Source organism: Protopterus annectens, chromosome 2.part0, assembly GCF_019279795.1.
Source record: "Protopterus annectens isolate FY-2018-M chromosome 2.part0, PAN1.0, whole genome shotgun sequence".
Classification (NCBI taxonomy): domain Eukaryota; kingdom Metazoa; phylum Chordata; order Ceratodontiformes; family Protopteridae; genus Protopterus; species Protopterus annectens.
The window spans coordinates 1518516451-1518588539 of NC_056728.1; positions in this window are offsets into that span (position 1 = coordinate 1518516451).

A 72089-nucleotide genomic window follows, 5' to 3' on the forward strand; every position below is an offset into this window, starting at 1 on the left:
ACACATACTTGCCAACTTACTGGGTCAGCCTAGGCCTCCTGCACCACCACACAATGCCCTGTGCAAGTGATGATACCTGTGCCACATCCCTGTCATCCTTGTCATCGATGCAGGGAAGTGAGGCTGTGCATCTGACGCACAGGGTGACTACCTAAATTGCTATGTAATTCTTTAATCCACTTTTTCCTTTCACATGTCATGCATACTGGTCACTGACATATATTGTCTGCTGTCAGTTGTAATGAGTAAACCACATCATGTTGTATAGCTTGAAAAGGATGATGTTGTAATGGCTGTAACACAATGAATGGTGCCTCATAGAACTGTTTATATGTCAGATTCAGAATTGTTTCGGACACACCTATGGATACACTGTTACAATAAACCCGTAAACATCAGAGTACAGGAAGGAATGTCAGCACAGAAGCAAAATGTCTACACAAAGGTAAAGCAGTATAGGTGCATCGCTCCATAGGTTCATATGTGTATCACAGGCTAACAGAGACAATGGCTTCAGGCAGCCTACTCCTGCATCCAGAATTTCTGACATGGTGTGGTTCCTTTGATAAGTGTAAGCAGGGTTCTGGGAGCTGACACGTCTACAAGCTGTGGCATAGGACATGCACCATCTACAATTCCCCTGAGTCCATTAAAGACATTTGTCCTAAATCAGTTATGATTGCCTTGTTCCACTTCCCATTGTGTAGCTTGCACATGATGTGTGTTACAGCAGAAGTGCGCTTCACATGGATGGGAGTCTGTTACATGTATTGTGTAGTGTCGTGGTTACATACCTTTTTATCCAGCATGTCCTATTTATACCACAGTCAAGGTACAGCTGTGTAGAACAGATATGTCTCATGGTAGTCCTTTCTTGGATGTGCAGGTGGTACACAGTGGGATCTGGCACCTCTCTGTATGGCAGACACACACCTTCCCTACAAAGCATGTAGGAGACAGAATACATAGTTATGACCTTGACATGGTCTGCATTGGACATGTTATGTACATTGCGTATTGGGTTACTGTGGGACCTCTCTGGCTGTTAAAGGTGTCAGATATGCCTGTGTACTTTCATACCAAGGGTGGCATTGCACTCAAGGATAGGTATGATGAGTGCCACATACAGTGTAACAATAACATTCTGGGATTTATAAGCCATACCTTTCTCTATAGGGTGTGAAACAGTGCATGAAACCCCACAGCTTACTGACCAGTGAAAGTCAAAGGCTAGCTCACTCTCTATGTCCATAAGTCCCTGCCTAATGGGTCAACTGTTGGAGGTGTGTGGACAATATGATATTGTCTAGGGGGTGGATTACTGCCAAAAGTATAGTATTGTGCATTCCTTGGCATGTAGTATTTGTCAATGGCTCTGACAACAAATCAATCTGTGTGTCAAACCATCATGGGTAACTGTTGGCTCTGTGTGGGAAAGACTGACAATTCCTTATTTGCAATCATCTTCAAATGTAGTCAGTCTGAGGTCGCTGACAGTGGCCATGACTGCAGAGAAGGTAATGACTAGGAGGAGTAGTCCAGTGAATGATATGTGTGGGTAGTCCAGTGGTGACAGGTCTCATAGTAGCGCTGGCCTACACAATCCTATCTTCCCAGATAATGACACTTGGATATCCAACAGTTGGCATACAAGTTTGTAAGTAACCTCTACAGTGTCCACAATGCCTGATAGCCTAATCTTGTCAAATGCATTCTCAGATCATAGTAAGTAGGGTGAATCATTTTCCCCTCATCCGTCACATACTGTAACAATTATTTAGGTTCAATGCTTAGGGTAGACATGATCTGACCTTGAATAAAACAAACTGGGTATGGGCCAGTGTCTGCAGGTGTACTACATTATTACTGATCATTTCCATGATAAGTCTTTTCATGGCTGTAAATGTAACACTACTGAGATATCTGAGAACACCACTTGTCACTGCATGCTACTTTTCCTGTGTGCAACTAAGTAATTGACTTTAATTCCTTCATGGTTTCCAAGAAATTAGTCTGCCAAATTGTCTGTGACTGCAGAAAGCATAGGCAGGCAGTTGGGGGGAGGAGTCAGGAGGGAGTGTTTACACAGTTATCCTACAGTTGAATACCACTCAAGGAGCATGTGCTGTGATGACACAATTACCTTGTGAGGAATGCTGTCAAGAGGGGAGTCTCCTAAATTGTTGCTGCCTGGCTACTACAACTGCTGGTCTCAGTACAACCACTCTCTCCTGAGATACCATGCTCCTACACTTTGTCTCTCACCAAAAACAAAATGTTAGAACCAAACACCACATGAGGAGCAGGCCAAAGCCTGTTTGTTCATTCACATAGCTGTCCCACATCATGTAAGGCTGTGTAGGCTTGACATACCCTTTTCCAGGTAGATGTCTTGAGTAGCAATCAGAGCAATCGTTTTAGTTTGGCATGTATTATACCTAGTATTCCAGGGTTCATAGGATACCAGTAGGGTAATGAGCGGATGGTGAGTCAGAGGACAGCTGCAATGTCACAATATGATGTACAGTGTCCAATGACATACACATGCTTGGTTGCTCAAGCAAGCACCACAGTGGCAGTGATCCCTGTTAGGTCACAATTTCACAGCAATTTATGCAGCCTAACCTTCAAGAGCTTTATGGTGCATGTCTCTGCCCCATGGATCTGAGGCATACTGCAGAGGAGTGGCCAGCTCTGGTCAATGTGTGTGTACCCACACATGCCCTATGTATGTCATACTGTACATTTACATAACTGGAACACATGTCTGTGCTCCCAGATCATGTCACACAACATCCAGTGTGATGTCTGGTTGCTTGGCAGGAATTGTAGACTAGCAAGGCCAGAGTAATGATGTCAGAGTTGAACAAGTTCTCTGTGCATGCATGGATATCCACATCTTCACTGCAAGGTGTGCATACAGACAGTGGTTTTAGGCTGTCAACCCCAAGGATGTAGCAGCATGACCCTATCTTTGCTGGATGTGTACAATGTCACATTTGTAGGTATGCTATTGCAACCATGCCTAATCACTGGAGTATAGTTAATCCAAGAGCCACATGGCTGGCAAAGCATTGTACCCACTCAACCATGTTATGGCACACTGTCAGGTGCTGTGGGGTCTATATTACAAGATCAAATGTTTAGGTGATCAAACACCTAAACATCGAACTTGTAATATCGAACCTAAAACGTCAAATGTCGCAGGGAAAGACATCCATTGGCCATGAAAATAAAAAAAAATAACTTTACACCCAAACTAAGAAGGGTCTTTGCCCCCACACACCCCTAACTAAATATGCCAACTCTGAGATCACTCTACAGTAGACAAAATAGCAAAATCCAGCGAACTGCCAAGGGAAATCTTTTCCAAAGTTAAATCGTCCATTCAACGTTTTTTGTTTTCAATATTACAATTTCAATGTTTAGGTGTTCGATCACCTAAACATTCAATCTTGTAATATAGACCCAGGTGCTGTGTTACCTTAGGACAATTACATAAGGGCGATAACATGTTACATTGCAGACATTGCATTACACACAAGCAAGACTCTATTGTTAATAGGAGTATCAGTGACTGCTGTGGAGATGTGGACAGTGTCTCAAACCCTATACTAATATGTCAAACAAACAAAATGTGTGACAGATGTGACTATATAACAAACCTTGATTCCATGCTGACTTACAATCCAATCAATACATATGGCAATGACCAGTTTGATAACATGCAGACCTAACCACATACTCCACCCACACCCACATCACACACAACTGCATGTGGGGAGCTCCTTACCAGACACATACACAAAGGACAGACACCTCATAAACCCAGTTGCAAGCTCAGTACACATATATATACCTTGGAAGAGCACAGTACACATAATAGCGCATGCATCATTGTCTCACCAATCAAATACCTGAGGCAAAATACAAACTCAATCCTATTATTCATAGATGATTACATCATATGACACATTGATGTCCCTGTCACCAGGCTACACATGGAAAAGCTCACAGTTAGCTGTCTGTGAGGGTCCAGGATATGCCATAACACACATGCACACCAGGGCTGTCAACATTAGGTGACATTATGATGAAGTAACAGTTCCTGTGTGTGTACAACATGAAACTTACTGCAATGAACTCTATGCAGACACATGACTGAGCTTAAAAAGTCTATTTGTAGCGGGTCTGCTCCTAGCCTTCAGCTGCATTACACATTTGCCTAGGGTGATGGCTCAGTACATAATGAAAATGATTGAAGTCAATAATTGGCTCATCATGTGGTGTCATTTTAAGGGGACTCGGTAAATGTCAGCCTGGGATGAGTTGTTCAACAAATCTCAATGCTTTGCCACAGATGATGTTCATCTTTCACCCCTGGGAGTTTGTGTGGTGAACAAGGCTGTTGACATAAGCATAGTGCATCTTATAGGTGGTGTCTCATGGGAAAACTTTCCATAGAGGAAACACCATCCTCAAACAACATCACAGTTATGCTGGTACATGCTAGGAATGCCACCACTAAACTCTACACACTGGAAGGTGTCCCCACTTTGGAAGATGCAGACTTTTGTGCAGTCACAAACACCTGGTTCAGAGTTGTGGACAGCACCACAACCTCTCCAGGCTACATGTCCTTCCACATGTTCAGAACACACACTAAATGTGTGCCAGTTAATGCAAATGGTGTATCCATAGTTATTAAAGACAGACACACATCCAGACTGGTTAAACAGTGTGATTCCCTGGAGACATTGGATGTGCTATTCAGTGCTGGTAGGTCACCTAATGAAGCCATTGCCAGCTATGGGGCAAGTCCATAACTTATACCTGTTGTCCTTACTGGAATATACATGTGTCTATCAAGCTACATGGCAACACCATGGTGCGGGGTGACTTTCACTAAACATCAACTGTGTTCATAGATTGGTACTAGGCTATTGGCCCTAGGGCCTATACAAGCCTAGCCATAACAATTCCCTGCCTATTTCTACCCACAATATTTACATCCCTGGAACCCTGTCTAGCAGGATGACTGATGTGATCCCTGGGGTAAATTTCCTATCTCCCATCCAGTTGTCAGGGTTCCTTTTGAAGAGGGCCAAGGAGGCGCTCTGCTTGGCATGTATGGGCAGTCTATTCCAGAGTATGTGGAGTCTCTGGGTCAGGAACCTATCCCTCCAGCATGTTTTGTTCATTGTGATGACAAGGTTTAGGCCCCTGGAGCGTGTGGGTCTGATGGATTGGGATTTCTTTAAGTGTAGCATGTTCAACAGCTCTGGGTTTGACATGGCCTTGTATGTTAAGCAGAGATCGCCTATGAATAGACGATATGCGACAGAGTATAGCTGGAGTTTTTTTAGTCGGTCAGCATCGGGCATCTGCTTTAGACCTGTGATTCTTTTAGTGAGGTGTTTCTGCGGCCTTTCCAGCTGTTGCAGATGTCTTGTGAGGTACATACTAAATGGGGCATTGTACTCTATGATGGGTCTAATGAGGGATGAGTACAGTAGGGCAATGACCTTGGTTACTTGTGCTCAAATTCACATGACCAAAGGTTATTCCATGTCTTTAAGTACAATATCCTGAACCAGTGGAGTGACATCCCCTCAAGGGGAGCCAATGTACTGCATCAGGTGCTTACCAATATAGGTGGCCACAGTAACACCTGCATTGTGAGGTCCTCCATGGAAAAATTCTGATCAGAACTCAATATCCTTACATGTAAGACTCCCACCTTAACCCCCACCCTTCAGAAAACACAAATGTAAACTTCAACAAAGCAAAGGATAACCTTCTATGGGATGGTATAAACGGCATGAATGCACCACCACCATCAGATGTGACATGCAATTATGGTGACCTCTACAACAATACTTTATGCAACCACATGTACAATTGCATAGACTTGGATGTAGCTGGACAAGAAGCATCTCAAGGCAGAGCAAACTTGGAGAAGTCATGCAATCTCCCAGTTATGTCACTCTCCTACAAGATGGTCTTCATGAACATATGCTTGCTCACATACTCATGGCCATAACCCCATGCAAATCTATACATAGTATAATTTTCATCAGTAACAGCAATGTTACTGGTAAGTAGCACATCATTAGCAGCACCTGATGTACATACGCAGGGGTTACAGACTTGGCCACACACCTACTTTAACAGCATGTCTTCACAGGGGTAAGAGGGGTAGTATATCATGCTCATGTCATTAGTGAGGGCACTGTCACCCGATATTGATGTAGTTATAACCTCCATATAGTCTCCCCTCACCATGCCAATATTTTACTGTAATGGCCATTTTCTCTTGTACCTTTGCAAGCACCAGTGGCAATTGCACACAGCACAAAGTTTCCTCACAAGGAAACTTCAAGTCTCCAGTATATGTCTTGCAGGGATTGTGTGCATTAACTGTCATTGTAGCTTGTGCCATATAGACCACTCAGAAATGATATCTTCCTTGCATAAAGAACAATGTCTGACACTGCTGCACTGTAAATGTTGCATATCTGTAAGTGTTATGGTACATGTATCAACCTCTGTAAGACCATTACCTAGTAGGTGATATTAATAATGCATGCTGGTGGGGGAGATATGTGTACCACACTTTCACAAATTGTTGAAACAGACCCCCCCACCTAATGACAAATAGTGCACCTCATTGGCCCTCCTGAGATGCAATCTGTGTGATTGCCTGAATGACTGTCATATCACCACAGGGCCTCTGCATGTATCTCTTGTGGACAGGGGCAATATGTGCTGATTGTGTAAATAAGGGTAAGAACGTGACTAGGATCTTATGGGACCTAAGGCCAATAGGCTACTAATGTACAATAATCATATGATCCCATATGTTGATGTAAAATGCTCTCACATCTGCACACACACACACACACACACACACACACACACACACACACACAGACACACACACACACACACACGCACACACGCACACACGCACACACACACACACACACACACACACACACACACACACACACACACACCTGGCTACAGTGACAATTATACTACTATCAAGTCATATGTACAGAACATTGTATAGCATACACAGTCCAACTTGGCTGCAATTAGATTAGAACACCAACTTAATATTATACAGTAGAGATCATAGTACTTAATGCATGTGCCATCCCTCAAGTGTGCTATTAACATCTGTTTAGGTAATGTTATGGCAGATAACATCAGCAGGCCTTGTTCTGGTCAGGACTTTAAAGGTGCACATCACCTGTGCCAGCCAAATTATTGCAAAACCCCACCTCTTTCTAAGTCAGTGTTGTGATCATATTTATTTTGCAGGGAGATGCGCGCCCACACACCAGCTAGGCTGGAATGAGAGTAGAACTCCTACCTATCTAGTCTTGCACACTATAGATCATAGTATTTACAGCAAATGCCATGGCTTAAGTCTGACATTATGATCACAGTTGATAGTGTTAATGTACATAACATCAGCAGGTCTTGTGGAAAAGAGGGGTTTGGAGGCCGGCAGCACCTGCAAGGGCCAAAAAGTGCAGGTCCATTGGAATTTGGAAATCAGTGTTGCATTCCCATTTGTTATCCAGGGAGATGCACACATACACCCACAAACAAATCAAGTAGGCTGGAATAAGATTGGAACCCCTACCTATCTAGTCTTATACACTACAGATCACAATATTTGTAGCATGTGCCATGGCTGATACCTGTTTTAGATGTGACTGCATGCAAATAGTAGTAGAGTACATAACATAGGCTCATGTTAAACAGCATGTATGGGCTGCAGAGTGGCATTCCTTCTCAGTTGTTCTCTGCATCTAGTAACCTAGCAGTCAGATAACTTTTTTATCCTAGCTATGTGTCTACAGTAGCCATTTTGGCCATGTGTGGCTGTTTGCATTTGGATGAGCAAGCCTGTTGGCCAAAACAATGTACCCTGTCAATGAATGCTTAGACAGCATGATACATAACACCACCTGTTCACCTGATGGTGTATGTCTTGTGGCTTCCAGCAGGCTCAGGGGGGCTGTAGGTAAGTGCATTAGCTACTGTTGGGCCCTTACATTTGGTCCTTTGAGCAACATTATATATGTTTCATACTGCAGCTTAAATTATCATTATCAGGGTATTTTGGACAATACAGACATATAAACAAATATCTGTAGATAACAGGGACATAAACATACATGGAGGTCTGTGTGTGTGTGTGTGTGTGTGTGTGTGTGTGTGTGTGTGTGTGTGTGTGTGTGTGTGTGTCTGTGTGTGTGTTTATGATATATGTATATGTGTTATGTAGACGTATGGGGAGAGACAGAAGACCGAATTTCCACTTTGTTGAAGCCCAAATCATGAGACCACACGGCTGAAACAACATATGAACGAAACTACACTCTACCAAATCACGGAACACTGAACATCTACTATCAAACATCCCAACAAAATTCTACACAGTTTTCATATGTACACTTAAGCACTTACCTTTCTTGATGTCCCCACACCCCCTGCTGATTTTATATACCAACACCAAGATTGCACTAAATCATAGAAAATGTACGATCCAGACATGGCAGCATACTGCCTTCTTTAGTGTTCTGTGGTTTGGAAGAATATAGTTTCATTCACATGTTGTTTTGGCAGTGTGGGCTTCGGCAAGGTGTAAATTCAGTCTACAGAAGTAGACCCATATCTATATCTATACATACATATATATATATATATATATATATATATATATATATATATATATATGTGTGTGTGTGTGTGTTTATTTATATATACATACACACACACACACACACACACACACACACACACACATATATATATATATATATATATATCTATATATATATATATATATATATATATATATATATACATATATATATATATATATATATATATATATATATATATATATGTGGGGAGCAACAGAATTGGTCTCTGCTTAACTAAGTATATGAGCATGCCCAGTGGGATTTTTGATAGTTATAACCTGACTCCAGCCCACACCTACCTGCAATCCAGTCCCTGTTTCTGCACTGCTGCACATCTCTGAACTTGGCTACAACTTTCTTCAATTGTGTGATGTAATTAATTTGTTACAAAGGTTAATAATATTACAGCACATACAGACCCCAGTCTGTAAAACAAAAAGTAATTCTACCTGGCATCCAAAATAATGGGTCACGCCTAGATTAGAACCATGAACACCACCACACAAGCTAATTGCCCTAGTCTTTTGAGCCACACAAGCTCCTTAGCTGACAGTGTTCATTCCTCATACAATAAACTGCATACATAAATATATTGTTATTCCTGCACTAAGTAAGATATAGAATGCATGATCAATCTGTATGTTACTGTCCTAAGACTGCCTGGCATGCTGATATACCATTTATGAGTTTGTGTCACAGCAGTTACAAGGGAACATTGCTGTGGTGGGGAAGGTGGAACACCACCACATGTTCTGCTGAGATACATGGTAGCCTGACTATCATGTCACCCCACTGTCTAACAACTCTCTTGACAGATGTACCAGTAATCTGTTGCAGTATGACTGCATGACTATTCCATATATGAGGATTAGTAAATACTTATAGAAACAAGGTAGTGGAATGGGTATCTGTAGTCCCATGTTCATGTAATTTCTGCCCAAGTATCCCAGTATATTTACTCGCATAATATACCAGATCCATAAACACAATGCCATATCATAATAATCCTTATGAATATGACTGTGGTGGTGGTGCTGTGGTAGTGTTGTCAACTCACAGTAAAACGTTGTCCTGTTCGATTCTCAGCTAAAGCATCTTCTGTGTGGAGACATGCGTGAATGGGTGTACCTTCATTGAAGGTTGTGCATCAGAGCTGGCAACTCGGCACGTAAAAATCTACTGCCAATCATTATCAGACCGGAGTTCCGCTGTGGTGTCCCCTAACCGGGAAAAGCCAAAAGACACAACAACAACCTTACGAATATCATGTAGGTTATGGGCATACCTTGCAAATGCAGAAGCTAACACAACCGTAGTTCAGGGTTGACTCTGTCTGATGCAAACAGTGGACAGCCAATACATGAGTAGGTATAGGATGTGTGGGTTGCCTGCCATCATTTTTAATATATGTATGCGAGTAGGAGTAAGGTGTCAGTCCCTAGACCCTAGATTGTTAGTGAATGTGCTATGCATTGCCTCTTAGCCAAAGTCAGGGTGTACTGAGCATGCCTACATCTGCCTACAGGGACATCAACATGGGGTTCCTCCTCCGAGTCCTCCTGTGACTGTGGCTGTGGTGACCTAGGCACTGTTGGGGGGCTGTGTATCCCATCCCTTTGCTGATCCTTCTGCAGCTGTTTCCACAAGATCATATTATGTAGCATAGCACATACTGTGACTATATCTGTACATGTGGCTGGAGAATATTGGAAGGCCCCACCAGATATATCTAGGCACTGGAACCGTGACTTCAGCAGCCAAAACACATATTCTATGATGTTGCTAATTTGTGTGTTTTCCTCATTATGGCATTCTTCTGTGAGTTTGTGTGCATTTCTGATGGATGTCATCATTCACTGTTAAAGGGCATAGCCAGCATCCCCATTAAATGGCTATGTGGGATGTCAACCCTAGGAAACATCTGGTACAGCTGTGATGTGTGCCAAATATGGGAGATGTGATAACTGCCAGGACAGCCAGCACATAAATTCAGGATTATCCCCTAGGCATTGCACGTGACTTGGCAGTTGACGGAGTAGTACCCCTTGCGGTTAATGTAGCTTCTACCCTGCTAACCAGGTGGAGCCTTAATGTGTACATGGGTTCAATGTATGCCACACAGCATTTCAGAGTAGTGTGCTACATGGTAGAACTGCTGCATATCACTGGCCATCATCTCAGGGTTGAGAGGGAAAGATATGTGCTCACTGGCATGTGGCAGCATAGCATCCAGGAGTGGAATATCATTGAGCATTTATTTGGGCTTCTCAAGTCATGGTTCTGGTGCCTCAGTATATTTGGTGGAGCCCTGCAGTACTCTCCAGCCACCTATGTACATATGTCCACGGTATGTGCTATGCTGCACAATATGACCCTCTGGAAACAGCTGCAGCAGTATCAGCAAAAGGAAGGGATACACAGCCCCCTACCAGTGTCTACATTACCACAGCCACAGTTACAGGAGGACTCAGAGGAGGAACCCCTGATGATGTCCCTGCAGGCAGATGTAGGCATGCCCAGTATGCCCTGGCTTTGTCTAAGAGACAACACAGCACATTCACTGACAGCGTACAGCCCTAGGGACTGACACCTTACTCCTACTCGCATACATATATTAAAATTGATGCCAGGCAATACACACAGCCTGTACCTATCCATGTATTGGCTGTGAACTGCTTGCATCAGACAGAGTCAGCCCTGAACTATAGTTCTGTCAACTGCTGCATTCTCTAGGTAAGTCGCTAACGTGCACACTACTTGTAAGGATTACTATAATATGGTACTGTATGTATGGATCTGCTGCATTTATGCAAGGAAACATAGTAGGCTATTTGGACACAAGTAACATCCACAATGGACTACTGTTACCTAGTCCATTAGCATGTGTTCCTTAATATTCACTAGGCCTCAAGTTGGAATATGCACTACATCAGAAAAGTGAGATCTAAATAGTGGGGTCACATGATGGACTACTGTGTATCCCACCAGAACATGTGATGTTGTTCCCCCTCACCCAACACAGCATCTTTCCCATATAACTGCTTTAACAGTAAGTCATTAATGGTATATCAACAGTCCAGGCAATCTCAGGGCAGTAACATAGAAATTGATCACACATTGTATCTGTCACTTCATGCAGGAATAACAATATACATATGTATGCTGTGTGAGGAACAAATGTTCTCTGTCTGGCAGCTTGTGTGGCTCACTGGATTAGGGAAGTTAGCATCGCTGATGCTGTTGATGGTTCAAATACGAAACTATCCACATCATTTGCATGTGAGCTAGTATTATGTTTGTGTTTTCACAGACTGCCAGTCTGTGTGTGGTGTAACATTATGAATCTCTGTCACATATTAATTACATCAGACAGCTGGAAAAAGCCAGGAACATTTTGAGTGAAGTACAGTACTGCAGAGACAAATGTCAATGTCTGTAACATACAAAAGCCTGGACTGGAGTGCAGATATGTGTGGGCTGGAGTCACTTTACAAGTACTGACAGTCCCACTGGGCATGCCCATACACTTAGTTAACTGAGCGCAGTCCTGTTGTCCCTTGATCAAAATGACCTGTTCTGTGTAGATATGTCTATACATACATTCATGTATACATATCTGTCTGTCACCATCTCTCTCTTATTTACATAGTATATCTATCTCTATGTATGTTGAAATATATATACATATATATATATATATATATATATATATATATATATATATATATGTGGGTCTACTTCTATTCGCTGACAGCCCATTTCACTGAAACCCATTTCGCTGACAGCTCATTTCATTGACAAACATTCTAGGTGGGGGGCTGTGCCCCCCACACCCCCCAACTATATATAACAACTCCACAGTCGCACAACAGTGGGGAGGGGGGCAAAACCCAGGTTTTTGCCTTGAATACTTTTGTCAATGAAATGAGCTGTCAACGAAATGGGTTTCAGTGAAATGGGCTGTCAGCGAATAGAAGTAGACCCATATATATATATATATATATATATAGGAATACATGCATTTGGTCAGAATTCCAAACTGTAATGTCGAAACTTGTAGGGGTGAACACTCATGTCACTCGCAACTTTGAATTTGAAATTCACGATCGCACAACCACCGCAACAAGCTCTACCATGGGTTGAGAGGGGGGAATAGTAGCCTGGCCAGTGTTCGGTAATTCCGGGTTCGGCATCTGCAGATTCGACATTTTGCGATCTTCGGATTCTGCTTTTGATATGTTCGCGTTCGGACATCAGCCATTCACTGAAATGCATATATACCATATATGTGTGTGTGTGTGTGTGTGTGTGTGTGTGTGTGTGTTGTGTGTGTGTATGTGTGTGTGTGTGTCCCTGTCAAACAACTGAGAATCCCTCATTGGCTATCAAACTGCAATGGTTATGCACTTTTTGGCCCTGTAGGCTGCTGCTAACTTCCAAACTGCCCTCTTCTACAAGGTCTGATGATGTTATGTACCTTAAGACTACCGGCTGCCATTGTAGCATCAGACTTAAGCTGTGGTGCATGCAATAAATATTGTGATCTATTATGTGTAAGACTACATAGGTAGTGGTTCTAATCTTACTCCATGTCACTTGACGTGTGTATGTATGTCCATATAGCATAAATATGATCACCTCAGTAACTTCGAAAGAGGAAGGGTTTGCAGACTTTTATTTGTAGTAGGTGATGTGGCCCTCCAAATGCCTGACCACAACTAGGCCTGTGATGTCATCAAGCATAATATGTTCTAAACTGATAGCAATATCAGCTATGAGGTGTGTTGCATGTATCATGTACTGTGACCTGTAGTGTGTACCATTACATAGGTAAATGTTCTAATCTACATACAGCCAACTTGCACTATGTGTGTGCTGTGCCATGTCCTGCAAGCAGTACTTGGAAGTGGTGTTATCCTCAGTATAGCCATGTTTGAATGTGTGGCTGTTAGAGCATTTTACATCAGCTTATGGCACTATAGGATGTTTGAACTTCACTAGCAAAACTGCCATACAGCCATCACTATCATAGACAACTATATACCGTATTTTTCGGACCATAAGACGCACCTGACCATAAGACGCACCCAGTTTTTAGAGCAGTAAAACAAGAAAAAAATATTCTGAACCAAATTAGTACTAGTATAATAAAATATTTATTAAAATATAACAAAATATGGTAATATTAAACAGTGTTAACTCAACAGGAGGAAAGACTTAGAGACTCAAGCACTTTTCTAGTTTTCTGGAAACCCCAAAAACTCATCATCGCTAGTGTCAGAATTTAGGAAGCTCAGTTGCTGACAATCACTTGTATCACTTTCTTCACTATCTTCATATATGATATTATCTTCAGTTCCATCTAAGGCATTGCTAATGCCACATTTTTTGAATGATCGTACAACGATTTCCTCCTTCACTGACTGCCATGATGTTTTAACCCATTCACAAACTTGAGTGATAGTGTGCCTCTTCATTCGTCCTGTTGGAGTCAGATCATGATTCCCAGCAGCCATGCATTTGTTCCACTCTTCTCTCATAAAGACTTTAAATGGTTTGTTGATTGAAACATTGAGAGGTTGCAACTGGCTGGTAAGACCGCCAGGAATTACAGCTAGATGAGTCTTCACCTCTTTAAATCTGTTTTTTGTTGTTTCGCTAATATGTGCTCTGAACTGGTCAAGCACTAATAAAGCAGATTTTTTCAGAAGCTCTCCAGGACGTTTGGACCACACTTTTTCAATCCATACTTTCATTCCATTTTCGTCCATCCATCCTTTTTCATGAACATGCACAACAACTCCACGTGGAATAATATCTTTTGGAAAGGTTTTCCTTTTGAAAATTAGCATCGGTGGCAATTTGGTGCCGTCAGCACAGCAGGACAACACAGCAGTGTAATGTGTTTTCTCATGTCCTGCGGTTTTCATGGTTATTGTTTTGGCACCTTTGAGGTCAACCATCTTCTTAGATGGCACATCGAAGGTTAGCGGGACTTCATCCATATTCCCAATCTGGTCCATTGGAAAATCATTTCTTTTCCTAGCATCAATTACAAATTTATAAAAAGACAGAATCTTCGATTCATATTCTTGTGGCATTTTTTGTGCAATTCTAGTTTTGGTGCGCATAGCAAGGCCGCTTCTTCTCATAAATCTGTAGCACCATGCTGGTGAGCCAGTAAAATCCTTAAGGCCTTTCTCTACAGTAATGCGTTTGGCTTCATAGATGATCATTTTTGTAGAAACTGAGAAGCCATTATCCCGGTGACATGTGATCCATTCTTTCATGTCCATTTCTAACTGTGGCCATTGTGTAGCATGCCCACAAAAAGTGTGCTTAGTTTTATCAAGTTTTTGCAGCTGATCCTCCTGTTTCCTCCACTCTCTTATCATTTTTTCAGTTGGAGGTGGCCCAAAATGTCTCGCCGCTGCTCTGTTTCCATGTTCTTTTGCGTATTGCACTACCTCCAATTTAAACGGAATTTTATAGGCTAATCTTTTCATCTTTGACATTTTGTACCATTAGAGAATCTTTGTTTTTCAGAGGAAAATACAGTAATGAAAGAACTGTCAGTTGTTATACCATTTGGTGATACACATGTGTCTGTATATGTGTATGATTCATATGTGTGTGTGTGTGTGCATGAGTATGATTTAAATGGGCAGCCTAAAGTTTCTGGGTCTGAACACCTACTGAGCCCTTCATGAGGGTCTCCCAACCATCCTTGTGTTGAGTTCTTGGGTTTGATCCCCTCCTGCACCCTTTATGATGGTCTCCAATTAGCTGTGCGTTCCCACATCTGTATTGAGAAGCAAGAAGACAGGGACAGGTGCTGATGGAAGTAACAACTTCAAAAGTGGGGAAGGGAGAGAAATATAAGTATTGCTAAACTTTAAACATGGTGGAATGCATTTAAACTTTTGAGGGATCAAAGAAAATCAAATAAAACTGCCTTCTATTGAAATTAATCAGTCATGATATAACTGCTGTTGCAGTTTTATGGGGTGCCTTGTATTTATACTGTGGCACATCATAAAGAGATCTGCTGCCAACTGTCTTCTTCCATATGCCCAGTAATGATTTCTGCATAGCAATGTGGCCCTACTGGAGTCAAGGAGGGACAAATGGCAGCTAGAGCTTCCTTATTGCTACACATTTTACTGCACTCACCCTGCCTCGCTCTCTGCAGCAAGCTGACATGCACCTGCTTACCCGGCAGGCTAAGATCGGCATTCAGCTCAGATCAGCGTGATAGCGGGGGGCGGAGACCAAGCTCTGTGTGAGAAAGGATTTCAGCAATACTGCCCATGCCTCTTCCTGTTCCCGCGGACACACTGAACCCTGCGTGCTTTCCTCGGCTGGCACTCTGAAGACATCGGTAAGTGACCTCTTTCTTGATGCCCGATGGACAGCAATCGGACCATAAGGCGCACCCTAATTCCCCTCCCCACTTTCGGGGGGAAAAAGTGCGTCTTATGGTCCGAAAAATACGGTACCCTTATTTACATGATCACTACATATTTCCCAAATCCAAGAGGGACACAGGCAGAAGCCCTGTGATGAAATGACAGTCACCCAGCCATTCATACAGATGGCATGTGCTGAGGTGAACTGAGGTGCTCTGTTTGCCATTACCCAGATTTCTGTTTCAAAGGTGTGTTAAAGTCTGATAGACAAATCTCTCCAATCAGCATGTATTACTAATGTCACATACTAGGTCAATGTCCTTAGAGTGATTAATCTATCTACTATGCCACCTACAGATATGCAGCATTTACAATCAAGTAGGGTCACACATTGACCCATAAGCAAGGGAGAGATCACCTCTGAGTAGTCTATATGCCACAGGCTACAATGACACTCATTTCAGATGATCCCCATTTAACACATGATGAAGATGTGAAGTTTCCTTGTGAGGGACCATACTGTTGAGTGCAATGGCCATTGCACTCAGATATTGGCATGCTGAGGGAAGGGTACATGGAAGTTATGAGTATGACAGTTACGGGTGATTGTTCCCTGAGCTATGACATATGATTCCCGTCATATCACTGGGGAGATGTGTTCTCAGGCACATTAGGTGTAAACCTCTGTGGCCAGGTCTGTGTGCCCAGTTCTTTCACCCCTGAGTATGTACATCACATGTTGTGACTGATGTGCTACTTACCAGGTGTTAGTGATGACAATGATACTACATATATATTTGCATGGAGTTTATGGCCATTACTATGTCAACAGGCATGCGTTCATCACTAACCTCTTGTAGGATATTGACATAACTCACAGACTCCATGAGTACTCACACTTTGCAGGCATCAGCCAACATTGTTAGCCACAGACATTCAGTATTCACTTGTATCATGGTTAAATGGATTCCAAGCAGTATAGGACATAGGACTGCATCCTGCTGAACACTGCTTCTTACAGATCAGCTATTGGAGGTGGATGTCCCTATGTTGAGTATGTCTGCCATCAATGAGCCACTTTGTGACCCCTGCAATGATAGTACCATGGATGCCTAAGTGGGTGCTTTGTAAATGATACCTGAGTGGGGGATATAGTTAGATGGCTTGGCTCAGTCCAGGGGGTTGTATGCCCTGATGTCCCCTCAAACAGGTCCTTGGTGACTGCCTCAAAAATGTTCACCATGTTTAACAGTCATGATCCCCCTAGAAGACATCCAAACTGTGTACAGTCAACTGCGTGTAGATCCCATATATTTGTGATGATCAACTCCATGATGATAGCCCCTACAGCCATGCAGATATGGATACTCAGGAAAAGAGGTCTATAGTTCTTGTGGTCAGTGCATGCACCAACCCTGTGCAAGAGTATAACTGTTGCCGTTGTCCAGTCAGCTGGGGTACAGCCATTGGTTTCAGTATGATTGCAAGGTGTTCCCAATGGTGTTAGTAATCCTTGTCAGATCTCATGTGGGATGCAGCCTGGGATGTTAGCATATCCAATAGATGCTGTGTATCCTCCATAGAGAGGCCATTTATGACCTGCTCTGTAGATATGGAAGTTATGGGACAGGTTGTAGAATTGTTATGTGTCACATTTGGTGGGGACAGAGGAGTGAAGTTGACACAGAACCTGTGGGACTGCAGGTTAACTAGGAGTACAGACCCATTATATGTGTCATCATTATGTATGAGTTCACCAACAATCTGGGCCTGTCCATTGAGGTTACACATGTAACTACACTGTGCATTGTTGTACTTCTTTGTGTGGGTGGCTAATTTTGTTACTTACTCTGTCTACACATCATCACAACAACACTATGTGCTTGTTTTCGCTGAGCAGGTTGTCATCCATTTTAGGGGGAGAACCCTCTCCCCAACTGTCACACAGCTATGTCCACCTCTTATTGTACAGCCTAATAATAGCAGTTGTACACCAAACAGGTTTGCTGTGCTATGAGGAGCCCGTGTTCCTTCTGTCAGGTACAGCCGAGTTTAGGCATTTGTAAAGCTGCTGGAATAATGTGTGAGTGAAGAGCTCTGCAAACTTGTCTGTCCCATCAGAGGGGGGAAGTGTAGTCAAGCTATGTAAACCATCTCACAGGAGGTAATGCATGGCTTTCTTGAAATATATGTCTGCATTTTCTGCAAGAGGGGGTTAGTGCTGGTAGTTTTAATGACAGTGATCTGTGGTTAGATCCCACCAATGATGACCTCACATTAAGGGGCTGCAGTGGTCACCCATATTGGTAAACACATGCTGCAAAACCTTCGTTCCCCTTGGTTGGATGTCATGGCAGTGCTCCATAGCATTGTAGTTAAGGACATGGACTAACATTTGGGCAAGTGAGCTGCAGCACAACTAAGCAACACAGCTGGTGGTCACTTATTACCACCTCACACCATGGTGTAATGATATATCTTGATAGACACACGTGCATACAAATACGCACAATGCATGTCTGGTTTCATGGAGCTGCTCCTGTAGATGGCTATTGCTTGATTATGTGCCCTTCCAGTACTGAATGCCACCTGCAGTGTCTCTGGGAAGTCACAGTGTTTCACAAATCTGGATGTGTATCTATCCTTATTGAGTATGTATACATCACCTGTATTACCTTGAACACTATCATTTTGAGGTGTGAAGATGTGGATGGATGTGTAGTCTGGTATGGCTGTGGTCTACAGCCTTGAACCAGATGTCCTTGACTGCACACATGTATGCATAATCCAAGGTGGGGACACATTCCACAGAGTGGGTTTTAGTGTTACCATACCCACAGCATAACCATGATGTTGCATACATACAGATGGTGTTCTCATTGCCAACTTTTCCCTGAACAGTGCTTCTAAGATGCGATGTGGGGTGTCTGTAGCCTTGGCTGGTACTCCAAATCTCAGGGGTGAGAGATGAAAGCCATCACTGGTGAAGCATTGATGTCTGTTGAGTAAGGCATCTCAGGTAGGCATGTAGTAGATCCCCTGACAAATGACACCATTTGCTAAGGCAATTATTGACTTTTCATCAATTTCCATGTGTATGAAGCCATCATCCTAGGTGTGTCAACTGCAGCTGAAAGCTATGCATATAACCTTGAGAGACAACAGACTGGCTAAGCCCATTCATGTGTCTGCTTACAGGCCGGTGACATATGGGACATAGTCATACACACCTTTAGGAACTATGATGTCAATATAATGTGAACTGATGTTCCTTGATTTGCGGGAATGTGTGGTAAGACCTGTTGTGTCTACCCACAGACAGTTATCTGTGATTTTTCCCATATGTAGCCACTTGAGACAGACATCAATGTGTCTCACGATGTAATCAGCTCTGACTAAGAGGTGTGACTTTGTGTTTTGCCTGGGGTGTTTGACTGGTGAGAGAGTGGTGCATGCAGTATTATGTGTACTGTGCACTCCAGAGGCAAGATTTTCTGAGTTGTCTGTTTGTCAATGTGTCTGGTAAGAAGCTGCACACGTACAGGTGTGTGTGATGTAGGTGTAGGTGGTGCAGGATGTGAGCTGTGCATGTTGGCATAATGATCATTGCCATATGCAATGACTGCTGTTGGAGACACCATGGCCGAAAGGTTTGAAATGCAGTCACATCTGTCACATGTTGTGTTTTGTGTCATTAGATTGGGTGGGGACACTCCCAATATCTCAGCAGCATTTCCTGCAAAGGTAGTGTCATGCTGCCACACCCTTGGGGTTGACAGCCTGGTATACAGTGTTTGTAGGCATACCTTGCAGTGAATATGTGGATGCCCCTGCATCCACAGAGGACTTGTATAACTTTGCTGACATTATTTTGGCCTCACAAGGGTACAATACCTATCAGACAACTAGACAGTACACTGCTATGTGACATGATGTGGGAACACAGACATGCATTTTGGGTACATAACTGTACAGTATGACATGCCTAGGACATATGGCAGGTGGACACACATTGGCTAAATTTGGCCAGTTTAGTGCAGTAGGCCTCACAGCCATGTCATGCAGATATCCACCAGTAATCTGTTGAAAGGCAGGATGCATGACTAGCTATGAAATTCTCACCTATGGTGGCTCACCGCCAGTGTGCTGATTGTTACAGCAAGACATGACATCAATGTCACTGGACATTGTACATTATACTGTGGCCTACAGCAGTGCTACTAACCCCCCTCTTGTCAGTTCCCTAGTGACATACCAGCAACCCTTGAACAGACAGCATAACACATGCAAAAACCAAATGAGTGTCCAGGCTGCTAATCAAGGCATCTACCTGAAAAAGGGAATGTGAAGTCTACAGAGCCTTTCATGATGTGGGACAGCTATGTCAATGAACAAACAGGCTGTGTCCTGCCTATCATCGTGGGCTTCATAGTAACATTTTACGTGTGATGGAAGAAAATGTATCAGTGCATGGTATCTTCTGTGAGAGTAGTGTCAGTGAGACCAGCAGTAGTAGTTGTCAGCCGCCGGCAATTCCGTGGACTCCCATGCTTAACACAGTCTTCTCAAGGTAATTGTGTTCTTCCGGTACACACCACTTGGGTAGTGTCCAACTGCAGAATACCTGTGTAAAACCCCCACCTTACCGTCACAGGGTATGCATATTACACTTCCCTAACATGTTTGTCTGTGATCTGTACAGACAGCTTGGATGATTCTCTTCTTGGAACATACGGAAAGCAACTGCAATACTTAGTTGCACAAAGGACAGCTGGCATGTAGTGCCAAGCAGTGTTCTCAGATCTCTGAGTCATGTGACATGAAATGCCATGAAAGGAGTTAGCATGAATACAAGCAGTAACACTGTCGCACATCTACTGACACTGGACCACACAGTGTTTGTTATGCTCAAGGCCAAATCATGCCTACCAACTGTAACTGGTGGATTCCATTGAATGTTACACAGTACAATGGATTATTATTATTCACTCTACCTACCATGGCCTGACAAGGTGTTTGACAATATTAGGCCGGCAGGCCTTGCTAGAAACTGTGTAGGTTATCTACGGAATGTTATGTCAGCTGGAGGATAGGCAAATGTCTGACAGTCATAATCTGGGTAGATAGCTTTCAAAGACCTATGCTGCAATGACGCCAGTCATCAGTGGATTTCTCTAGACACTAGTAATGGCATACCCATTCTAGCCATTCCTTCTCTGCTGTCACAGTAACTGTCAGAGCCCTCTGACTGACTAAGCTAGCAGGTGACTGCATATCAGGTGCTGTCACTGAATCCTGCACAGAATCAACAGATATCCAGGATGGCCTAAGAAACACATTCAGTTGTTGTCTGAGCCACTGACAAATACTAAATGCATATGACTGCACAATGCTATCCTTTGGAAAGTCATCCACAACTTGGAAATATAGTACTGTCTGCACACCTCACACAGTTGAGCCATTACTCATGGACTTATGGACACAGAGAGTAATGTATCCTTTGACTTTCACTGGTCAGTAAGATGTGGGGATGCATTCAATGTTGTACAACCTAACTATAAAGATCTGTGATGTAACTCCCAGACTGTCATTGCTATACTGAATGTGGCACTCACCACACCTATCATTGTGTACAATGGCACCCTCACTACATCACTACACAGGCAAATCTTACAACTGTAGCAGCCACACTGGTTCCATGGTACAGCAATACACATTGCAGATAACATGTCTTGTGGAGTCCATGTCAAGACCGGACATGTGTAATTTATCTCATAAATGCTTTGGAGGGGATGTGTATGGCTGCCATACAGGGAGGTGTCAGATCTCACTGTCTACCGCCTGTGTAGCTATGAGAGGACTAACACATGTCTTGTCTGTTCTACACACCTACACCACCACTGTGGTATAAATAGTACATGCTGGAGAGGCAGGTATGTAAAACAGACAGTGCACCCTATATGTAACATCCTCCCCATGCATGTGAAGCACACATCTGCTGTAACACATATGTTTGGGATATACAGTGGGACGCAGAACAAGACAATCATAGCTGTTGTTGGACAAATGTTGGTACTAAACACAGTAAATTTGTAGATGGGTCATATCCAGTACCACAGCTTGTAGATGTGTTAACTCCCAAAACCCTGGTGGCACTTATTAAGGGTATCAGACCTTTTCAAAGATTAGGGATGCATGAGTATGCTGAATGATGCCATTGTCCTTGTTAGCCTGGTATGCACATATGGACCTATTGAGCCATGCACCTATAGTGCTGTACCTGGCTAAAGACATATTTCTTCTGTGGTGACATTCTATCCTGTGCTGTGATGTCTATGACATCATTGCTGCTGTGCATCCATAGATGTCCCCAACATAATCTTGAAACAGAAACAGAAACAGGTCCGTGAAACACCTTTCGTTCTGTAAGTATGCAGCTATTGCAGCATAATACAACATAAGGTACACAAAATTATGTGGCTTACTCATTACAAATGTCAGCATACAGTATCTGTTAGTAACCACTACAAGTGGCATGGAAAAACAACAATGCATTACGCAAGTACATGTTAATGTATAGAGTCACCCTGTGCATCAGGCACATAGCTTCATTTCCCTGCATTGATGACAAGGATGACAGGGATGTGGCACAGGTATCATCACTTGCACAGGGTGTTGTGTGGGGCTGCAGGAGGCCTAGGCTGACACAAAAGGTTGACAGCATGTATGTGAGTCAGGAAGAGAAGCAGGCAAGATGGACCATGGAAAGGTGCTGTGTGTGTCTGCAGGTGATTTGCATTTGACAGTGGTGTGTGAGCATGTCCATGTACACAGTCAAGCTCAGTGCTAGTCCTACATGTGTGTATGTTGGACAGCTTTGAACTGTGCATGGTAGAACTGACAGTTCACCATCATTGGCCCCAAACACAGGAACTGGCTCTGCCAGGAGTTGCACTGGTACCTCCATGTACAAGATCAGAAGCTGTGCCAGTACCTGATGGTGACTGCTGTCTGCTGGGACTGTGTCTGGTGGAAGGACAGCAGGCCTCCTACAAGCACCCCTATCAATCCACATGTGTGGAACCTCACCAGGTGTCAGGCTATGGTCAGTGTCTACACTCACTGCAGCCATAGTTGCCACATTTTCCTGTTCAATGTCCCCACCCTCTGACTATTCAATATCTGTGGTCTCCAGGGACTGGGTATGTGTAGGCATACTGACTGTGTGTGGTGACAATGAGGGCAGAAGAGTGATGTCAACCTCTGGGACAAAATCAGCTCCTGAAACCTCCACCTTTGCCTCATTGTGGCTTCCATCATCATCAGAGACTGAAAAGACACTAACATTAGGTTGTGTAGGGGACAGAGATGATGCGCCCCCAGTCACCTGTGATAAGAAAAGAAAATTCCATAGATTAATACCTGCACTATTATGCCCTGCAGTACTATGTTGCAATATATGTGCAGCTCTATACACTGTTGGCACTATTACAGACCTGTGGAAACCCCAACCTCATATAGTAGGACAAGAGAACATTACTTTTTCCACAGATAGCTGTAGTTACTTGTAAATAAAAGTTCTTTACACAGCAATCTAATCAGCAACAATGAGGTACACTGTTGTCATTTGTGAAGAGTCTGCATAGTTGGCACATATGGCAATCTGTAATGTCCTTGCAATATTGTCACATCTATCAGTGTGGTCACACTTACAAGGCATACATATGACTCTAACATGTGTACAGTCAGAAAATATCTGTGCAGTTGGTAATCATGCCGAGAGTACACTAATCCAGGCAGCAGGCCTGAGATGACACTTTAAGGATTGCATTGCTGTAAATCTACATCTATAACAAAACAGTGTTGTGCTTACCTGGAGCAGGACACTGATACCTGATGGACTTGTGAAAAGTTGATGGAGAGGTAATGTCAGTACCATTGCATTTTGCATCACAACAAGGTCATACATCCATATATCTCACATTTACAGTAGCTACTGTATTAATTAGTATTTTGGTCAACATCTGAGGATGAGATTCAACCTGCAGTTAAACCCTCCCTCCCAAAGAACACAGACCAGACACCGACATAAGAGTATGTGCACCCTGACACACTGAATGCTAAAGTATAGCAATGGTGATCAACCTAAACTTAGCTCCTCTGCTGTGGAAACTGTGACACCCACATCCACAATGTATGGTGTGATGACTGCCTGGGAGGTGTCATTTGTGCCTAGGTTTGCCAGGAATTCCTCAGAGGCTGAGAGTGGTTGTTCCACTGCAGACTTTCCACTGGTGATGCCATGATCCCTGGCTACATATGCTGCTCTTCTGCATGCAGTATTGATCATGTTTGTTGTGTGGTGTCAAGCCTGCCCATATGTCCTGCTTTGATGACCTGTGGCATTCATGTCATGGACAAGGTCAGCCCACAAATTCTGCCCACTGTTCCATGTTTTGACTTCCCCTCAACAGTAGGAGTTCATGGTCCTGCCAGAGGTTTTCAAGTATGATATCATTCTCTGCATCCATGAAAGGTGCACAACATCTTGGGTACATGATTCCTAAGAAAACAGAATGGCAACATATATCAGGCTCACATACATGGAAGTACACTATGTAGAGATAAAGCAAGAACAGAATGGCTGGCGGTATCCACTGCTTGATCACATGTCATATTCCACAGTGTGCAAACATGCTAAGCATGTAGAAACAACTAAAATACTAGCAGTAGTCAGCTATTTCTATGTATGTTATGACAACTACTGCAGTATGATCATACACCCAACACTGGAGTCTGTTGTAGAAGGGTATAAGAGCAACCCCCCTGATAATATGTCAAAACAACAGTGCCAAACAAACAGCAGTGTGCTATTACAACCACTATAAAGGGACAGTCCCATGTAACCAGTGTGGCACATTGACAAAAAAAATTCCACCCTTGATGTATTGTACATCCTCTGGAGGTGTAACAAATCCGGAGATCAATGGCATGTCATTATCACAGTTCTTAGAAAGGCTTAATGGTGTAATCCCTAATCCCTATAAGTATATTCACAAATTTGCATCCTGTTGTAAACAAAAAGGTTACATACCTGCTGGAGTGCAACACTGCTTTGTTGAATTGCATTGATATTTAAGTTTTTGCAAATGTGTGTTCTGTGTGTAGAACATCTCATATAGTATGGTTCACCATAGCCAGCAAGTTTGTCTTTTAACATGCTTTTCATTAGCAGGTGATTGCCTCTTAACCAATCTGTGGTTCTGAAATGCTAATTGCAGCCAACACAGCTGATTTGCACTATCATCAGCCAATGACATGCAACCACTGTACAAGATATAAGGCATTCATGTAGATTAGAAGCCCTTTCTGATATGTTGTGCTGGACATTCCTGGGGTGAGGAGAATATGTCATCACAGAGGGTAGGTCTCTATTAGCTACTTTTACATACAGATGAGTGCGCTTCAGGCTGCAGCTGCTGCTGCAGGTAATAAGCATAGGCAGAGAGTGTGAACACTTTGAATAAGCTGTAGGAGTACCTGTGGGAGCTGTGTTAGCCTTGTTGTGGAGGCAGAGCCAGAGTGACAGTACCCATTCCACTCCAATTAAGGCACTTGGTGGACATAATATTATATTTATCCTCTATGTTTGTTATGTCCTTGAGCAACATAGGGGATAAATGTAACATTATGTCTAACATTTGGGCAACTGTCAGGCTATGTGTTACAGTCTGCTACTCATTTGGAATGTGTATGCTGGCAGTCCTTGTTACAAGCAGGGATTTCATATGTGTATGTTAGTTGTGCAGCTTTGCTAATCTGCACTGTGAGTTTGACAGGATTGTGTACTGCACTCTGATATTAGTGGGCCTCATTTGCATTACCTGAGTTAAAATCCACTGTGAATGCATATTACTGCATGACGTGACACTTTATGCACTTATAGTTTTGGTATAGGGATAAGTGAAGTGTGTTCCTATCTGCAGGCCTGTGACTTCCATTGGTGAAAAGCGGACATTTTATTTAAAATGCATTGTGTGGATAAAGAGTGCATGACTCAGTCATTAATTGCTGGCTTCACAATAATGTAATTTAAATGCTGCACACCACTAGATTTGAAGCCAGGACTGTGTGCGGCAAAATGTAGTGCTTGCAAGGCATTTAACAGACAGAGTTACTGAGCCACTGTTACAGCTGGTGTATTTGCAACTGATAAGTACACACATACAGGCTGTGACATACTTTTTTACATCTATCATTACAGTATGTGCATGGCTGTATATGGAGGTATTTCTGCACCAGGGTCCCAGTTGAACATGTATTTTGCCAGTAATGTCTTAGCAGGTGTATTTGTAAATGTTGCTGATAAAAGGGGACCGTTACCTGCTATTAAAGACCTTACTTACATCGATTATTCTTTGCTTGGCTTTCTAGTGGTGTACTCTTGCACCAGACTCCAAGCACACTCCCAATTTTTTCTTACTCTTTAAGCAAGTTTGCTCAATGCAGAGCAGTGCACACCTCTGCTTAAACACGCTTAATGAGTATAACTTGCAATCACCATGTTTTGTTTAAACCACCTGTTTTATTTAACAGCTGTGTGGTGTGGCAGGTTAATGTAGTGGTCTACAGGTGTGATGGTCTTGGGCTTGAAATAGGGGACGTGTTTATTTTGTATGTATTTATTATCATTTAAAGCACATATATCAATATAGCTCCATTTAGCTGAGCTTAGTGAAGCTGTGTGACACGTGTAGCAGTAAAAACATATAAAGAAAAAAAATGGAGAGATAGTGAAGTGGTGAACTGGGTGCAAGCAGGGAGAAAACATAGTGACAGGCAGGTAGGGATGTGCAGGAATGTGTAGGAAAGAACCATAACTATCCATTTCTTGTACAGCACCAACTGTGCACTTTGGCAGAATTTGTAGATGACTTTGGACTCTCACCCCCAGAGAGAGGGGTGAGGACAACATAATTGCTTTGTTAAGCCAATTGGACCAAATTATGTGTGTCCTGTGGACAAGTATACGAAATGGAGAGCTATGTATGGGACAATATTTTTTTTGGGATAGATGCCCTTTTATTTTCTTTTTTAAGGTGAGAGTAGAATGTTGGGGAAGGGAAATAAGTACATGTGGGGGAGGTAAGGTGGGTAGCTGAGGCAGCTTTTGCAGACAGACAAGACAGCAGAGAGGGGTAGTGTGTGACACAAGAGGGGGTGAACACCTTGGATGCAGAGGGTGTTGTGGAATCTCAGTCCAGTGTGCCTCCACAAGGTAACAGCATGACTCACAACCCCACCCATGGGACTTTCGTCACTGCTCAGTCACTGCTCTGAGGGTGGCAGTGGTGAGGGCTGGGCTCCAGGGTGAGCCTGCCCAACCTGAGTGTACAGCATCTTCTCCACATGACGCAAGAATTGTCCAAACCCATGGTAGACAATCCCACACACCAATACTGGCAGTTTGTCATATGTGACAACTACATCTCCACCAACACTCCCAGAGGGGTCACATCCCTGTCCTATGGGGCAGTAGTACCTGACACACTTAGTGCAGGGGCAACAGAGGGGGCACCACCAGACTGGGTTCCAGAGGTGCTGGGACCCAGTGCCATGGCCAGAGGAGGCAAGGTAGGGGGATCACGAGGAACCAGCCGACCTTGACACTCTGTAGTAAAGTAGTTATAACAATAAGTTAAAGTTAGTAATAACAAAACCAGTGTTAGTATTAACAGAATGGAATAGAATATTTATTAATCCAAATATGTATTAAGGTGTATTATGTGAAACCCAACATTAATTAACATAACAGTATGTTAACAGCAAGCAAGTATGAATTAAACTATAAGGCCAACAAAACAGTTTAACAAAATATGTTAATATTAAATCATAATAATAAATAACATTAATAAATTAAAGTAGATAAGGGGTGGAAAGAGGGAGAAAAACATATCATTAGTTACCTTGCATGTAATATTACTACACAGAGTACTACTAGATAAGTCTACAGGTGTGCAGTGTCAGTTGTGAGTACAGTGACTACAATTATTCTATAGCTGATGTAGCATGTGCATACCTCTCAAGCTGTTAGCATGGGACAGTATGGGCCAAGTACTAACAAATGTAGGTACACAACTACACAGAACAGGTTCACATAATGTGGACTTACATAACTACCAAGTTGTTCTGTAACCAAATTTGAAAATGTATTGCATTCCAGATAATCATTTATTTGATAATCATATAACAGACTGATTAGGCAGTTACAATACCAAAAAATTGCGAAAGTTGAGTGGTATGTCTCTGTACATTAAGTAAGCTAGACAGCCGGGAGTAGAACCCAAAAGCTGTGACTGCAGGAGACATCTGCAAATAATGCAACTATTGACTGCAGCAACTTAGAACAGACATGCAATGAACACAGCCCTACTGCAAATATTAAGACAGATTTACTTAGCAAAACACAATGCTGCTTAAAACTTTATTGGTACTGGTGTTAATTATCTGTGAAGTCTACACAAAATATCTGCCCATAAAATGGGTTACCTCACCCATATACCTTTTATTCCTGGAGTAGGAGGAAAATAAACCATTATGTGACTGAAACTGGCTAGGAGACAGCCTTGAACTGCACTATGAGTTGAGTAATGCATTTCTCAGGCCATTACTTTTGCATTCTACAGTTATTACAGTTTTACACTTGACTTCAGCAACCTTACCATACACATACAATGCACAGAGCTCTAGTGCAAGTATGTTATGACACCACAATCCTGCTGTACACCTTTTTGCTTACGGTTATTGGTATTATTTAGTGTTTATTGCAATACAGTTGTTATTGTTCATTTATTGCACTACACTTCTAATTCCCCATTTATTGCACTATGGTTTTTACTGTTTATTCTTTATTGCAGTACAGTTTTTTATTGTTTATTGTTTATTGCACTACGGTTAGAATAATATATCCATACTTACCACACTCACGGCACAGCCTGGCTATGCACCCAGTGCAGGACTGAATGTTGTGAGCCCTCTCAGCTGCATCTATTGGGAGAGAAGTACACCATTATGCATACCACTTTTGCACACATTCAGCTTGCATTTTAGTAAAATACTGGAAGGAATATGGACCCAGGTGTCCATAGTTCCCCTCTTTCTATGGTTCAGGTTGTCATAGTGGTTACGACACTGCTCAACAGTATGGGGTTTCCAGTAGCACTGGTAAGGTCCCTGGCCAACCAATCCCAAGCCTCAGGCTTACATTCTGAGACCAGGTAAATTGCCCCGCAGCAGCCCAGGTTCATAACTGCATATCAGGTGCCCGACAAAAGCCCTGGACTCCTGCACACCCAATCTCTGTGCCTGAAAGCGTGCACCCTCTACAACACCACCTTGTATGCTGACAGTTAGAAAGACTCCAACAAGTGCTGCAGAATTCACACCTATTGCCCTTAATATAGGCTGTTTTCCCACACTTACATGTCATTCAGTAGCATTCAAAAAAGTGCCACATTGCTCAGCATCATGCAAACCAGCTAAGCGGAGTTGAACATTCTGAAAACTTGTGCAACCAAGGTTTTAGTGAAGCTTAGCAACACGCAAACAATAGTAGCCATTAATCATGTTTAAGAAGTGCTTAGCACTGTGCAGCTCTTCCAAGTGTAAAAGTTATGTTTTTAAATTAAACAAAAATTTAGATTACATTAAACAAATGTTATGAATGCTAGGGACTCAAACCCAGGACCTGCAAAGCTTTAGGCCATCACTCTACCCATTTAGCTACTTGGACAATATATATACTAGTATACCTTCACATATACTACTCAGCTACCATGGTGATCCTCACAAACAGGCTTAAATGGGATTAAACATAAGCAGACATAAATAACTACATCCAGTTTCTATTTTTAGATGTCCGGCAGGTGTCAGCTGTCTATGTGTAAGCACAGCTTTGCATTACTGCACTCTGCGCCACACCATGCAAACAGACATTAAAAAAAAAAGACAAAAAAAATGAGACATTGAAAACACAAACTATTAATTCACAGCACATTTCAACAGCAGCAAGGAACATTACAGGGAGCTTCACCATGTACGTAACATCTGACCAACCTCAACACTTCTGCTTACATGGTTTCAATATAACTGTTACTATGATCTCCCTCGGCAGTGTGCCATGATTTATATGCATGGAGTGCTACCGAGGGGGAACCATGGCTGTGTACATGGGTACATTTTGTGTAGGCTCTACACAGTATCTACATGGATTTTATTGAATCTTGCGGCATGTAAAAATGATTTTTTTAACATATAAAAGTGGATAAAATAAACATGGATATGATTAAATATAGATATTGTAAGATTAGAAGTAAAGAATATGTTAAAAGAATACATAAAAAGTTATGTTGTGTTATATGGGTGATATGGAATAAAAGAATAAATGAAATTGAGCTTCATGATAAATGGATTTTAGTGACAATACTAAATAAAATTAGATGGTCATGGAAAAAGGAGTGGCGGTTTAGTAGGGATGAAAATTTATCATGATTAGAAGAAAATCATGAATATGTATAAACAGATTTATATATTTATATTTGTAAATATGTAAATGTTTTGTAAATAATAGTTATTTTTGTATGTAAATACAGAACCCCTACCCATTTGGGTGTGTGCCATGGAATGTTTTAGATCCACCTGAGATACTGTCAACTCAAACAGGTAAGATCTTGGTTTAATGTTTCATCTGAATAATGACTCAGGAATACAACACCCCCTTTATGCTGCGCTGTAGTATCAGCAACTACGCTACTTGGTGTGGAAATAGAACACATAGACTTCTGGACTGAAGGTGTGTGTGATACCTGTTGTGCCACTGACACTAACTTGTTTTTTTATTTATATTATCATAGAGAAGAATTTGTGCTGCAGTTGGGGAAGTATTCAGGTTAGGTCTGTAGTTGCTATGCTACACTATACAAACATGTGAATAGCTGCATTGAGGCTGATGTACCTACCAGAAGTAATCCCAGATATAACACCAAAAACAAACCCTACTGGTGAAGTCCTTACCTTAAAAAGACTGTATTACAAAAGAAAAAAAAATGTCATTGCCAAAATCAGAAAGAACAACTGTCATAGAGACAAGAGCTTTCTGATTCAAATAAACAATAAACTATGAGATGTAATAAAGTCCAGCATGGCCAATTATGAGGTCAGAATAGCCTCCTAAGCTAAGGAAAATCACAAGGCCATCTTCAGGTATGTCAGAAACTTTAAAGGTAATACTTAGCAGTGTTCAGAATTGGTACCAAATGGCACAACCTTCACTTACCAGGGTGACATAGCATATCTACTGGCTGATAAATTTTGGTCTAACTTCATCCCCTTCACTCTCCCGTACTCCCCATGAAAATCTTTATAGCATATCCCCCCAAATATCAACAGGAAGCAGGTCCTGGAGGTGCTCACTAAGGCCCCAAACATCGCTTCATTGTGGCCCCCAACAATATCCCTTGTTGCCTCCTAAATAGCCTAAAACATTACCTAGAATTCTACAGCCTGTAAACAGGTTACATGCCAGGTGAATGGAGAGCCGCAATGCTCATCCATCATCATAAGGGTGGACCATCAACTGACCCCAGAAACTACAGAACTATCAGTCTGACAAGTCTAATATGCAAATCCATGGAACAAGTCTTCATGGAGAATGATAAACAAGGACATTAGAAACCTACAGACACTGCATCCCAGTTTGCCATTGTTAAGGGAAGGTCTTGCCTACTTAGCCTGGTAGACTTATTTGAGAGGGTCGGGTCAGTGTGACTATGGATAAGGGGAAAGTGGTGTATACTGCATACCTTGACCTGGTCAAGGCATTCATATAATACTTTGCACAGGTATTGTTGACAAACTCACAGAACTAATTACAAAAAATCATGAAGAAGCTAAAAAACACATTTATTGTAACATAAACTAAGCACTTTCATCCTGTATATAAACATGGACATCATCAGAGTTACACAACTAACAGAATCAACAATATAAATTTAAAAAAATCAAGCCACACTTAATAATACAATAATTGAATCATTAATAATGAAATAATTAAGCCATCACAACTTCCTGGGTCTTCCATTCTTAAGAAAACATTTAATATAATAACTTCATTCAAATCTGGAAATGTATCAGCCCCCAACTTCAGTTGCCATACACTTTCATTCTGTTCTATAACATTTGTAGACAATAATTTGGCATTCAAAGAACACATAGCCAAGATAGTAAGAAAAGTCATTCTCTGTCTCCCAGATCATATGCAAAGGTATGGTATCCACCTCCAAGGAAGTTATAGTACCACTCTGCTCAGCTCTTATCAGATTTATCACTGAGTGCAATGCCCCCTTCGGCATGTCCCTATCCAAGCACTTGCAACAGTTGGAATGTCCTCAAGGTTTCCTCACCAAGAGAATCTGGGTATGAATACCCTGTCCTATACAGATCGACTTCAGGTTCTGCTTCTGTACAGTCTCCTACAGCCTACTGAGAGGCAATCTCTGACTAGCATATAAGGCATCCTCACATCCAAATCTGATGAATCTTTTGCATACCTGCAAGACAAACAGAACCAGAATCTCTAGATACAAGGATTTAAACATTGCCTGTGACATAAGTAGGCCATGCTGGAGGGAATGGTATGTATCTCAAAGGACCCACTTTGTGTGGAATAAGCTCATCATCTATATGAAGCAAAGATCATCCCTGACCCTATTCAAAAGAAACCTTAATTAATGGATGGAAAATCACAAATTCACCACTGGGCTGGACCCCATGTCTTTGATGGACAGAGGTTGACAGGAAGTAAATTAATCCCCACTAACATACTCTCCCCTCACATAACCTTTGCCTACACCTTTACTAACATAGTCTACCATATAGGCATCAGTGAACTCAGAGATAAAACTGCGTAGGTTTGCACAGCTAGGCTTGTAAAGACCTTGATGATCATTAGCCTAGTATATAAACCTATGAACCTATGAAAGTATGGATGTTTACTATGGTAGACCAGTTAAAGTTTGTCAGGTGGCTTTTCAGCTTGGAACTATTTTGTATTGACTGGAGTTTGAAGGAGATCAGTTTGTGTGGAAATTTGAGAACTAGATTGTTGATCTGAAAAATGACTGGTAAGTGATCACTGAAGGAAGACGGACGAATGGAAATATATTAGATAATGATAGTTCAATATTAATTATTAGATCAAGAGTAGAGTAGATGTTGGAGTGCAGATTTCAGTGGATGTGCTTTGAAATTAGTTCTAAGATGTCCTTGTTAGCTAGAAATTCAGAAACATTATTTGAGATGAGACCTGAGAAGTTAATATTGAAACCCCCCAGGATAATCAGATGTTTATATTTGTAGCAGAGTCCTTTCTTACTGAAGTTGCTAGCTAAGACTATTTCAGAGATTCGGGATTTCAATGCAGAACTAGATAAAAGGGGAGGTAGATTTGCTGCAGCAATAAATAAGGGTTTGCTTTTCTTAATGTTGAATTTTAAGGGGACCCAGTTGGGGGGTATGTGTGTGCTGCAGTATTAGCTTTGGTTAGCATGGTGTGTTTGAAATAGCTTTTATATAGCAATAGACAACTTCTTCCTTTCCTATTACAAAGTCTTGCATCATACAAATAATTGTATTAAGAAAGGAGGTACTAAATGTTTGGACTGTGTGATTAATCCAAGAGTCAGTGACAGCTGTAATATCTGGGTTGTCAGAGGGAAGGAAGACATGTATCAGGTCAAGTCTGTTGGCAAGCTTTGTGCATTGATGAGGGCACATGAGATATGCAAGTCTGTACAGTCTGTGGTTGGAGGACAGTGGTGGTAAGGTCCAGGGCTAGTTTCACTGCTGCCTTTGATAAGGAGTTTTAGAATGGTTGGAGAGAATTTGTAGAGATGTTTAGGAATTTTGATGTAAGTGTTATTAGTGCATGTTTTAAAGTGAGAGAACAGTTGTGCACAGTGGAGTTTGTGTTTATGGGAGAGGTTACTGTAAATTGGAATGGAGGGTGGGAAGATTTTTGTCACTGAATGGTGAAAGAAGACTGTTGGAGATGATAGAGATGCAATGGTAATGATGAAAGAATTGTAGACTATGTATTACTGATGGGAAACAGACCTTCTGAGTAGAGGTAGAACATTAAGCAGCAGAAGGAGTATAGTACTCCACATATGTTTGGTAGTTTGCCTGGTAATTGCTGGGAATAAAAATACATTGCAAAAAGGTGCCCTTTATTTCATTCACCACCAGTAAAATTTTTGGAACAGTCAAGAACTCTACATGCATGGTCGTATTTCTAAAGCAGGGCAAGATGATTTGAGTGCTGACTGAATTTTTCCATAAACAGGCCATAAACACTGAAACTGTTTTTGAAAGCTTTAGATGCATGCCATCCTGCATTTGTCTGCATCTGCAGGGAAGATTACACTTAATATTTTGTATTCAAATTGTGCATGTCTAGTTTGTTGTGATTCTTACTCACCTGTGGACAATTGCTGGTTACTTGTAAGAAAAGGCAACAGGCATTGTTGAAACACTTTTTTACTTGCTAGTACTACTGTATCCCTATGCAACCAGGAAAGTGATTATTTTCACTAAATTTCAATTAATTTGTGCTTTGTGCTTTAAGCAGAGTGGAGAGCTTGTGGTATTTTTACTTCTTTGGGGTGATAGCTGGTTACAACTGGATGAGTCCAGATAGCAAACGTGTACCTTCAGCGTTCCAAACAAATACTCAGTAATGTTTTGGGTTTGTGATAGTCCATGGTTGTACCCATGGTCTGTTTGATTTTGTGGTTTTGTTACGGATCTCTTGAGCCAAGGATAGGGTATATCCAACATCCCCAACAGGTTGCCCATGTGGAAAGTTATTCAATACAAAATGTTGCTACAGGTCACAGATGTGCCATAATGTGGAGGTTATGAAAACTGCAATGGTAGCCTTCACACACAGTATAGATAATGCTGCAGGCATTACAGCCCACCTGTTAGTTGATGGAGTGATACTATTAGTAGGTCATGTGCCTCATTCCCAGTTCAGTAGATGATTTCTTTATTTCAGTGTGGGTACAGTTTATGGACCACAGTACCTAAGGGAAACAGAATATTGTAGAAAGCCTGCATCTTGTCTGTTCTCTCCTCTGGGGCATGTATAAACAATATATGCTTCCCTACATGTTGAGGCATGCCATCAAGAAACTGATGGACTATTCTTGAGGCAGTAGAGGGCAAAGAAGTCTTGTATCTAGCATATGCAAAGCTACACATACATTGCTATCCACTGCCAGAGGTGTAGCTAGTGGCTGTGGTGAGTGATGCAATCCCCTGATCTACGACCCTCCAATTCCCTAATTGTAAGTTGAGTAGCCAAGAAAAAAAGTCCTCAGCAATGGAGGCTTTATAGCTTTAGGTTTAAAGAATGATCTTCTGTTTCCTCATCAAATTTTAAGAGGAAGCAGTGGCACAAAATAATTAAGTTCCCCCTTTCAGCAGAAGAACAATGCATTACTCAAAGAAAACAGCACTACGTAATTTGATAAAATGATTTAGAAATGAAGATGATGTTATATGAGGTGTACAGAGAACAAATCCTTCATTATGCATGGCAGAGTGGAGTGCTAACTCTTAAAAATAGCTGGAAAAAAAGATGAGTATTTATATTTTACTATGTCAGAAAACTAATTACATTTGTGATAATATTATTATATAAAGTCATGAAGTCTTAATGCGGGACAGTTTTATATGAGTAACTAGCTATACTTTCTATTACTGCATTACTCCATTCTCTGCAATTAAAGAAAGTAAACAAAAACATTTATAATGTTAGAGATTTATATAATGTTGACAAAAACACAATGCCACTGCTGCATATAGTAAAGCAGTATGACTTAATATGATTCAATTTGCTGAGCAAATAGAGAACTTAATGCCAACAGATTTTGTATTTTCTTACTTCAGGTACTCTTCTCCTATGATTCCAAGATGGTCACAGCAAGGAAGCACACTTCTTAGTCATCTCCTGACAAAAATCTACAATCTAACCGAATCAGGGCATCAGCACTCCATCTAACTCATCACAAAAAGATAATATTACTACATAATAGATACTGAATCATCTATGCTGCAAATTTCATAAAAAATATAAAGAATTTATACTTATCTGCTAGAACAACATGTGCTGATCTGGGTTTCTCTCAAGCAGTACATGCCTCAACAGCAATTCACAGGAAGCTACACAAAGAAATAAGCTTCTGATAAATATTGAGCTATGGATTCAATGGAAGCTCAAACATCAAAAACAAGATTCTCTCAAATAGCCACGCCTGACAAAGAAGTGTGTTCAATGAGACAAAAACCTATAAAACAGCAACCTGACTTGCAAAAACAAACTGCCAAAAATGAATTCAGAACAACCCTTCTTTATGGATGAGCTCAGGGCAGCTTTAATATCCCTGCAAGTAGAATTCCATTCCTTTTCTACAAAATTAAATACCTTCTGAAGCAATCTTGATCAGATACTAACCAGACTACAAAAAATGAAGTGAAAACTGTGGAAAATGAAATGAAAATAGAAGAGATCCAGAGAAGAACTAAATCCACAGAAAAAAAACAATGTCTGAAATCCAATAAAAAATAATAGGCTAGGAAGCTAGATCGATCTTTACTAGAAAGGCTCACCCAGACTCTACTACACTTTGCTGTGAGGGAAAGGTTAGTTTGTTTTTTATTTGTTGCATTACTTTATTGCCTTTTTCTATTTTGAATACTGTGATTTGTTTTATTAACCTTGTGTTTTACTTGTATTCTGCTTTTAACTGCATATTAAAACATGAAAAGATACCTCAGCTCTGTCTCTTGTGAGTCAGGCAGAAATTTTTTCTCCACCCTTCCAAGTTGCCTTCCCCTTATGTTAATTTGACCATATATCTCATTTCCTTTCTGCTTTTACTGGCTTGTGTGATTAAGTGCAAAATTATCATTTTGTGAAATCACTCCCCTTCAACTATTTAAATTTATTGGCCATCCTACTTTATTCCATAGTACCAGAATACAAAAGTGACCACCCCCTTTCAATCTATCTTGCTGTTTTAAAAATAGTGACTCTCCAGTAAATCTTAACTTTTTAGACAGGTAAAACTTAAGTTACCTACTTTCACATCTAACTCCTGTAGTGCACACTGCAGTGTTTAGGATAAACCATTTTTTTCATCTTACCTTTAAGCATCCCTGTGACTAGCACTTGCTTTAAAACCTGCTGGAAAGCATTAGGAAGTATTAAACTGATACAAGCACTCAACTGTCGTTGTTAATAAGGAGAAATTAATCGTAGACACTAAACAGCCTATAATTGCAAAGTACCTTGCTAAGGTAAGGGAAAACAGCTCTTGTACTTTACAAAAAAAACAAAAACAAAAAAAAAAGCACCAAACCAGGCATGTCCAAGGGTCAGCTTCCGGTGATTTCTCCTGTCCACCTGGTGAATCTGGGCATACTGGGGCAATGCAACAATTGCCTCATGTACACAGACAACCCTCTCCTCCTACCAACCAACACTACAACATGCAAGAGATACACTTACACAGCCAAACTGGAAGCAAAGCTCTCTCCACCCAAGATTACGCTAGACATTCAACAGGAGAAGGTTAATACCCACACTACACATCAAGCAACACATAGTCCTTCTAAACCCACAACACCAACACCCACACATAGCAACACTAAACCCACATATGTGGAGGCCCTTAACAGTAACCTGCCCAAGCAACAAGGACCTCTGAAGCTGAAACGCAAACAAACACCAATCACAACCAAACTGTCACATACCTCACAACACCAGTGTGCCACCCAACAACAGCCCCTAAGGCAAGACAACGTACCCAACACTTTAGTCATCAGTGACTCTATAGTCAGGCACACTGATGTCCCACTTACCAGGGTCAACAAGGAGAAAATTACAGTCAGCTGCCTGTTGGGCGCCAGGATCTGCCACATAATGCATACACTCAAGTAACTCCACAACAAGTACAAATATGACTCTGTCATTGTCCATGTTGGAGTGAATGACTTGAGACATACCTCCCTGGACTACATGAAAAGAGATGTGGAAGAACTCTAGGATCATGTGGCCCAGGCAGGTATGACCCTAGCCCTGAGTAGCATCCTGCCTTCGTCCAGAATGATACCACAGTATAAGGACAAAATAATTGACTTCAACAATTGGCTAAGCTTCTGCTGTCATTCAAAGGGGATCCAGTATCTGTCTGCCTGGGATGACATGATCGACAGACCATGATTGTTTTGCCAGAGATGGTCTGCACCTGTCGCCCTTGGGATTCAGGTTACTGGCTAAGGCTCTTACCACCCCTATAGTGCCTTTTTTAGGCAATGTTCAAAGGACAAAACCACCACTGTAACAGGTAAAAGCATGCAAAATCTGAAGGTAATGCTACTCAATGCTAGAAGTCTAAACCTCAAAATGCACTCTCTCGAGGCACTCCTAAACATGGAGAACATCGATATCTGTGCAGTAACTGAGACCTGGTTCAAGGCTCCAGACAGCACACCTGCAATATCAGGCTACAACTCTTACCACACTTTCTGGCTACCAAACCGGGACTGAAACACTAAAGGTGGAGGAGTGTCCATATTCACCAAGGATATTCACAACACCAGGCTAGTTGCCCAATACAATATATCTGAAATTCTCCAAATGCAACTAACACTAGGTAAGACTGCAATCCAAATTGTAGCTTGCTACCAGATCCCCCACCATGCTCCAAGATTCTCACTACACCTTTCTAAACATACTGGAAAATATTAAGATACATCCAAATACCCTAATACTGGGTGATTTCAACTACCCTGCCATTAACTGGGAAAACTACACGTGTACTAACACCTTTGCCCAATGGTTCTTGGAATTCATAAATTCCAATGCCCTGGCTGGATTAACTAATCCTTAGTCACACCAGGGGCTCCAGTAGCCTTGACCTGGTCATTACCAGCATGGGAAATCGATGATCCACACCTATGGTCACCCCCTCGTTGGTCAGGTCTGACCATCAGCTAATCACCCTTGACATTCACATCCAACCCCAAATCCCAGTAAGGAAACCTCTGTAAAAAAATTCTCCAAAGCCAACTTCATGCTACTCAAGTCAGAAGTGACAAACTTCATGACACCCATGCAGACGGGAACTGAAAGTTCGACTGCTGAATCTTACACTAAGGCACTGTATGAGCACATCCACTCGTGTATGAATCATGCCATCCCCAATAGAACCAAGATGCTCTCCTCCAAAAAAAGGAAGCCATTCTGGTGGTCCCTTGCCATAAACAAACTTTACAAAAAAAGGAAGAAACTGATGCAGAAAAGAGGAAAATCCCAGGATGCAAAAAACTCCCTTACCAGCTGAGATCCCTCATAAAATCCTCCAAAGCGAGTTATGAAAATAAAATTGCCAACGATTCTAAAGATAACCACAAGGCATTCTATAGCTATGTCAAGAATCTAAATGGCAATGTTCAGATCTGCTCTGAGCCACAACAGAATGGCATTAAATATACTGATCCCAAAGATATTGCAAATATCCTGGCAGATCGATTCAGTGCATACTTGACCCCCCCCTCTCACCCCCTAAAGGGCCCATCTCAACACCAAAAGATTGCCAAATGCTGGTAATAATGGCGACACAAGTAAAAAATGCACTCTCCAAAGCTAAATATACAGCATCCATGGGACCAGACGACATCCCAGGCCGTGTACTACATGAACTACAAAATGAAATGGCACCTCAACTAAGTGTCATGTTTAATCATAGCCTCACCTCAGGCTTCATGTCCACTGAGTGGCACACAGCTACAATTCTCCCACTCCTCAAGGGGGATCCACCTTGGATCCTGGGAGCTACCGCCCCATCAGTCTAATGAGCCTGATCTGCAAGGCCATAGAACGTATTATCATGGAACTTATAAACAGAGACATTGGCAACCTTCAAACACTGGACCCCATGCAGTTTGGGTTCATAAAGGGCCAATCTTGTCTCCTGAACCTGATTGACTTCTTTGAATCAGTCTCCAGAGCCTTGGACAAGAGTAAGGTGGTACACACAGCCTATCTGGACCTCACCAAGGCCTTCAACACCACCCCCCTCTGTTGAATCATAGATAAACTTACTTAGCTGGGCAGTAATCCCTACATCACTCGATGGGTTGCCAACTGGCTTACTGACGGAACCCACACTGTAAAAGTTACTGACTCCAAATCCAGCTCCAGACAAGTGACAATTGGAGTACTTCAGGGTTCAGTCCTGAGACCACTCTTGTTTGGCATCTACTTCTCTGAAGTACAGGCCAACACTAAGGGACTTTGTCTAACAAAGTTTGCAGATTACTGCAAACTGGGAGCCATTATTGAATCCCCAGATGATGTGGATATTCTACAAAAGGGTCTATAGCCTAGTACGAACCTATGAACCTATAAGGCGTAACAATGTGCTCATTAGAGGTACCCCTGAAACCTATGAACAAGCTTCTCTACAAAATGTAATAAAATAAATCATTGAGCTATTCTTGGACAACAGTGCTTCAGCCCAGCTTGTTACCATAGAAAGATTTCACCGTGCATTAAGAAAATCACAAACTCTTGAAGCTCCAAGACAAGTTTATGTGAAAATTTTAAATGCAACACATGCTAATATAACCATACAAGCTGGCAAAACTAAAAAAAAGAAGTTCTATGAAAAGGCAATAGAATAGCAATTGCACAGGACCTATCCTTAGCCATTAAGCAACAAAGACAAGTCCTTTCACCTTCTGTGCATACTTAATAAAACATAAAATAAAATTCAAAATGAAGTATCCTGCTTCCTTACATTTTCAATACAAGGGGTCCGCATACCAAGCAAACAGCAAAGATCAAGCAATTTCTGACTTTTTAAAAGCATTTCAAAGAGATCCCTCCAAAATAACTAATAAAAAGTAACAACTAAAACGGTATGCATCAGGATTTAAAATGTAATTATACTACAAATTACCTTAAATCCAACTAATACAGGTGTTGCTAGTCTTATTACTTATTTTGTTAAAGTTATTGAAGGCAATTACCATTTTTTTTGCATGAAAAAAGTCTCTATAGACTTTCCTTTCTGTGGCATCATTCTAAAGCCATTTTTCCTGGAAGTTGAGCCTTGTCTGAAGTCCCCTGACCACTGAACTAACTCACAGTGCGATGTCAGAGCCAATTCAAGTCTATGGTAACCAATAGGTACCAAAAGAAGTAAAAAACTGTGTGACTAAACCAAGAGAGCCAATAGAACGAGCAGAATGACATCCAGGAAGTAAAGTGTAACAAAGCAAGGCTGAGAATCAAGTGGTAACTGGATGGCTCCCAGGACTAAGATCTTACAGGTACTGTTAATTTCACTGTAAATAACCATCAGTAGGTCTTAGAAGACAGTTGTGGAAGAGACAACAATATTTAAATAACTGAAAGACTGGAAGGTAAGAAGAAGAGAGAGAGAAAGGAAGAGAAAAGGATAGGAAAACATTACTGCAAATGTGATCCATACACAACAAACTATCCATGCAGGAATAAGCATCATGCTATGGGGACATAGACAATATATCCTTGCAAAGAATATTGCCTCATGTACTTGTGCATCCAACATTTTTGTTTTGCCTTAATAGCAGACAGAGAATCTTAGAAGGTCACAAATGGTATAATTTACTTGTTGCAATGCATTTGTAATATAATGCCTATAGTGGAAATAGCTCTATTTAATATAGGCAGATTATATAGAACTGTAGTATATAGCATATGATCATATTACATTGTTTTGCATATTATACAGTAACAGAGTCTACTGCTTTATCAAGATTGTTAAATTATAGATTGAGGAAAACACTATCCGCTGCACTTTATAGCAACAACAGAGAAATCCTGTCTTATCTAGCTACCCGAGTGATATTGTGTGTCAACATAGGACGTCTAGACACTTATAATTAGTCTCAGGGTCTTATATTAAGCTAAAGTATGGAAGTTACAGGATAACAGCTACACTTAACTCCTGACTGGATTAGCAATGCTTATGTTAACCACAACTTAAAGCTTCTGTCTGTGTGATGAATATCCTGGCAGAGTTGTGATGTTCCTTGGAATATGAAATATTCACTGTAAGATAGTTAGCATTTTTTGTGTTTTTAGAAGTTTAAATTCTAGTATTATGACTATAGTATTTGTTTACTGGTTCAACTTTTCTCTTTCAGAGGATAGTGGTAAGTAGTCAGGCACTAGGGAGTTTTCTGAAAAGTGCAATGTCACCTTTTCTTTCTTTTAACACATATATACTACTAAGCATATGCTGCCAAACACTCCCCTCACAGCATTCACAGTTACTTCTTTAACAGGGGTATTTAAACTCATCATTATCGGAGATGATTAGTGTAGCCTCATGGAACATAAACGGTTTGTAAAGCATTAAAAAGAAAAAGCTAACTTTGCACCTCATATATCAATTAGACTCAGAAGTAATCTTTTGTACAAGAAACTCACATCACTAAGGAACAATGGGACAATGATATAAATAAAATATCAAGTGGATTCAACAAATATTAGCAGCCAGAGAGAATACTGCATCAAGAGGGACAGTTGTAATAATTAAAAAATCATTTAAAGGGAGCATTATCAAACATATACAAAAGGCAGGTGGTGCTACTTCACATGCTAGCATCCAGCTTACAAAAACCCTTACTATTATGTAATGTCTATGGTCCTTGCAGCTATCAGCTTGACTTTCTAATTGAAATCTATAACTTGTTACTAAAACACCCAGACCATCTGATTAAAATTGGTGGAGACTGGAATATAACAATAAATCCATCTAAAGATAGATCGAATAAAAATAATAATCCATCACCCCAAGCCACCACCTTTCTATCAGAATTAATTGAAGACTTTAACCTAGTGGATCCCTTTGAACTAAACAACAGAGATAGTTTAAGAACCAAATACACACATTTCTCACCCGCCCATAAGACATGGTCGAGAATTGAATATTCTCAATCTCACAAAGCATCGCTGTTAACGAAGCTCATTATAACTCAGAACCTAGATCAATATCTGACCACTCAAAAATTAATATAATAATAACACAACATAAATCTAGGTTTAGTACATATAATGCTTCAAACTGAACTCTAAACTCAAAGTGGAGCAAGAAATTATTGACTCACTTAATCAATTAAATGAAAACTTTACAAACAATAATACTCCTTTAGATATTCAATGGGCAGCCTTTAAAGCCACAATGAGAGGTATCCTGATTCAAAAAGCATCATTCTATAAAAAACTAAATAGAGAAAAAAATAAGTAACATAGAGGGTAAGCTAAAACTAATTGAACTAGAACTAAAAAAAATACTCACCTACCCCTGAGAAACAAATGGCAAGCTTACAAAAACAACTAAATGAGATTCTAATGCAGCAATATACATTCATAGAACTAAGAATACTATATAAATATGCAGAATGGGCGCAGACCACCTCCAAAATGCTAGCGAGACTTATTAATGTCAGAAAACCCCCCTTGTAAAATTCAAGAAATAAAATATAAAGATAAAACCCTTAACTCATATAGTGAAATAATACAGGCTTTTGAAGAAATATTTCAAAACATCTATGGTCCACAAGATCATATACACAATGGCCAAAATTTTTCAGACAACTTAGAATTCCCTCAGATTATGGATACTCAGTCTAACAACCTAAAAGGTCCATTAACAGTAGAGGAAGTATAAAAGGCTATTGAAAAGCTAAAACTAGGGAAAGCACCTGGTCCTGATGGGTATGTAGCAGAGTTCTATAAATGCTTCAAACAACAATTAGCACCGATACTTTTAAAAATATACAACCATATAATATAATTTGGGATATCAGACCTATATATTAACAGTTCCAAGACAATATGTATCCCAAAACCAAACACTGATTCCAAAAATCTGAATAACTACAGACCCATTGCTCTAATAAATATAGATTTGAAGATACTTTCAACAATTCTAGCATTCAGAATACAGAAAATCCCTCCACATATAATTTCACCTGAGCAACTAGGCTTTATGAGTCAATGGCAAGTATGGGATAATACGCTAAGCATTGATGCACTAACCCACCTATGCAGTAAGGACAAATCCCCTAAATATGCTTTATTAGTGGATGCAACAAAAGCCTTTGACAGAGTCAATCAAAAATTCCTCTTTTTTATACTTCGACAATTTGGATTCCCACAAGAATATATAACAATGATCAAAATGCTATATAGTAAGGTAACTACAACACTTTATATTAATAAGAAAACATCTAACCTGAAAAAGATTGTTAATGGCACCAGACAGGGATGTCCACTCTCACCAAACCTTTTCAATTTCTATATAGAAGCACTACTTCTACTAATTAGTCAAAGAACATACCATCACCTTATTTCAGGATCAAAAACCCAAATAAAATACACAGCCTTTGCAGAAGACCTAAATATTTACTTTCAATACCCTAATACTGATCTTGGTAAAATCTTAATTTCCATAGACAATTTCTCCCAAGTATCTAACTACACAATTAATCCTAAGTCAGTTATCTAGTCACTAAACCCCCTAAGCCATAAGGAATTTTATTTTCCGGAAACTAATATAAAAGTGGAATATACTTTGAAATATTTAGGTATAATCTTTAGTCATAAGCAATCAGATATGATTAATAATAACATATTTAAAACTTGGACTAATATAATCTGCAACATTAGCAAATGGGAAAAGCTTAAACTTTCTACTTTATCAAAGGTCTCACTTGTTAAAATGGACATACTCCCTAAAATTTTGTACTAAATGAATGCCACTTTCATAAAATTCCAGCTACCTTCCTTAATAAAATTAAAGTTCAATTAGAAAAATTCATATAGTACCCAAAGAGTACAAGAATTAGTTACAACAAACTAATACTACCAAAAGAAAAAGGAGGTCTAAGCCTTCCAGACTTCCAACTCTACCATGAAATTATTAATGCTAGCCTGTGTTATTCAAATAGCTAACTACGGTCCATTGCATAATGAATGGTACCCATTATGGATTAAATTATCTCACTAAAATATTATTCCATCTATCTTACTGAAATTGGTACACCTTGTTTGCTCTAGCATAGACTAGATCCAGACCTGCTGAATCTAGCTTTGTTTATATGCTTGTTGTTTGTTTGCTTGTTATTTCCCTGGAAGCTATTTCCACCTAATACGCGGCTTCTCAGCGCTTCTGTGGATCACTAGTGATATCTGCATTGCTTACTGTACTAGTTCCTTGTTTCACTTGAAAGAAAGTTACTGTTTGTCGTTTTTGCATTTAGTTACTTGTAACACATTGCACTCAAGTTACCTGGCACTTGCTCACTAAAGCAATTATATAAGTCAGCACTAAAAATTAAAAGCACTACACCCTCACTCCCCACTGGCCCTTGTTTTCAATTATTAAGGAATTCCCGATATTATTCTAGCATGTCCAAAGGTCAGTTGTCAATCTCCTCTCCGGTCCAGCTGGTGAATCTGGGAATCTTGAGGCAATGTTATAACTGCCTCATGTACACAGACAACCCTCTCCTCCCACATAACACAAATACTTGCGAGAGATGCAGCTATTTAGCCAAACTGGAGGCTGAGCTCTCTCAACTCAGGACTGGCAAGACCAGACAGGAGGAGAAGGCAACTACACACACCACAAAACCAGCCTCACATAATGCTACCACACCACTGAATCAAACACATAAACACACAAAGACATACTCGGAGGCACTGAGTAAAAATTTACCTAAACAGCAGAGGCCTCCAAAGCAGACACCAAAACAGCTGCTACCTCAAGACACCCCACAAGCAACACATAAACCACAAAAGCAGTGTGCAAAGCAGTCACAGCCCTTAAGGCCAAATACAACACCAAACATACTTGTCATAGGTGACTCCATAGTCAGACACACTGACGTCCCACTCACCAGGCTGAACAAGGAGAGGGTCAGAGTAAGCTGCCTATCAGGCGCTAGAATCCGCCACATAACACAAGCACTCTGGTCACTCCACGGCAAGTACAAATATGACACAGTCATTGTCCATGCTGGTGTGAACGACCTGAGACGTACCTCCCTGGACTACATGAAAAGAGACATAGAGGAGCTCTCTGATTATGTATCCCAGGCAGGTATGACCCTGACCCTGAGCAGTATCCTTCCTTCACCAAGAATGATGCCACAATATAGAGACAAGATGATCAGCTTTAACAATTGGCTTAATGTCTGGTGTCATTCAAAGGGGATCCAGTGTCTGTCTGCCTGGGATGACATGCTTGACAAGCCACGCTGCTTCACAAGGGACGGCTTGCACCTGTCACCCCTGGGATTCCGGATATTGGATAAGGCTCTTGCCACCCCATAGTGCCTTTTTTAGGCAAGGCTCAAATTCTAAACCTACCACCCTAGAAAACAAAAATGGGAAGAAACTGAGGGTAATGCTGCTAAATGCCAGAAGTCTAAATCTCAAAATGCACACACTCGAGGCCCTTCTCAGTATGGAGAACATCGATGTCTGTGCTGTAACTGAAACCTGGTTCAAGGCTCCTGAGAGCACCCCGGCACTATTAGGTTTTACCTCATATCATGCGTGCCAGCCCCAAAACCCGGACCACACCACAAAAGGAGGGGGTGTATCCATATTCATAAAGGATACCCACACCTCCAGGTTGGTGGCAACGCACGAAGCTTCGGAAACCATCCAGGTGCAACTAACCATAGGCAAAACTGCTCTACAAATTGTAGCATGCTACAGGCCACCCTCTCAAACTCAGGAACCCCACACAGCCTTCCTGAAGACACTGGAGGGTATAAATGTATCTCCAAACACCATCATATTGGGTGACTTCAACTACCCAAATATAGACAGGGAACATTGCTCAAGCCCTAACTTTCTAGCCCAACAGTTCCTGGAGTTCATAAATTCAAATGCCATGGAACAGCTAGTCACTGTTCCCACGAGAGGAGAAAATATACTAGATCTCATTATCACAAACTTGGGGACAAAATGCTGCACACTGGAAGTATATCCCTCATTGGTGAGATCTGATCATAAACTAATCTCACTGGAAATCCACATCCCGCCCCCACCCCAAACAAAAAAGACCACAGTGAAGAACTTCTCTAAAGCAAACTTCACACTACTCAAGACTGGTGTGGTATCCTTCAAAGCCCCTGAGCCAGTGGAAACCACAACCCAAGCTGCGGAAGCCCTTACAAATGCCTTCTATGAACACCTCCAGGACTGCATGGATCAGGCAATCCCAAATAAAACCAAGACTCTTTCCACAAAGGGCAAACATCCAGTCTGGTGGACCCCAGCCATTAACAAACTTTACAATAAGAGGAGAAAGCTATTACATGATAGAACAAAATCCATAAAAGGGAAGTCACCCTGATCATTATTAGTAAAAAATACGAGCACTCATAAAATCAACTAAGGCCAGTTTTGAGAGAAAAATTGCCATGGATTCAAAGGACAATCATAAGGCCTTTTTCAGCTATGTTAGGAACCTGGGTGGAAACTCCCAGATATGCTCAGAATTAGTCCAAAATGATACAAAAATCACTGAACCCACAGACATTGCCAACATACTGGCAGACAGGTTCAGTGCAAACTTCACCCCCCTCTCCCCCCCTAAAGGAGAGTTAACTATCCCAGCAGAGTGTAGCCTCCCAGACATCTCAAATGCGCAGGTGAAAGCTGCTCTCTCTAAAGCTAAAAACACAGCATCAATGGGACCAAATGGTGTCCCCGGCTGTGTGCTACACGAGCTAAATGAGGAATTAAACCCGCATATAAGGCAGCTGTTTAATCTCAGCCTTACCACAGGATACGTGCCCAAGGAGTGGCGTACGGCAACTGTGGTCCCACTCCACAAAGGCGGTGCCTCTACGGACCCTGGTAATTACCGCCCCATAAGCTTAACAAGTCTAGTCTGCAAAGCTATGGAGAGGATCATAATGGAGCTCATAAACAAAGATATAGGGGACTTGCAGACATTGGACCCGACCCAGTTTGGCTTCGTCAAGGGCAGATCATGCCTTTTGAACTTGGTCGACTTCTTTGAAACAGTCACCAAGGCCATTGATGAGGGAAAGGCAGTCCATACAGCCTACCTTGACCTTGCAAAGGCCTTCGACACAATACCCCACTCGGGTATTGTAGAAAAACTTACCAGCTTAAATTTAAACCCATATGTCACAAGATGGGTTGCAAACTGGCTTAAGGACAGAACCCACAGGGTTAGAGTTGCTGGCGCTATGTCAGACTCCAAGCCGGTCACAAGCGGTGTCCCACAGGGCTCGGTCCTTGGCCCCTATTGTTCGGCATCTACTTCTCAGAAGTACAGGCCAACATGGGAGGACTTTGGCTGACAAAGTTTGCAGATGACTGCAAACTGGGCGCCATAGTGGAAAGTGCATCGGACACGGATATCCTTCAGAAGGGACTCATGGAAACAGATAGCTGGTGCCAGAGCCATGGCCTGAAGTTAAACGCCAAAAAATGTATAGTCATACCCTTCGGGAAAAACAAGGTAACCCCAAGCTACCATATAGGTGGCAATCCACTAAGCACAGAAGAGGTTATCAGGGACCTGGGGACCCAGGTTGACAGTGGCCTTTCTTTTGACACTCACGTTGCTAAAGTGGTTAGAAAGACTTTCTACATTGCCCACCTGATCATGAAGGGATTCACATCCAGATCTAGTGAGGTCATTGTTCCCCTGTACTCTTCACTTATCAGACCAATGATCGAGTACAATGCCCCATTCGGGATGTATCGCACCCGACATCTGCAGCAATTGGAGAGACCCCAAAAGTTCCTCACCAAAAGGATAAAGGGACTCCAAAATCTGTCATATGCTGCCAGATTGAAGAAAATCCAGCTCTGTTCAGTTGCATACCATCTGCTCAGAGGTGACATGTGCCTGACATACAAGGCCATGTCCAACCTGGAATTAATGGACATGCTCCACCTCAAAAAATCCAAATCCACCAAAACCACTAAAGCAAGTGACTTAAACCTTAGCACGGATATAAATTGGATGTGCTGGAGGGATAGATTTATCACTCAGAGACTCCCTATGCTGTGGAATAAAATCCCGGTCCATGTGAGGCAGAGCACCTCGCTGGCTCTGTTCAAGAGAAATCTTGACCTGTGGATGGGAGATCGTAGGTTTATCCCGGGAATCATCTCTGTGTCACTGCTGGACAGAGGCACAACAAACTAATGGGCACAGTATTTTTTCATATAAGGGGTGGCGTAAGCCACAAAAATTTGGGCTAGGCTTATAAATGCCTTAGGGCAGATAGCCTAGTATAAACCTATGAACCTATGAACCTATGAACCCAAAAGCAATTCCCTTCCTAAATCAAGAAACCCTTAAGACATTAAAAATTCACCCAGTTTTAATTAATAAATGTGAACTTTTCAAGAAACTTCTAATATCATTAAAACTAAAAGATAGAATTACTTTTCTACAACCAGTACCCAACAATCCTAATATAAAACTAGCAAACTCTATGTTAAACTTAGATAAAAATACATTAATAAAAAAATCATACAGTATGGGACTTCTACCAGTTACAAAACCTATCAATAGAAAACATCAAAAACAACTAATAAATATAATGTCATAATAAAACAAATCTTATACTTAGTTAACAAAATAACTAAGGATATTATTGTAAATGAGCAAGATATCAAAGTAGCACAACAAATTCAAAAGGTGTTCTTATACAAAAAGAAAATGCTCTCAAATATGTATAAATTAATAACTAAAATTAAATAATAAAATACAATCCTATTTTCAAAGTATTGGGAAGAAAAATGGAGTAACTTGACAGAAAATCAGAAGGAATTAGCCATTGGAAACACCATAAAACTGATGCCATTTAAGAAACTAATATACACTCAGATCATGATCTTCAATAATGCATACCATACGCCTGTCCATCTTAACAAATTTAATCCAAGTCACCAAATTTATTGTCCTTTTTGTCCTAATAAAGAAGCTGATATTTTACATATCTTCTGCAGCTGCAAAAAAGTTTATAAACTGTGGTGCTCACTGAGATTTCTCTAAGAAAAAACAGCCTACTCAAAATTTACTCTATCATAGGAAACAGCGATACTACATATTTTTAAGAGCAATAATAATAACCTCATTAAACACATCACTATAATGCTATGTGCCTTATTAAAATTTTACATAGCAAAAAAAAAAAAAAAATGGCTGGATAGGTCCAAACTTAACTGGACAGAATACAAGAACATGGCAAAAAACATGTATTAGCTAAGAAGCTGTATACCAAAAGTCAAAAGAAACAGGCATATTATCAGAACTACTGTAAATTTTTAATTGATATTTTATCATGAAGTGCAAAGTATGTGAATATGCATGGTTATTAAACACTCTCTTTAGTTAAAAGTAGTAACAGCATCAACTAAGGTGACATTTTTGTAAATATGTACATAATGTATAGTATTTTAGATGTTCTGTGTTTCATTGTTGGTGTTATGCTTCAAGATATACTCTTATTGTATTAACATAATGTATAGGTCAATTGGTTTACTATATTCATGCCTCATGACGTATCATAACACAATCATAACTTCATGGTAATCCTTTGTTGTCAACTTCAGCTAATTTGAAATTGTTTTCTTTTTATCTTTTTATCACAGTGTGTGAACAGCTAGCTGAATAACTTGCTAGTGTTATGCAAATTGTAACATCAACGACTTCTGTTGTACTTTATATTATTTTTTATTTCAAATTATGAAAAAAAATTAATAAAAGGATATTTGAGGAAAAAAGGCACTCTTCTCCTATATGTATATTTTATAAGTTAGCAGTAATAGGCTGAACATTCATCTTTCATTTATTGTAAAATCTGTACTAGGACTGCAAAAAAATGGCAATATATGACTGGCTGGCATTTTTGCTGTTGTGTATAGTGCCACATCTTAATGAAATGAAATGTATACACATTATATTCTTACTACAAAACATATGTTGAGTAGATTAAGGAAATTAAATCATTGGCCTTCCATTCTGTTCTCCCATTTCTCTTTCCTTGGGTCGTAAATCTTCACTTTTTATATCTTATGAGCCATAAAATAAACCCATAAGAAACTAAGAGATTCAACAGGTTTGCCAGGAATTATTTGCATCTACATAGTTTGTGAGGAAAATGATTTCCTTTATGCCCACTTAGAAGAACATGGTGGGCAGGATTCATGCGGATAGATGGCATGCCAAATCAAGGCTTTTGTAACATAGTGGTAACACACTGTCACTGTAAAGCAAGCAAGAACAAATAAATGGTAACAATTTGCATGCATGTCTGAGCAGCTGGCTGTGCTCCAATAGCAATTCTAAAAAGCAAAAGACAGCCAGAGTGGAGCAGACAAGATGTGAATTGTATAGTGAGGTTTAGCCACACAATGATCCTCATGAGACTGGATTGCAACATGTAGTATGAGTTGATGTTTGTTAGAACTAGTTACTGCAACTTGCAACAGAGTATAAACACTTGATGTCACCTGGACAGTTATTGATTCCATGAAAGAGGATTAAATAGGAATTGAAATATTGGATAGCTGAAAATAGCAAGGAGATGTACACATGGAAAGGAAATGAAAAATAAATGAAAAAGAGGTAGGAAGGAAGGCAGGGTACATGTTTTGTGCATATTGGTCCTTCAGTTTATCTAGCTATACAAATAGATAGATTGATACAAGGGGCACGGTGGTATGATGAAAAGAGTGGTAGAAAAACAGAAGAATGGTTGGGATGATTGTCAGTGGTTACAAGCAAACAAACCCCAAAATATTACACACAAATGGGTAGATCTGCATGCTTAAGTGGAAGACACGGGCTGGACAGGGACAAACAGAGGGTGGGTGAAATGCTCATGGGAAGGAGTACACAATGAACTAAGGATGAGTTGTTGCACAGTAAGATGAAAGTATACTTGTGCTGGGATACTTAGTGACATGGGCAGTGAGATGGCTGCTGACTAACCAGCAAAGATGTCAGCGAGACCCATCAGATGGCTATGATGGTTCAGCATATCTCATATAGGGGGCATCATACTATTCTGATTCTCCAGTGACAGGGACTTGCTAGTTGTGAGTATCTGTAACACACTCCAGGAAGAACATTGTTTCAGCTACCCTTTTGGAGATTGCACTGTCTACCACCTCCCTCATCTTCTGCCGTACTGACAACTGGGCCATAACAGACAGCTGATTATGGCTACCTCCCTTGAAAAGGTCAAACCCTATTCCTCAGAGAAACACTCCTAATTCTTTCATCCATCAGAACCAAAGTCACAGGTGATGGGGGTAGTGACTGACCTACCTGCAGCTCATTGGCATGTTTCTGTCCATCAGCAAAGAAACACAGCTGGAAGGGTGAAATAAGTGAAATGTTCTACAAATGATACAATTAATATAGTGCAAGTGTGTATGTAATGTGCAAACTAACCATGCTGTATTAAAAGACTCAACTTCCTCTTGTAGCAGATAAAAAGGTTGGTCACTCATTCTACCTATGCTAAAAGATAAAATGAACAAAAGAATTTTCCCATAAAGCTGTAGGAGATGTATACACAGCAGTGTAAAACTACATTCTTACATGCAAATATGTGCACAGCCCCAAAACTCAGTTAGAACCTCTTTGTCTGTAAAAGTTTGTAGAAGTATGGAATGTGTAAACATCCTGGTGACAAAGCCACAGCCCTACATGTAAGTCCAAGATGGCAGACGCCTGGCATTTTCCCACATTCTTGCATCTGAAGAAGCATGCATTACTCCCACAGTATGTGTCAATACCTTGCAATATGGGTCTATATTATATAAGGGAGCGTAATGAATTGTGGACACAATATAATCGACCCACAATCCCTGAAAACCCAAAATGTTGAACACATGGTTCAGCAATATTTTTCCCAAGGAAAAAAATCGCTGATCCGTAAAAAAAAAAAAAAAAAAAAAAAAATATCAAAACACAAAATAAAGTGGGGGGCATCGCCCACCATACCCCCCTACTTAAATATACCAACTCTAAGATTGCACCACAGTGGAGGAAATGGCAAAGTCCTAAAAACGGCACTGTGATTTTTCTCCCTAGGGAAAAAAAATTGCTGTTCTGTGCTTTTGGTATTTTTCCATTTCGCGTAATGACATTCGACTAAACAGCATTCACAATTCATTGCATTCACTAAAATAACAGGGACCCTTGCCATACAGTTAAACAACAGGCATAGCAAAGATGCAGATTCAGATACTCAGACTAGCCTATTTGCTATGCCCTTGTATCCCTGTGAAGAAATAACCTTTATCTGCAACTCTGCTTTGAATGACTGAAAGTGAAAAAAAAGTTTAAAATTACCATTTGAAAAAAAGGCTAAAATTACCACTTGAAAAGCAGTATTAATTGTGTTTACTTAAAACACCTTCCAGGTGTTCCTGCTTTGCCTCTGTATTCAGTTGTTGCAGATCCACAGGATGAGGTCACTATAGGAGTGGTTGTATTACAGTTGTTTGTATTGCCAGTAGTTTAATTGAAAATCACTGTCAGGTCGAACCAGTCACCCATCTCATTAAATGTGTCCACATATTTCACTGCAGCTGCTCCCTGAACTCACTCAATAGGAAAAAGGATTTAATTTTTGTTTTCCTTAGCACATCATCATCATCATCATCATCATTAGCCCCCTTTTTCCCATTTTATGTACATGAGGTTGGTGTATCGTGTTAACTGTTGCCAACTTTCTCGATTCAGTGCCACACTCCTGCCTGCTTCAACACTCATGCCTGACTGTCGCAGATCTTCTTTCAAACAATCCATCCACATCTTTACTGGATGTCCTCGCTTCCTCTTAGCTTCTTCCTGTCTGTCCCAAATCTTCCTCACCAGATTGTCTTCTGCTTTTCTGCACATGTGCAAACCACTGCAATCTGTTCTCTTTGATCTTTTCTGCAATTAAAGCTACTTTGGCTTCTGCTCTTATGTCCTCATTTTTTGTCTATCCTACAGTATGCATCCTACCACCCTTCTCAGGCACTTCGTTTCCATCACCTCTAGCTTCAACTATTCTGCCGTTTCAGTACCATACAGTAGCACTGGTCACACCACTGTCTTGTACACCTTACTTTTCAGCTTCTTTGGCATTCTTTTGTCATGGACTACACCTGACACTCTATGCCAGTTGGCTGTAGTCACTCTGATTCTAGCCTTGACCTCTTCATTCAGACTTCCCTTCTCCTCAACCACCCCTCCCAGATACTTAAAGCTGTTCACCTGTTCTACTGTTGTCTCTTCTATCTCTATTCTCAGCTTCTTCATATTTCCCTAATTTGCTTTCTCTCTCCGGTTAAATTCCACTTCTTTAGTCTAGTCCCTGTTGACCTTAAATCCTTCCCTGATCACTGCTTGCAGCTGATTGTGACAACCAAGGGTGTATGTTGTTGATCAAATGTTTCACTGGACAAGCTTTACAATCATTGATGCTATCTTAATGTCCATCCTAATTAAGAAGATTTCTTTTTTTTTCAATAATCATTTTTATTGTTTTGCCAAACCATTATACATTTCACACACTATTTACATTATGTACAATATTGCTTCCAATGTTTTAGTTCCATTTTGAATTTCCCTATAATACATTAAGAATAAATATCATTTTAACCAAGTACAGGAAATTAAAATCACAAAAAATTAAACATAAAAGCATCTACAATAGACAATTATAAACCAACTCAAGCCAATAATTTGTATTATTTCTACATTTTCTATCTAATCCAAGAATGTGTTGGTGCACATATAGAATGTCCTGACGGAAAGTGGATAGGAACCGCTACGCCAAAATAATATTAAAGATTTGTTCCCAAATTTTTATGCTGTTTATACTTTTCTTATTATTTCTAATTAACAATGTGTGCGCTAATATATGCTTAATCGCTAACAGCCTGAAATTTTGCCACAACACCTGTGCTGGGTTCAACCAATTTGTGGCTATATATAATTTCATTAGTAAACTAATATTCATAATTACAATCTTTTTTGTTTTGTCCAAATTCTCCGGTGGAATATGTAAAATCAGAAATTCCCAGGAGAGTGTTGAGTTTTGGTAACCCATTTTTTGTAGTTGTAACTTTAAAGAATTCCATAATTTATAAATGCACTTGCAACTCCAGAACATGTGTAACAGGTCTGCTGTCTGATCTACACACTGTGGACATTTAGGTGACTTTTTTGAATCAAATTTATGAAGTGTAAGATGGGTATAATATGCATTGTTAAATATCATCAATTGAGTAAAGACCAGTTTTTGAAGTGATACGGATTTTAATGTTAAGTTAAACGCCTCTACTATTTTACTGTCGTCTAGGGATGGTAATTTCTCTCGCCAGTATTTGGATAACAGAATATGATTATTATATTTTCTCTCTTTTGCCATTTTATATGCTGAGGATATATATTTTCTATCTTGTTGCAATGCTTCCCACAGATGACCTGAAATAACTAGTTCCTCTTTTTTTATTTCAGAACTGGTAAAATAATTTATGGCCAAATCTTTTAACTGCCTCATTATAATTAAATAAGAGATGGGAAGATTCATCTCTTTTAAGATATCATGTACCGCTACTCCTAGGAAGGGGTATAAATCCCTTACAGTTAATTCCTTAATAAATGGATATTTCTTTAAGTCTATCAGTTGATTACCAATAGTTATATTAGGATTTCCATCAAACGGTTGAAACATCATCATATATTTTAAAAGGTTCAAGGAGGCAAACAGAGTTTGAGTCGCCACTGCCCATACCTTGATGTGTTCCATTAACTCATATTTACTCAATGTTTTTATATTCAAAAATGGTACAGCTTTTACATCAATTCTCTTCCCTTTTATATGTTTATAATTTAGCAGTACCCATTTGGGTATCCATTTTCTATTTTCACTATCCAAGTAAGACACCCTTAAAATCCTATTGGCCTGAATCACTGTATAATACATCTCAAAATCTGGTAAATCCAACCCCCCCCCTCGTTTTAGGAGCTATCAGATTTTCATAGGATATTCTTGTTTTTCTCGGTTCCCACAGAAATTTCCCCAGTCTAATTAAGAAGATTTCTACCTGAGTTGGATGTTGGCCACTCTTGTATGTGATTTTGTAACTGTCTTTCTTGCTAAACCATATATTGGCCACCACCAAACCATTTGCCAGACAGAATGACCTTCTTTATTCCTGTTGCTCCACCTAGTTCTCGTATACTGTTCTGTCTGTCCCAAGATGTGCATTCAGGTCCTCCATTATTAAAGCCAGCTAATGTTATCCTATTTTATCTAGTAGTCTCTGCAACTGCTGCCTGAATTTACTTTTTTTCCCCTCAATATCGCAACTCTACTGTTGGGCATTGGCAGAAATTATGAATACTATCCTATCCTTACATTACAGGCTGACTGCCATGAGTCTTTCACTACTTCTTTTGACATCCCTCAACTTCTTCTGAAGTCTTTCCCCCTCACCACAATTCCCAAATCATTTCTAGTCTATCTGCCCCCTGAATAGTAGTTTCTGAATCAGAAGCCAAGTAGCTTTGCTGCACTGCCCTTACATCTTGTTTCACAGAAACAGAGGATGTCCAGCCTCCTCTTTACCATTATATAATCCACTTCTAAGCTGCATCAGTGAACCTATATTGAGTGTAGAAATTGTTTGTTCATCTTGGCAGGTTGATTGGTTTCATGTCCAGCTTTCCCCAACAGCGCTATCCCAGGTAACAAAAGATGGGCATCTGGACACCTGCCTGACTGGCTGCCTCCCAGTAGCATATTGATCCAGAGCTGCCAGGCTTCTCACAATGGTCAATAAGGGAACATAGGCCACTCCTACCATTACCACGAGTAGCTGGCGTAGATTAGGCCCAGAACACACTTATCACTTGCAAATACCCATGACTATTTTTGGCAAGATTAGTCAATGTGACCAAATCACCTTGAGGCAGATTTTTACACCTTTGATCATCTAGCCCTGCATGCAGACTGTGATCTATGTTCTCCTAACCCTTTGTGATGAAAGTTCTTCTGTCAGAGGCATAGCCCACACTACAGATGAAGTCCGAAGTGGTTGGTCTATACAACTCTTCTCCCCAGTAGTCTCCATCTAGAGTCTGTGCTTCTGCACATGCATTTGTGGTTTAAAGTCATAACATACATAGGGAGCAACCCCACAGAGACACTGTGAGAACATGGAAACTTAATATAGGCATTAAGAAGAGGTCAGGATCAAACCTTTTATCAAGTGCATGAGAGGCAAATACCTTAATGATTATGCTATCTGTGTTACACTGCTGTGTTATTACCACTGTAAAATCTGTAACATTGATATATACATATTGTAACATTGATATATACATATTGCAACTCGCTATTTGAAATAGTTAGCCAATTGTTGCCAGCAGTCACCAGCTTACAGCTATATTTCCTGTTGCTATAGGTGTTATCATGTCCTTAACAGTGATCTGACAGCAGAGGTTGTTTAACATCAGCCAATCTGAGAGTGTTATCCAGCAACAGGGAGTCAGGACTCATGCGTGCTATTGGCAGGGATAAGGGGCTGCTCAATTGCTCAACAGCCATTTCAGAAACAAATCTCAGAGCCTGTCCCTGACATCAGTGTTGCTGGTGTGCAGAATCATTCAGCACAGCAATTGCAGATGCATGTAATTCCATATCATCAGTCAGGACTGATTGAAGGCGCAAAACACAGTGGCAAAGATAATGGCCATAGGAGGGAGGCCACCTCCACTTTAAGCCCATCTGTTGTAGAGGAGTTCATAGTCTCCCTGCCTGGAAGTGGTGAAGACATAGATACCATACATGGAGGAGTGGAAACAGGTCTCAGGAATGACTATTCCTCACAGTCCAAAGAGGAGATATTATATATAAGCATTGATTCTGATGTGTATAGAGGAGCAGTGCTCATGCACAATAATCCATATTTGTGCCATAGACATGCCATATATACAGGCAAATAGGAATGGCGGTGGTGGTTTTTGATTATTCTAGATTGCATATTCTGCACCATGGTTTGCATGCTCAACACAGGGCTTCACATGTAGCATGGCTATTCCTATTCGCTTTATTTGGTCTTTTATTGTACATTTACAAGATGCACTACAGCTACTGTGGGAAGTGCAAGGGGCTGCGTCAAGTCAGCAGGCTGATGTTAGAATATATATAACAATATCTGATGATGATCCGAGAGACAGAGCTGGAGTCACAGTCAGATAGCACACCTGCATTGCCTGTGTCCCCCCTGCATGGTTCGCCACATATTGTTTAGGATGAGGCATAACTTTCAAATGTCTAGATTTCTGGCTTATATTTTTGGTCTGTTCCTCATAAAATTAGTGGTTTTCCAGCAAATCACTTGAATGATATGAGGACTGAAGTTACTAAATAATGAACTAAATTAGAGTTTCAAACTTTACATCCTTCAGAAAATGCATAGTAACATAAATCCTGCTATTCTAGCAAAAAAAAGTTTAAAAGAGCAATATTTAAAATCTGTCCCTATTTTGGGGCCTTTATCTCACATTATGTCAAGCTTTGTCCAGATTTCTTAGGTTGAGACATATGGAGTTAGAGTAAATGCACACACACACACACACACACACACACACACACACACACACACACACACACACACACACACACACACACACACACACACACACACATATACACACACATGATTCAGCTGCAGGCAACATGAGCAGTTACCATTCTCATAGACCAGTTTCCTATGTGGAAAGCATTATCATATCAACCTCTGTGGCCCTCAGCAGCAGCAGCAGCAGAGGAGTGCAATGCATCTAATGTGAGTATAATCATTATATTACAGTATAGCTGGAATTTTCACTTGCATTGCATGCCACAGATGTTTCCTTGTAGGCAAACAGCACTAGAGATCAATCAACAGATGTGCAGAGCTGCAATTCAGGCATAATGTGCTGCTACATGTGTTGAAAGGGGTATGTCTGCTCTGGAGCATGGCTTCCATGTAAATGTCACAAAGGAGCAGCAATGCACCGGTGAAGTTAAGGAATAATATGATGACATGGATAGCACATGTTTCTAATGAATGCACCTCCATGTGGAAGACAGCAAGCTTCACCATATTTGCCCGGTCTGGCACTTTTGTCTTTAGCCAGAAGCAGATATGTATACAGGGCAATCATGTTGGAAGTCCATCACAGGGTTCACACTTTGCTGCTGCAAATCATGGAGTATTTCAGTCTACCATCTTGCATCATGGGAAGAGATTTTTGCCATCTACCCAGGGCAATACACCTCACCAGAAGACTTCATTCATGTTATGTTATCACAATAACACAACATTCTTTTTATGTGAAACATCTAGTCCTGCCACATAAGGCCAGAGTAGTGGCCTGGGATTAACGTTATGTAGTGGCACACACCCTCACAATCACAATATTGAGGTATCCCCACAGTCAGAATAATGTAGCAACACCTGCCACTCCCTCTTTATTACCAAATGTTGTCTCTGATAAAAGCTACCACTTGCCAGAAGACTTCTCTCTTCTCCTCTTACAGTGACATGGCCACCCACCCAGAATGTGATGTCAGCCACATGTGATTGTCTTCACTATTTCCTGTGTAAACGATGATGACTGTGACCTAGAACACTCTCCTTCATTTGTAATGAAAGCGGCTATGTTCCAAAGCATCCACAACACTTCTTTAACATATGTCAAAAAAAATAATACCATGCCTAATATCTGGAAAACTAGCACAGTAAAATATCTTTATATCTTTCCAAACATCATCCCACATTCACCTCCCACTATCACATGAACTCTATTCCTCTAATCTTGTGCAAGATCTTTGAAAAAATATTCTACTTCCAGCTTAAAGATATCTCAAAATAACATTTTCTCTCTCTTAAACAGCATGAATTTTGGTCAGGTAAGAGCACTTCCACAGATATATGGATACTCACAGATAACATTTGAAACGTATGTGCTATCTTACATCCCAAGATTCATTCCCCACCTGTATCCTCTCACTCCCTCAGCTCTTCAGTTGTTCACTCCCCTAGGCTGGTGCCCCGAGAAGAAGATTCACTTCTCAACTCTGCTCCTTATCTCCTCAGCAAGCTGATTAAAAGAAGTGGCTCACAACAGCAGCTTATAACATGCAATAAAAGCCTGAAGTGCTTTACTGTAGCACCCAGCACAGAAAAGAATGTAGGAAATGCACTTCCCAGTTACAATCCCTTACAGCTTGCACATAATGTGGCTGCCCCTTACTACTCCCATTTTTCCAGGAGACACATCTCTCTACACTCCTATGGAAGGTGCTTGACTTCCACACCTTGGAACTTCTATATAAGAATTTAGAGAACGCACAACAGTTGGGAAAAGTGATAAACTGTACTGCAGAGCACCTTCATCTCACACAGTATTAGAGAATATGGTTTCAGTTGGTCTATTTTACTTACTCAAACTGTCAGAATGTCGAGTACCCTTCCATCGACACTTAAGTGTCAAACATCCTCTTCAATGAACAGCCACATCATCAATTTTTTTCCAAGGGAAGGAAATCGATTGGCAGTTGTTTGAAATCTGACCTTTTCCTCACTGTAGTGCAATCTTCAAGTTAGTATATTTAGTAAGAGAGATCCACATTATGGAGCTTGGGGGGGGGGGGTGAAGCTCTCCACGTCATAGTGTTTGTTAAATTGTGTTTTGTGTATTTGGGCTACCAATTTCTTTCCCTTTGAAAGAAATCAATGATGTGGCCGTTCGATGAAGAGGACATTTGACACTTAGGTGTCAATGGAAGGGAACTTGACTTTCTCACAGTTCAAGTAAGTAATATAGACCCGTTTCAATAAAGTACAATTAAAAAAAAAATCAATTACAAACACTGAAAGACCCTGCCACTGTCTGTACGTATACCTACATCAATATGTGTATGCATATCTGTCTCCCCCTCTCTCTTTATAGCTAAACACAAATAAGAAAACACAAATAAGACACAAACACCTTATACAATGCTGCTGCTGGCACTTTTGTACCTTTCTATCAGTTTAACAAATTGGGGAAATAATAAAACGTGTTTAATTCTGAAACAGAAGTAACATTGCTGGCTACACAAATTCTGTACATTTGTAACAGGGCAAAAAAGGCAACATTAATGCCTCAGAATTGGTGAGGCTGATCAGATAGCCACTACATAAGTAACTCTTTCAATTAGAACATTAATCTTCAATATAAACCTTGAATTAGTAAAATCTGCTTGTCATATCACTGCCACTAAATTTAGCATGAGAATGCTAAAATCAACTAAATTCTCTGTAGTCACTCTAACAGTCCAAACCTCTTGTTGTCTTGCACATCTAATGCCCTTTTTATTAGATACTTATTGGTTTGGAGCTCCATTCCAAATAAACAGATAGTTAAATACACTTATCAGTGTATGTCCAGCAGTTAAAAACAATACTTCATTAAAATGTGAATACAGTTTCAATGGTATAATTACTTAACTTAATGTAGACACAGTATACATGATTGCAGAAAGTCTGCACCCAGAAAAATTTATAGTAGTGTAATTGAATTAGCTAATATGAACCTAGAAGCATTATGTATCAATTGAATTGTATTTAATTAATACCTGATACTGTTACTGTTTGCATACTTCAGTGCTTTTCATCTTACTCTAATGGGGTCTTAACTGACAAAAGACCCAATTTTACACTTTTGTTTGCATATAAAATCCACAATAAATAAAAATAAATAACATGCTTCAAGGAATTAAGTAAGAATACTAAGATGTGCTTGTGTGTGTGTGTGTGTGTGTGTGTGTGTGTGTGTGTGTGTGTGTGTGTGTGTGTGTGTGTGTGTGTGTGTAAGAGAGCAGGTGCCTCTATTGGCTGGCATTTGCGATGCTTGTAATATTGTGTTTATATTATTTTCTACTGTTTCTTGTCACACCACATCTTATTCATGGCATCACAGTGGATCCACAATTAAGATCTAATCCTCATATTTAGAGACCCCATGGTTTATTTCCACTCTCTACTCATCTGTGTGGAGCTTGCATGTTCTCTACCTGTCTCAATGGATTTTACAGTTGTACATCAGTTTCCACCCAAAAACATGTTGTTTGATGGTCTTCTGTAAAATGTTCACCTATATTCAATTTATCCATACCCTTGTAATCCTGTTCTTCCCTGAAAATGCCCAAGGCTAAAGTTATCTAATTAAAAAATCAATAAATTAAAATTAAAATGAAATATTTATTCACTTTGCTCCATGTCTTCCTCATTCCTTATCACGGTACAAATAAATGTTGCCAGTAGCATGTGAGTAGATCACAGTTTAGCAAGTATTGTGTATTGCAGTTACTGCCTTTTCTAATACCAACAAAAAAGAGATTTCTGCTATGTTTAGTAGTTCAGGTTATCACACAGTGGGATTCAAAAATAATTTTGGCCACAGCATTACAGACTAGGATATTAAACCCACAGAGACATTAATCTCAGTTGATAAAATAAGCACTCTGCCAAGAAAAATTGTTAATAAGGCATTACATGGAAAACCTGCCTTGTCCAGTATAAAAGCATAACTTAGACCTCTGATTAGCAATCACCTTGGAATTCATCTAAACTTATTTTATATTGAGGCTTTAGAGTGTGTACTGATGAGTTTAATTTGTAGGTTGATTCACAGAAATCGCTAAAGGAGTCTTCAGCATTATAATGATTGAAACAGAAAATATATAACATTTTCAGGTAGAATACATGCTTCAGTAAGAAATAGGCATATTTATTTATTTTTAGCTCTCTCCATGAATAAAAACACAACTATGTAGAATGCAGAGGACCTGTCTAACTTTACTCTGTATGAAAAAAAGTAAATGTTTGCAACTCCTATATACACATCCATAATAAGATAACACAACATAAGTTCTACATTGCTCTGAAATAAAACTGTTGTAACCCAGTTTCCAAATCTTAGAATGTGTCTTGGGACAATAGGTTTGAATATACAATCTGCAGATGTTCTATAAGTTAACTAGTCTAACCTCTCCCTGCATTTATCATCTGCAAAATCATCTAATGGTGTCTTATAATCAGATATAACTGCATTACTTGTTGCCGCTTACTTCCTCCAGATTCTTGCCAGATGCTGTGCACATCTTTTTTCTTTACTGTCTGTATTTAGTTCAAGTAGCATTTTTCCCATCCTGGTGTTTGTCCCATGGTCAGTTTCTTCCAGATAAACTGCTACGGGCATACTTCTCAACTGTCCAGATTTTTCAGAATGTCCAGAAATTTCCAGCATATGTTTAGTCTGTTCTTCATAAAATTTCTGCTTTTTTTTTTGGCAAATCACTGATGACTGAAGTCACTAAATAATGATACATATTTGAGTTTCTGGCTACATATCCTTCAGAAAAAATACATGCTAACACCAAATGCATCTAGTAGCTTTCTAAGTTTATAAGAACAATATTTAACTCAGAAAGAGATCACCTCTTCAGTGCTCATCTGACACAAAGTAAAATGAGTTCTAAAACAACTGCCCATCGCTGAAGCTATTTTTTTCTATACCTGATGTTTCTTCCTAAGAAATGTTTGATTTTTCACTGGATGTACATTGGGTTTTACTGTTTAGGTCCAGAATTCTGCATGAATTCTGTAATTCACTGAATCACTGCTGGTCACAATGGTATAATTGTTTCTTTATATTGACCTGTTATGTCTTTATTACGAAATTTGTTATTCCAAATTACTTCCTAAGCATTGAGAAGCCAGTCTGACCAAGATAAAATTATCTGTATGTCTAGGTTCCACATGAGACACACTGTTTTGAGTACACCACCACTAAATTAATAATCAGGATTCACTGCCTACTCAATGAGATGGCAATACCAGCAGGAGTTACCCCATTACAGTTGTAGCAATAAGTTATAAAAAAGGGACTGCATAGTGCTTATTTAGTTTGTTCATGTCATTTTGCTTCTGTTAGTGAGTCACGGAAGAATGTCCTGAAATGGATCTTACAACCTTAATACCTTTTTATCAACAACTTGTCACTCACCAAAAGAGAATAACAGAGTCATAGCTGACTCATCCATTTCTTGGAGCCATTCCTTGATCTAGCTCCTCTTATACATTCATAGGTAAATAATAGGCTAGCTGCCCTTGCGGGCCATTACTTAGCCAAATTCCCTCAAAGGTAGGGATCAAAATCTGTACCTTGTGACAATGAGATAAACACATTAGCCATTATGCCCCCCCCCCAAAAAAAAAAGTCTGTTATGTGGTGACTGGCCTAGTACTCCTGATATTCAAGAACCAACCTGTCAACCAGCCAGCCAGCTAGGCCCTGCCTCTGCATCCCATTCCCACCCTCATCAGGGCAGGAGCAATTAAAAAAGAAACAAGTTCCAAGATCTAGTAATTGGTGCTCCTGAAATACAGGAGCCAATCAGGTCCCATATTTGCTCCCCACACAGCTGCTCCTTCCTCAGCTGAGAGAAAAGCACAAGGAACACAAGAGTGCTGAAGCTCTTAAGTTAAAAAAAAAAAAAAAAAAAATATACATATATATATATATATATATATATATATATATATATATATATATATAGTGAAGAAATTAGACACTGTCATTTGTGCTAGCATGTCTGGCTGAAGTTTGTGTACATAATTTCAGACTAACATGTATTATATGCCAGCATGACTAGCTATGCTATTGTAAATAAGTTCTTACATGTTGATTTATAATCTATAGGTACAGAATGTTTTAGAAACTTGAACAGCATTCCTTTACATTTCTAACTGCATATATTTGTGAAAAGGATTCTACATAGGTTCATAGATTAGTACTAGGCTAACTGCCCTTGTGGGCCATTTTAATTCTAGCCAATTACCCCATGTGAGAATCAAACCTTGCACCTTGTGTTCATAAGGTAAGCACCTTAATCATTATGCCAATCTCCATACAGTCTATCTCAGAATCAGCTGATCTGCAGATGATGTCATCGAAATGTTGGCAGTTGCTTTGTGTTACTGTGAGAGGCTGAAAGACAGGAAGGCACTTTAGTAAACAGCTGTTGGGTGATTTTCAAAATATGAAATGAAAATTATAACTAGAAGAGTTGTGACAGCTATGCTAGTCTACAAAAGAGCCTGCTGAAGACAGTTGAAGTCAGTTGTTGTCTGTTACAGTGGTTAGTTGCTAGTTGGAGTTGTTCACAATTGCATTGTGCAGTGGATATCCAAAAGGACTCACCAAGAACTGTAAGCCTACCTTTGCTCTGTTGTAATAATTTAGTTTAGAGCAGAACAGTGTTCTTTAGTCAGACAGGAACATTTTAACTAATCAGAGTTTTTCTAAATGTTGGATTTCTATCCTTCAGCATTGATTTCATTTTCCCGGTAATTGAGTTCTGTTTGTTCATCAGAATTTATTATTTTCTATTTTCAATCATTTTGCTCATTTTTTAATATTTTTATTACCGTACATTGTGGCTGGTCAATCTGTGTTTTCTTTAGTGATTTGAGAGGGCTTATACCTACTTTGATAACTTCCTGGGCCACTCCGAAAGCCTGGCTGGTTTAAGTCATTTGCTATCATTTGTTTCAATATCTAATTTTCATAATAGGACACCTCTTTAAAGGGCAGGAAGGCTCTCTAATTGGTGGCAGTGTCTTACCATATTATTTAAGTGTGAATGTATCAGAGGTTTTAAACTGAGACATTTCTCTGAAGTATGTGATAAGGAGTTATTTTTGGGGTAGACAGAAGTATACAGTCCAGTCCCAAGTAATAGAATGTGCTCCTGTTGTGCTGTTAGGGGAAATTGTGAAATATTGCTCCTGTTTAAGTGATAGTCTCACACTGAAATCAGTAGTGAGCATTGAAGCTTAGTTACTGACCCAGGATAGTAGGGGATGTTGCGTTATGGTTGGTGTCCGGTGGGGTATTATGCAGCTGTCTCAAACACACACACGTGCACACACACACACACACACACACACAGACACACACGCGCACACACACACACACGTGTGTGTGTGTGTGTGTGTATTTTTTTTCTATTAAACTGTTTGCTACATTTGTAACAAGCAGTTGCAACAGTTTATACAAAAGAGACATGGGGCACTAAAATGTTAAAGTTATGTACAAAAATAAACACAAAAATCAGTTTAAACTGTACCAAACTGCTTGCTGCATTTGTAGCAAGCAGTTGCTCTACTTTATACCACTCACAGAGGACTAGAGTGCTCATATTTGTATTAAAAAATAAAATAAAGAAAGAAATAAACAACAACATATAGTAAGTCTGACTTTGAGTATAAATAGCATTGTGATGGAAACTGTAAAACCTCTTCTGCATTAAACATATGAAGAGCTAAATAAAAGTGCATACGGTCACATACTGATAGTATTACCATGCAGTGCTGACATATGTTCTTACAGTTTAATCATCAGCCAATAAAATGCATCATTCTTGTATTTTTCTTTGCAGGCAACATTTTAGTTCTGCAGCATAACAAGGACATTTTTAAAGTGTGTTGTATTCAAGGAAGTAATTGTTAAAGGTCATGTTTTATGTAACCTTGCAGGTATCACTTTTTGATGTATGAGTAATAATAAAATGTTGTAGTATTGAAAATATTTGGGCTTTGTATTTAATTCCACTGCTTAAGTTAAGATAATGTGCTAAAATATATATATATTAAGGTCCACAAACACCTGATGGCTGGAGAGATATGCAGAGGTTTTAAGATACTACTAGAAAAAGTAGTGAAATAATTATCTGCAATCAGATATAAAAATGGTTTACATAACAGGATGTCTACACTATGTATACAACAAAAAAGTATTTTATTAGATGCAGAGTGGATGTGAACAATATAGATGCCCAATAGCAGACTGGTCTTGTTAATATGTCCTTTTTTCAAAGCACAGGGATGCATTTCGGTTTAACAGTTATCAAAGTCCTCTACAAATAAGCAAGATCTAAGAAATTTTAAAATAACTAGGGGTAAAAACATTCCAGTGGCATTGAAAACACATTTTCATTGGAGTGGGGATAGTGGTTTTCAAAAAAATTGCAAACAGGACAAGCCTCTGAATTTTTCAATGCTGATTTCCACCCTTTAAAAAAAACAAAATGTACAACATTTTTCAAATGCAAATGAACTCAGTTTTTTTTTTGTGGAATGATTTAACTAAACAATAAAAATGTGGTGGTATTTAATATATATAGGTATAAAAACCTGAAAAAAACAACAAATAAATGAATAACTAGTAAAAATAAAAAACACTGGTGATACCAAGGTAAAACCACCAAGACTTTATTTAACTATAACATGTAACTGACTAAGCGCTTTCACCTATGTGGAACATCTTCAGAGTCAGTTTTCCACATCTAATCACAGCCTTTAAATACACATTTCAATTAACATTAAAATCAAAAGGTAATTGGTTACAATGAATCTATCCTTTGTACTTTTGGATTTTAACCCTTAACTGTCATTAGGGTAGTTTTTATATAATTTTGTATATGAACACCAAATATTCAGTAAGTAATAACATGGCCAAAATTATTTCAATACCTAAGCTCAAAACATACATTAATATGATAGAAATATATAAAGAAATATATAAAACAATGTGTAGAAAAAGTCAGAAAAATGTGTATATATATGAATATATAAAAATAATAAATACAAAATATGTAATATAAAAATGTACATATGTGCACATGAACCTCGCGCATCTGACTGAAAGTCGAGAATACTCTATTATTTCTATATATTAAATACAAGCTGCCTTGTGTTTCAATATACATGCTAGAGATAGGGTTTCATTAATGCCAGGTGCACTGCTTGCGTCTAATCGTATTTGCCACAGGCATTCCCTAACTTCTAAAATGGTTTTATAGTCACCACCAAACTCCTTAGTGTATAGTCTGTCTATAACAAAAAATGAGAATTTCTTATAGTTAATACAATCTTTACTATGGTTGTATAATGAATTAGTTAATTTCTTGTTTTTGATGTCCCTATTGATTTCCATAATTCTTTGTCTCAACTTTCTTGTGGTCATACCAATATAGAAAGCTGGACAAGATAAACAAGTAGCTGCATATATAACCATTTTGGTGCTGAAATTGCAATAACCAGGACTCCTCAAAGACCTCTTAAAATTGCTCACTTGAACATATGGGCTATCATTAATGTATTTACATGCTTTACAATTGCCACATTTGGCCATCCTAGCAGGCCTTTGACCAGTAGGCATAGATGCTCTTTCCAAATATTATTTAATGTTCAAACCCCTACTGTTGATAAAAAGGGGATAATTTCCTAATGTGTCTTGCATGTCTATGGGGAGTACACTTTGCCATGTCCATTGGATGATGTTTTTAACTTCAATGGCTGTGGTGTTATGTTGTAAAACCATACCTGTTTGAATATGATTCACTTTGTGTTTGTGAATATTACTGTTCTCTACATCCCTTTGACTGTCTACCAGAATAGGCCTAAAATATGTGGCCCTTCTTTCAATAATATCCTGTTTGACTGTGGTAAGTCCGTAGGATAGCCCTGTTGGACAAACAAGTCAATTAGTACCTCCAGTTCTTCCAGGAATCTATTGTCCTCACTAACTATGCATGACACCCTGATCATCTGGCCTTTGGCCACGTTCTTCTTTACATAATAAGGGTGGCAACTGTCGTAGTGTAAAAATGTGTTGCTTTATATCTTCTTCCTAAATAACTTGGATTCTACCTTCCCGTCTTTGATGTATAATTGTAACTCCAGGTAGTCGATGGTATTTCTATCCGCCTTGTTGGTGAATTTCAAGAATGTTGTGGTGTTGTTCAGGTAACCTATAAATTCATCCAACTTATCTCAAGTGCCTTTCCAAAGGAACAGTATGTCATCCAAAAATCTTAGGTAAGTGATCATCTTGGATCTATAATCAGAAGTCAAAACATACTTTTCCTCCCATTCAGCTATTACTAAGTTGGCATAAATGGGCGCACATTTAGTGCCCATAGCAGCCCCAGTGGATTGTTTATAGAATTCACCTTCAAAGCCAATGTAATTGTTTTCCAAAACAATCCGCATCAAGTCAACAAGTAGACATCTCTTCACCTAATGTATGTGGCTATGTTTAGTTAAACTGCTGGTGAACCAGTCTATACCAATGTCGTAGGGAATCACTGAAAATAAATTTACTATGTCAATGGTTACAAACCAGAATTCCCCTAAATTTGTGTCAGATAAAGTCCTGAGGCAATCCAAACAGTGCCATGAGTCTTTTAATATATGTGGTATGTTGTCAAGAATCTTCCTGTTCATAGTGTCTATAAATGCTGTTAATGGTTCTGTTTTTCATCCCCTAGCTGCCACTATCGGTCTAAAAGGGGGATTGACAGTGTCTTTGTGAATCTTGGGGATTCCGAATAAACTGGGCATAACTGGATGCTGCACTAGCATATAGTTGTACTCATCATAATTGATTATTCCTTCACAAAGGAACTCATAAAGTTGCCAGTCAATTTTTGTATATGCCCTCTATACTTCAAATTTGGAAACCAAATCATAGGAACTAGAGTCATGTAAAATACTCTACATGTTCCAGGTGTAATCGGTGTTCGTCATAATGACTACACCGCCCCCTTTGTCTGGTTTCATGACCCTGTAATCATTACTAGATGAAAGTTGTTTTAAACAAAATTCTTCTGCAGATGTTTAATTTTTGTTGTTAATAGGTGACTTTTTGTCAATCAGTCTCCTAATCTGGGTAGTACACAGACATTCAAATGCTAATATCAAAGGGTTGCAAGGTGGTATAAACACACTAGTTCTTTTAAATGTAAAAATTTGTGTCTGTCTATCAATGTGGTGTTTACTACCAAAAAAAAACCCTTAAATTTAACTGTCTAGTGTACAACTTCAAATTAATAAGTAGTTTACTAATGTCATGTTTGAAACTTGGAACAAACGAAAAACCCTTTTTCATTAAACTCAAATGTAGTTGTTTTGTCTGTGTTGCCAGTTGTTGCTGTTGAAATTGTTCCTCCTCTGTCCCCCACCCCTCCAGTTGCTTCCTGACTGGAACCCCTGTCTTTGGGGCATTCTCTGGTCCAAATGGTCCGATCTCCTCAGTGGGGGTTGGTTCTCTAAAAAAACTGTTTCTTCTTTAATATCAGTATGTGTTCCTTCAATATCACCCACCTTAGTTTGAATTGTCTCCCTCCTTATGCCCCCTTCCCTTTTGCTCTCTCTTGTGTTAGGTGAAGGATAGGCGCTTTTCTCTTTGTATTCATTGATGTCCCTTAGAATCTTTTTTTGTTTTCTCTCCATACTGACTTTTACAAACTTATCAAGATCAATTTTAATCCTATCAAACCTATTTCTGTTACTTTCAAACAGTAGGTTGTTCATAATACTTTGTTTAATTATGATTAATTCATTCTTTAAATTGATGAGTCTACTAGTATTGTCCCTGATTAGTATTCTCATCAAGTCAAATCCTGTTCTGACAAATAACTCTAACATATTGTGATATGCTTCTGAGTCAGCCTCAATTCCCTTTGGTATTTTGAAAACCCTAAGGCCTCTAGGGACTTGGTTCAATTCAATAGAAGGTTCCAAGAAAACACTGTCCATCTGCAATGATTTGTATTTCCTAGCTCATTTTTCAAACTTTAATAACTGGAAATTAAGTGTTTCTAGATCAGGATTCTGTAGCCTAGATGTTGTGTCACCCAAAACAGGAGGTATTAAAAAATTCTCTATGTCAAATAATGACATTCCAGGTCTATTGTTACTGTCACCCCCTCCCATTCTATTGGTACTCCCATTGTTGTTGTCCACCCTCTATGTAATATTCCTTTCCACCCTCGGTGCATTGGCATTGTGCTGTCTTTCTGTACAAGTGCCTGGTGGTGTGTGCATAGTACAAAGTTCTACCTGTGTACTAGTTAAACTGTTATTTTTATCATTACTTTTGTTAGTCTGTAGTAGAGTAATAATTTGTCTAGATAGTTCTAAGTATAGGATCATAAGTTGCTCCATTGTACACAGTGGAACCTTGTAAATATAGAAAATATAAAATGTTAAATAATGTTGATCTCTAGGCACCAGACCCTGGTGTCAATGATCTGGTGTAGCAGTAAACAAAAAACAACAGTTTAAACTTGGGTCTTTGGTTAAATATTCAATGCAGCCACTTTTACTCTAGCAAAAACATTCTTGGAATATGAATAAAACAGAAAATAAGAATAAAAATAAACGCACGTACAAATAATTGTAAAACTAAACAACTAATGCACTGTTGTTATATCCAATTAATCTGAGAGCCTATATGTTTAAAAAAAAACGCTTAGTCAATTACATGTTATAGTCAAATAAAGTCTTGGTGGTTTTACCTTGGTATCACCAGTGTTTTTTTTTTTTATTTTTACTAGGTATATAAACCCATTGCATCATTATTAAGGGCCTCTAATGAGAGTTTTCACTGAGCCATCAAAATGAGGACTTTTGATGTGACCACTTTAAATCATGAGATGTTTAGAAAAGACTGTGCAGTAGTGCTAAATGCACACTGGGGAAGATGTTCACATTTTGAGTAAGAGATAAAGTACACATGTCATGAACTGAAAAGGTGTTCGATAAGGGGTGTGAACCAAAGTTTAGAAATAAATATTTGTTACTTTTAAA